This window comes from Rhea pennata, chromosome 2, assembly GCF_028389875.1.
Source record: "Rhea pennata isolate bPtePen1 chromosome 2, bPtePen1.pri, whole genome shotgun sequence".
In the NCBI taxonomy this organism is placed as follows: domain Eukaryota; kingdom Metazoa; phylum Chordata; class Aves; order Rheiformes; family Rheidae; genus Rhea; species Rhea pennata.
The window spans coordinates 96,398,862-96,469,734 of record NC_084664.1 but is presented as its reverse complement, the minus strand read 5'-3'; the positions used below and the strand labels follow the sequence as shown (position 1 = coordinate 96,469,734).

Below are 70,873 nucleotides of genomic sequence, written 5' to 3'. Positions count from 1 at the left end.
CTCCCTTACTAACTCAGTGCTTTGATTCCCCTGTTACTAAAAGAGTAACATCAACATTTGTTATCCAACTGTCCTGCAAGCCCAAGACAAAAGCGTCGTGTGCTGTAAATGCAAAGTGTTAATGCGGCCTTCATTCCTGCCAGAACTGCTCTGCTGAAGAGCAAAACAGCAATATCTCCAGCTTCTTCCTTTCAAGGCTGTTTCTCCCCCTGGTTGGCCTTTTCCCAGTAACAGGAACTGCCCAGATCCCAAGCAGGAACCGCTAATGTGGGGGTAAGCTGACAGAGCGGGGTCTGTGGGCCACATTTCCCAGGGAATGTTGCTTCTGTCCTCATCAGCCCCAGCACCCCTACAGTTTATCAGCTCTTGGGTCTGAGGTGTATTACTGCAATAAGAGGAGAAGGAGGAGGAGGAATGTGCCAGGCCGTGGCTGGGGCTGACCAAATATCTCAGTGGACATTTACTGTCCGAAGACTGTGCCCAGTCACTATGCAAAATGCCCGGCTAGAGGGTCTTTTCCTTAGAAGATAATAGGATTCATGTGCTTTCTGCTACCACAAAGGTAAATAATTATGTAAATAGTAAAAAAAAAAAAAAAAAAAAAAAAGAGTAAATAAATACTCCTTTTTTCCCCCATCTTTATTGGTACAGTTTCTTGTTCTGTACTTAACTTTGGGGATTATAAAGTCTGGATCTAAACACAATTCCTCTGGAAAATGAATGGATTCTCTGCAACACTGAGTAACAGAGGAAAGAGAAATTACTTTTTTCTTTGCTTGCCATTAAAATAACCCCCCTTCCTTATACTGGTGACCACTTCATGGTAATTGGCCGGGGAGTCATTTCTGTGTTTCGTCATACTGTTGTTAATGCACAGGTATATCTCCAGATTACTGTATCATCTGCTCTGTTGCAGAAGATGTGCCTAGGTGCAATGTCAGGTCTATGTTTACGGACAAGGGACCCATGAAGTCCACTAAATTCACAGCCTATGAGTCTCTTAGCCCCTGAGATGTTCAAATCCTAGCATATACCCCTAGACTGACAGAGACAAACCCAGATAAACCTAATGAAAAGAGGGCAGATATTTGCGTCACCTACCCTACAACCAGTTTTAGGCAAAGCCAAAAAGCGAAAGTTTCTTAGTGGTGAGATCCTCCTCCAGCTAATTTCCTGGGAGATGTACTGGGAAGGAAACAATAGTTATGGTGATGTATGGCGACTTTTATTCTAAGTATTAGGATCTCGGGTACTGGGTATCGGGAATAAACCCTTCCAGCACCTCATCAGCATGGAAGATGTCCAGACATATGCTCCAGAAGTATTCTCTCACCAAGCAGGGCGGTGAGGGACACAGAAACACTGCAAGCCACCGCTCTCCCCTGCCTCACCAAGCCTCTCCTTGCCAAGCTGACTTTGGACTTATCTGACTCACTCAGAGCAAAATTTGGAGAAGAGGGCCTGATCGTGCCCTCACTTGCCCAGGAGGCATTGCTGAGCCATCATCAGAAATGGCCTGATTGTTATGAACAAGGGGAAGCACATTTTGAAGAGGCCGAGGCAGGGATGCCAAGACGTATCACACTGCTCCGCTGTGTTCGGAGTCCTTTTGTGGGAGTTTGCAGGAGGCGCTTAGGGACAGGACGAAGGGCAACGCCTGAGGAGCTACGGGTCTTCCCATCTCTTGGAGGATGCTGTGGAAAAAGCCAGCAGAAAGCGTTCCACCTGAGAGATTCAAGCTGAATTTCAGAGACTGGGTTTGGTATGGGCCACTGAGTTTAGGAACAAATGACCCGTCTGAGGAGTAGCTGTGACACTGACACTGGGGAAGAGCTGCAGTAGCTGCACACGACCATTCCCACCCTGGACTCTGCCAGTGCAACAGCAAGCAGGGAATCTGAAGTGACAGGGTTGCTTTCTTGCTTAACTGGGTGAATCCAGGACACAGGCCCAGCTTAAAATGCAAGTTCCCTGTCACTTTTGTTTTCAACCTTGGCATTATTTGTAAGTTGTGGGTTTTACTTCTTTTCCCTGAGAATTTTCCTGCTCGTGAATTTTAACGGTAAAACCAGAACAAAAGAATGCATGAGGAAGGGCGCGGGGGGATGATACAATGCCTTGGCTGCTTAACCTCTTTGTCCAAACCTGCAAATACTGAGGCACGGGAGCAGCTTTCCTAATGCGAGCATCCCCCCCGAACTCAACGGGTGCAGACAATCCCATGTATCATTATCTGCAGGATCCAGCTCTCCATATGGCATTATTAGATGCTCCCCTGGCGAACGCAGGCTTGAATAGCGTAGTCTCAAAGTATCCTTTCGTCTCTGTTTTCTAGCCTACACTTAGAAACAGGCCAATGAGCATTGGCAGCAAAATTTCTAACCACTTCCGAGTCAGTTAGGCTGATTTTAAGGTAGGGATGTCAACACCCAAGGATCAGCTTCTTAAAGCACTGAAGCACCTAAAAGTGCAGAGAGACACCTAGCTGTTTCCCATTGCTCTCAGTGCAAAAGAACTGGGCACAAACTAGTGAATTTAATCACAGTACCTCTTGCAGTTAAAAAGTGCAAAGAACAAGCTGTAGATTACAGAAGGGATGCGGTGCACTTTAGTTCTCTGAAGTGTTGACAGCTTGCAAGTTATGTCTTGTAACTTAATCCACATCAGACAGGCCTGTATGTAGAGGATGATAGTAATACAGGAGCCTGTGCTAGCCAGTTATATTTTAGGACTTTTCCTTAAACAGGACAACAAAACGCATTCTGCATGTATATCATGTCTGTGATCCCATCTCCTCCCACCTGTCCCCTATTACAGAAAGAGCAGAAGAGGGTGCAGGTTCCCCAGAGGCTGGTCTGGTTCCCAGTCTCACCACAACCGTCGCCTCCCTCCCCCATCCCAGCCTGTCCATTAACCTGGCCAAAAAGTGCATGAGCAGCCCGCTGAAAATGTGCCCCTGCAGAGCCTGCAATGGGAGTTCACACTAACAGGAGTGAACGTTAACACGTTTTGGCCCTAAATATGCCGGTTTATGGCTTAACCGACCATTCTGTATAATTTGAGTTAGGAAAATCAACACTTCTGAGTGAAGACTACATAAACGAAGACTTACATGGGGACAAATTTTTTACAAACAAACCATAAAGCGCTTCAAAATTATACTGCAACAGGCATGGCAAGTAGAGACCACATTAATCAGATACGAGCAAAATTGACCAGAAGATTATTTTATTAGCCTGGGAAAGATAGTCAGGCTCCTTCTGGCTCTCATTTAAGATTTTGTTTAAGATCATGATGATGATGATAGTTTTATTATTAGATTCATATTCCCATTGTTGTTTTTATCTCCAGACTCCAACTGACTTTTAAAATAGGATAGCTATTTAAGTCCTTCTCTTAAGGAATGAACTGTATACAAAGCTGCTGCTGCTGCCCTGGATTGTTTTTCTTTCAAAATCCATCTGTCCATTGCTATTTTTAATGTACTTATCCTGATGAGAACTCCATCGACATTGCCATGCCAAGCATCTCCTTTTCATACCAAGGAAATAAAGAACTAAGGAAATAAAGCTCAACTTCTCCAAAATGAGTACTCCAAGCTGTGGGCTTCACATAAAAACCTGTCTTCAGGAGACTGTACACTGGCAGGGTGTTGTGGGCATCCTCACAGCTTCCTGCTCAGCTCCTACATCTCCTGGGCACACTGCCATGAGGAAAGCCGGCTCGGGCACAAGGGATGCTTAGAGCCCTACCTGGCACTGAAGACCCGATAATAAAGCTTCATCCAGACCAGTAGAAAGACAGCCAGCTCCAGAAGGATGCTGAGCAGCATCCGTCCCACAGGGTGGCTGAGGAGCACCCCTTAGATGTCAAACATTGTAGTTCAGACCCCCCCCCCCCCCGGGTGCACCAGCCAGAGGTGATCCTGTCACCTCCCTACTTGGGGCTGCTCTGCTTCGTCTTGCTGATTAGACCACTACAGGAGTAAGCAGCATGAGCCTACATCTGCAAGGGGAAGATGAGCTACAGCATCAGTCTCTCCAGTTTTGAGAGCAGTCCCTGCAAGGGGAAGCGGGATTTCTCTGCAGGTGTTCATGGAAAACAGCACATAAATGTTTCAAACACCATAGCATAGGTGTCAGTCCAAAATCATAAGCTAAATGGAAGGCAGAGGGACACAGCTCAGGCCCTGAAATCACATATTTTTTTTCCCTCTTTTATAATCTTACAGGCCAAGGAGTGATGTTAGCTGAAATATCAATTTTATAACTTTTCTTCAAAAACTTTTAAAAAATCTCAAAAATATTAGTTCTATTGTCTGGAGAAGACCTCTTGGATTTACACATAATAGTTAATACTTAACTTTTAGCTCCTGTGGAGCAGCTGTGCTACAGGGTAGTAGGAGACACTGTGTTGGTAAAAGATACTTGCACTGCACATGCACCCCAGGCTGGACATCCTGGTTATGGAGGAAGGCTTCCTGTGCCTCTTGCAGAGGTTGGACAGGCCTCCCCAGGGAGGCTGGAAGAACATTATTCTCCCCATAATATGGACACCAGGATGGGAAGGTCTGAGCCACAGAAGCCTCTGAGGATGAAGAACAAATAACCAGGCCCTGGCCTGTTCTGGGAGGCTATGAGAAGACTTTGCGCCTGCAGGAAACAACTTAAGAAATAAGGATCTCCCCGGCCACTCATGTACTGCTGATAGCAAAAGGAGGGAGATGTTCTTCTTTATAAACTAAAGCACACTTACAATACTTTCAAGGCACTCTGAATTGGTTCATCAGAGTAGACGGGAGGGTTGGGGGTAAGGAGAAGTTGAGCTCAGGTTTCCTTGGCTCCTGAGGACATCTGTGATTGCTGTGCTGTGAGAGGACAGCAGCTCTCCTGTACCTCCTTTCCTCACTGCAAAGGAAAGCTTTGACTTCCCATCTGCACCTGCGCTGGTGGATGGGAATATTTTGACTGCAGTCGAACATCCCCACTGGCACCAGGAAAGTCTCCTGCCTAGGTAGAAGAGGGTCTATGAAGAGCCCTAATGCTGATGCCTCTCTTCAGAGCAGACCTGTCCTCTTGACACCTGGCCAGGTCTGGCTTTCCTGGAAATAAAATAAAATAGTATTAAAAGACGCTGTCATCTGTATGAACCAGGGGACAGGCAAAGTTTGCCTACTGTTAATTATCAGTAATACCAGCCAAACATCACTAAGGAGCTTGATAAAGAGCCAAATCACAAAGTCTTCAAGTCATTCATGAATCATGGTTTGGAAGAGCCTCATCTAAGAGGAATCTCTTACAGACTGCAGTCCATCATATTTCACCTGGTTACATCCATACTGAGCTCAGTCCTTCGGATTAGACTGAGACACATCTTCTCCCTGAGCATCCACTCTTCTGCCAACAGGCTGCGAGGGAGGGGAATCGGCTGCTGCCCTCAGCGGCTTATTCAAGTGGTTAATCGCCCGCATGTGCCTTATCTCGCATTTGAATGTGTCTGGCTCCAGCTCCTGGCCTTCAGTTCTTGGGAAGGTCCCTTCTGCACTGTATTTTCTCCCTGGGGAGGTATTATCATGCAGGGCACTTGTTGCTCGCAGCAGGCTTCCCCTAGCCGTCCGTGGCACAGCAATGAAGACAAAAGCGGAGTTGCAGAGTTGCAGTCTGACGCTGGGTAAACACTGCGGCTCCCTTTGAATGAAAGGGCTGTGCAAAAAAACAAAAACAAAAAAAGAAAGAAGAAGAAGAAGAAAAGGCTTGAAAAGGCTCGTGGGGATCTGCTGTATTTGTTTTAGTCATCCTTTGTGATGTCCCGCTATTGTTTGGGGCAAGGAAAATGCGCAGTGCTGGACAGCAGAGACCGCTGCAGCTTCCCCCCCTTCTCCCACCTCTTCAGACCCTCGCCAGGCTCGCTCCTGTCCCACCCTCGCCCCTGCGCCAGCCTTTTGGCTCCCCTGGAGCCGGAGAGCAAATAAGACCTTCAGAATCTGGCCTCTAAGCTGATAATTGTAGACCCTTCATTGGCACAAGGCGGCTCTCATGCCATTTTGACCCAAACTATGTCTTTCTTCTGTATATTTTTTAATTAGGTGCAAGAATGCAGAAAAACCAGCGTGAGATCCTTTCATTCCCCTTTGTTTAGTATCTGTTATTATGACATTAAGTGTAGGTTTTTGTTGTGATGGAAAGTTAAAAATCCCCCTCAGTTCTGCTGCTGTAGCCATGGGTTTGCAACCGTTTTGTGTACATTAAAGTGGTCATTTTCGGATTAGCTCTTTCTTTCCCTTTGATGCATATGAAACGCTTCGCCAGTGAGTTGGAGAATGCATTTTACCTCTTTTGTCGCCCTTCCTTGCAACCAATGGGAGGGAAGGGATGAAAGCCCCCTGGCTCTCCCTTTAAATCATAAAGGAATTTCCAAATGGTTTAAAGCTTTAGTTGCCACTTCTGTCTGGAGTTTCCTGACCAAAAATAGATCCTGTTTGTTTTCAAAGGAGCAGGCAATGAGGAGCTTCGTGTTTGCTGTTGTTGTTGTTAATGTGCTTGTTTCCCTGGGAATTCATGAGTCCCGAGCGCAGAACTGGGGCTGAGACAGCAACACAGCTCAAAACTTTTCTCCCCAGAGACGCCTGCTTTAGCGATAGGAATTAGCATTTTAGGGCATCAAAAGTCTTTTTCCTTTTTTTTTTTTTTTTTTCCACTTTTCTCTCTCTCTCTTTTTTTTTTTTTTTTTTGACTTGGTAGTTAATGGGCAGCAGAACGAAGGTTTGAGTGAATAAGATATAGATTTCACGTACACTTCACATTGCACCAACAGCTCTGCGACTTTTTCCATCAGCACAAGACCTATGTTCTGCACAATTATTTCTGGGGGATGTTTGATGTTTTCTTCTGAGCAACAGAGAGATCCTTCCAGCCCTGAGACCTCCCCTCTTAACCATTTGTATAATTACAATCAATCCTAAGGGCTCTCAGTTCAAATAAAATCGAGTCAATTAAAAAAAAAATACATGCACACCGAGACAACTTTTCTGTCGCCCTATAGATCATCCCATGTACTTGCGCGGAAGTGCAGCAGAAGCAGGAGGGGGAAGAGGTCAGAGCAGAGCGTTGTGCGTGTCAACGCCGACGCCAACACGCACGGGAATAACGCGCCCCAAGGTGAAGCCACAGCCCCGGGGTACGCTAAGTCACAACTTCTCCAGGTGACAGGTGCTGGAAAAATTACCATGCGCTCTCCTCCCTCCCCCTGCTACGGGCATAAATAACAGGGTAGCAGCGAGAGGAGCCTCTGGGTCTCCCTGGGCAAATGCAGCTCTTCTCTTTTACATACAAACAGAAAGCAGTGCTCATGAAATATTCCTGTTCCACCAGAATTAATTTTACCTAGGGAAGCCTGCTTCCTCTTTTTAATTTATTTTTTTAGGCACTAATACGTGCCTAATCAGCGAGATATGTTTTAATTTAAAAGCCAGTAGACAGCAGCTGAACTACACTACAGAAATCCGATGTAAGGATAATTTGGAGTATTCGAAAACGCTGAGTCAGCGGCAGATCCCATCTCCATGGCTAGAATATTGTTTCTAACTCCCTCTGCTGTGTTTCGCTTACTGTTATACCGATTGTATCGTGTAATTATTGTTTGTTTTCCAAAAATGTAATTACATTTTTTTCTTTGTTTCCTTTGCAACGTTAAATCTGCCAAATGCCTGACTAAAACAGCTCCAATGAAAAAGCTAATGAAAGGGGAGGAGGTCTCTTCCTCTCTCTCTCCCTCTCCCTCTCTTTAGTCAAAGATTTTCTCTTTCTCTCTGGTACCGACAATGTAATAAAAACACCGGCACGTGTAGAACAAAATCTTGGAAAACGCCCAGCCCGTTTTCAGGAAGGCAGCAACTCGGAAAAAAGAAAAAAAAAAAAAAAAAAAAAAAAAAAAGAAAAGAAAAGAAAAAAAAAGAAAAGAAAAGAGAAAAAAGCCCCATGTGATTCTGGGATGCTCTGCCTGAGGCGACCTTCCCTCCTCACCGCTAGTTTTGCGGGACCGCGATTTCTCACAGAAACCTGCGGGGAGGAGGGATAGTAATAGTAAAAATAGAAATAATTAAAACAGTGGTAGTAATCATAATAATAATAATAAAGGTGCTGTTCGCTGCCGGTGACGGCGCGGCGGCCCCTCAGCAGCGCCGCCGCACGGGCGGCCGCGGTGCGGTGCGGTGCGGCGCGGTGCGGTGCCCACGGCGGCGGCCGCCTCCCCTCGCCGGGGAAAACACTGCCCGCAACAAAGGCAGCGCCGAGCATCCCGCGCAGGGCAGAGGAGGAGTTTTCCATAAGTAAAATTGGCGTTGGGAGAAAGGGTTGGATTATCCCGCAAAAGCAGCCGTTCGCGCCTTTGTTGCCCTCAAAAAGTTTTTGTTAATATTCGGGCTAAATGATGAAGGAGGAGAGCGAATTCCGCCCTCCTGCAGAAAGGTGTAGTTGTTCGGCTTCGGGCAACTTTGAACGAGCAGCCAGATAGAAGGTGTCTGGTTCAGCCCGAGGTTAGAAAGAAAGGGAGAAGAGGGACGGGAATCCTGAAATACAGGGCATCATCCGATTTTTTTTTTTTTTTTTTTTTTTTTTTTTAACACCGGAGTCGTCTTGATGAAAATCAGACGAGTAATATGTCCGGGCTAGTTTACAAAATTGCACCATGACAGGTTATTCGCATTTACCACTTCAATAACGTAGGATCCCTGAAGAATGAAACTGTATAACCTTACCCACACGTGAGGCTCAGCTCTCCCCATAAATTATACCTGCTTCGGTCAAAACGATGTAGAAGGGATAAATCCCACTCAAGTGAGCTAACCACCAATTGACTTTTCTGGCGCTTTCGCCTGAGCAAGGACTGCAGAAAGCGCTCAGAGATGAGCTAGCTAAATGCACATGAGAAGTGCAGCATGAGAAGGCAGCAACGCCAGACATTGCTAAGGTGCTTTGCAGGGGTGATTTTTAAAGGAGGATCGAGAGAGTGGAAATACATCCCTAGCCTTGCCGGAGTTGGTGGGTCAGCCACGGTATCTCCTGTCTTCAGGAGGCTGCGCCTGGAATTGCTCAGCTTGGAGAAACAGATAGTCCCTTAACCCCGAGATTTTATTTCCAGCAAATAATACTCCCCCAGCCAGTGTTTGTGTACGAGAGAAGTAATTGTGCTCCGATGCTTAAATAAATCATTGATGGGTGAAATTACACATGCTCACTTAAAATGTAATGTGATTAAGAGATTATGGGATCGCAGTTAATATGTTGCCTCCCAGCTTCTGGACCCGATTCGTGACACCCGAAATCTCTCAGCCACAACCGTCCCTCCACGCACCGAGCCGCTCGCAGCTCCCACTGCCCGCAGCAGCCGGCGGCGCGGGCCGAGGCGGGGGCCCCGCGCCGGCTCCCTGCGGGCACCGGGGGAGGTGAGAGGGAGGATGAGATTGTAAATAAATAAATAACATTTGGGGAGGACCGAGTGGCTGGGGCTGTGCCTTGCAAGCTGATTACCTCTCCTCTGAAAGCCGCTCCGTTTCCTTACACCTCGGGTAAGTCTTTTATCATGAGGTGGCACGAGCCCTGCCGGGGGCTACTGGTCGCCCCAAGGTAGGAGCCGGCATGGCAAGCGGGATCCTATCGCCAGGCTGCATAATAACCGCGGGCTCGCCACAGCTGCGCTGTGACCCTTTGTGCTGGAGCCCGCAGCGCTCGCAGGAAATAATGTCCTCCTTTTGGGTGTGAAATTACCATGTTTATTAATTGAGCTAGACACGAGGCTTACCTTTTTCTTTATAAGCCATGAAAATTTGTGATTCAGGGCAAATGGCTCCCCCTCCACCTCCTCCACCCCACCCCCAAGTTGTGCTGCCAAGGGGTTGAGGGCAGGACCTGCTCGGGGGAGCACTGGGAGGGCGAGTGGGACCGGGGAGGTCCCCGGCATGCTCAGAGCAGATTCGCACCCCACACATACACCCATCTCATAGCGCACCCCCTCTCCCCGCGCACGCCCCACTGAGCCGGGCCGGGGCCGCCCCCGCGCAGGGCTGCGCGGCGCAGGCGGCTCCCAGGTGCGCACGGGCGGCCGCACCGCGCACCCACCACGGGAGGCGATTCGTGCCTAAAGATTATGGTTTTTCCTCTCTCCCTACATTTTTTTTTTTTTTTTTTTTTTTTTTTTTTTTTTTTTTTTTTGCAATTAGGCTTGTAACGAGCTTGCTGCAGTATGTGTTTCTGGGCCAATAATACTTGTATTTAACCTAATTAAAGCCGACCTTTTAAAAGATCTGAAATATAAACACGCCTTTTTTTTCTCTCCTCTTCCCCCCCTTCCCATTTACTATTCTGGTTTAGCAGTTTAACGTTTGAATCTCTGGGCTAGAACATGCAACCTTTCACCAGCGCACAGGGCGGGGGTGAGGAAGCGGGGAAGTCGCAAAAACCTGCGGATGAGGCGGAGGGACTGGCTTTGCCTGAGCATCCGCGACAGGCTTCCAGGTAGGCAGCTACACCCAGCCTTCCTCCTCCTCCTCCTCCTCCTCCTCCTCGTCCCGGAGGTGGGCACGGGAGGCGGAGAGCGAGCCCGGGGGGGGCGGGGGGTGGAAGAGGCGGCAGGGTCTTGCAGCCTGCTCGCCCCCCGCGCAGCGCAGCGCAGCGCGGGGCTGCGGCTCGCTTTGAAAAAGCTGCGCGATTTTCAGTGGGCGCTTCGGGGAGGCGCCGCTTTCGGCGTCGCCCGGCTTCCTCCCACCAGCAAACCAGGCGCAGCTCCACGGCATCCCAAAACGTGCTTCCCAACAGAGGCAGCCCCCTCTTCCCCGCCCCCCCCCCCACCTCCGTCGCTACTCACGCCTGCTTTCCAGTTTCCAGTCCCGCCAAGGTTGGGCTGCGAGACTTGGGCAAAGCCCATCGGACAGTCGGTAACGCGCGTGTGTGTGTGTGTATTAATGCCTGTGATACCCTTCACATACGAACCGAACAAGCGCGTTTCCAGCGAGAGATCATCCTCTGAAAGATACTGTAGCGGAGTTTATTTTTCGATAAATAGGCAATTTAGACTTTTTTTTTCTTTTTTACAAGGAAAAGCCGAATATGCTAACTTTTTTAAATTTTTATTTTACTTTATTTTGTTCCTTCTTTTCAAGCGGGTAATCAAAATTATCCTGGGATTTTTTTCCTCCTGAATGACATTACAAAGAATTTTGTTAAAGAAAGCCAGACTAATTGCTGCCAGAAGAGTCTTTTCATAGAAAAGTCTGGTTTTCATAAGGCAGTTTCTGTGGGTGTTGCGGTTAAATACAAACCTAGTGAAGAGAGGGTTTTTTTAAAAAAAATAATAAGGCTGTTTTCCTCAGCAGCGGGAAAGACCCTGCGTTTTAGTAAAACTATCCTGAGCCGCCCAGGGAAAACGTGCGAGGAGGAAACGGCAGCGCAGCCCCGAGCCGCAGCACGCTCTCCCGGCCGCTGCTTCCCGCTCTCCCGCAAAAACTTCTCCCGGGAAGAGCGCACGGCGCTGCCGCCCGCCCCGGGGTCGGGGCTGCGCCGGCGGCGGCCGCTCCCGTCTAGCCTCGGCGGGGCGGACGAAGGGGCTGCGGGTAGGGGAGGGCAGTCCTCGCCGGGGGTCCTCGCCTCTGGGCTTGGGGGGCGCCCAGCTCTGGGGACCCCCGCGGGCAGGGGCCGCCTGAGTGAGGACCAGCGCTGAGGCGTTTCCCCCCATGCCTGGATGGAAATGCGGGTGCCTGGCCCCCACCAGGCTGCTGCGCAAGGGGAGAGAAAGGAGAAGAGCTAACCGGTCCTGCAAAGACCTAAAGATCAGCAGAGCTTTCGCATTTTTTTTTCCTAATCTCTTCCGATTAAAAGTCCTGTCGCCCTCTCCTTTCACTCCCTCAGCCCAGGCCTCCTACGAGGAATTTTTAACCCTCCCCCTCGCAACACCCTCGACCCCCACCCCCGGCCTGAAGGCGAAGGGAGGAAAATAAATAAATAAAAGGCGCGGCAGGCGCGGCGGTGCCCCGACGGCGCGGCGCAGGCTGCAGCCCGCTGCCCCGGGCGCCGAGGCTGGGCCGCCTGCGGAAGGAGACATCGTGCCGCATCCCGCCTCTCCGGATCCCCGGCGGGGCCGGCCCGCCCGGGGGAAAAGCCCAGATGGAGGGGTGACGGGCGGGGAGGGAGATCTCTGCAAAAATCCAACTTTTCCCTCGGTCGCAAAGGGCATTAGCCAGCCCCTAATTCCCAGCTGCTGTCACCAGCAGCTCCACAGCCGAGAGCGGGAGAGGTGGAAGACGCCCTCCGGCCCATGTCCCAGCTCCGGCTGACGAAGCTACAACCCCTCTTAGCCGCGGCGGGGAAAGCAGCTCAGCCGCTCGGCGGCGTGACCTTTTTTCCTTCTCTCCCTCTTTTTTTTTTTTTTTTTTTTTTTTTTTTTCATTGTATTGTTTCTTTTTTTTTTTCTTTTTTTTTTCCCCAGCAGCAACAACTAAATTACTCAAACGCCTTCACAGGAGGAGCAAACTCCGCCCGGGGCAGCTTGGTGCCTCTTTTGTTCCCGGGGCGCCCCAAACCCCCCACCCCGGTCCTGCACCCGCGGCCCCGGCCCGGCCCGGCCCGGCTCGGCCCAGCGACGCTGCTGGCAGGGCAGCGGGGTGCCCGGCCCTCCCCTCCGCTCGCAGGAGCAGGGATGTGATAAAAGGAGACAGGGCTCTGAAAGGATTTGATTGAAATGGCGTGTGCCAAGCTGATGGGAGCCAGCGAGGGACAAAGCGCCGAGGAGCCATGGACACTCGAGCAATTATTCCTCCATGCTGAAGGTGGATTAGTGCAATGGAAAGAAGCATATGTTCGGCCTGGGGCGACACTCCCCCTGGCTGGGTTTAGAGAATGAGAGCGGAGAAAGAGGCTGAACCTGGAATATCAACTATCCGGGAGACAGCCCACCCCACCCCCTCTTCTCCCAGCCTCTCCAAAAGTCTTAGGGATGGAGAGATTAAATACACGCACCCTCCGGTGTAGATACATGCACACACTCACCCCCATAAAGATAGAAACACACACACACCGCTCTGTATACAGCCACATACATATACATCTCTACACGCACAGATAGGAAGAGAGGAGCCCTAGGTGAAAAAATCTCCCTTGATATGACAATGTGAACAAATAAACAGCCGGACTCCAAGAGGGTCTTAGCAGCAGCCGGTTCTGCTTGGAGGCTCCAGTTTCCCCAGCTCCTTCCCAGGAAACTTTCCAAATACAGCCACAGTGAGAGACAGGGTTGTCTCTGTCCTCTCCACCAGAGCCATGCTCAGGCTCCTGGAGACCAAGGCCAAAATGGCCCTTTCCCTTCTGATTTTCTTTCATGCTGCATCCATTTCCTGTTCTCTCTTCCCTTCCCCATCTCCTCACAAAACCCAGTCCTTCCCAGTGAGATGGCTGCAGGGGTTGTGCAGCTCTCGCGCCTTCTCGCTCTCTCTCTCACACACACAGAGGCAAGGGATGGGGAGAAGACCCAGTTGCCAGCCAGCTCCCACCCCAAACATCAGCTCCCCAGCCTGTGTCCTGCCTCTGGGTGGGAAGCCCATCAGCTGATCATCTCCTCAGCCCACTCCATGCTAGGAGGAAGCGGCTCCTAAAACCAGGGAGGGCTGGCAGGAGGCAGGGGAAGCCAAGCATGCCTTCAGCACTGGTTTACCCAGGTGCAGCCCCTGCCTTGCCCCAGGCAGGGTCCCCGGCTCCCCTTCCCTGGTTCAGGCATGCCGGCACGCACAGCAGTGTCAGAGGTCTTCCCCAGACATGGTCCAAGCCACCTCACTTGCAGGGCAAAGGGGTAACCTCCATGGCAGGAGAGGAAAGGCCACAACATCTGAAGAGAGCCAGGCCTAGCAAAGGGAGCAGCACCTAGCAGCAAGGGAGATGCGAGGCAGGACATGCTGGAGGGAGGGAGGAAAGCAGCAGGAGAGAGACAGAGAAAGAGAACTCAGTTCTACCCTTCCTCCCCAGAACTCTAAGAAATGCTTTGGCTCTGCAGCCAAAAAGTGGGCCCCAGTATTGCCCACCTCCACATCTTTATCCTCCACTGTGGGGATCAGGATAGATTTTGCACAGAGGGAAGGAGGGTGGCTGTGCCCAAAGCAGTACAAAGGCAGGAGGTTTTTCACAACCAGCCAGCAAGTGGGAACATAACCCAAAACATCATGTAGAAGAACGATACATGCCTCAGTTTAAATGAACAGGCCACACTCCCGCTAGAAAACAACTCTCTATTCAGAGCCGCTGCATCTGCTTTCAATAGAAAATTACAAAGGGAATTAACCACACCACAGGCAACAACAGCAATATGGTCTGGGAGCATCTCTGGACAGGGAAGGTCTTCATGTGAATGCTGTGGATGTCTATGGAAACTAGGATCTGCGTGGGTGCACATCACACTCAAGCCACAACATGGTGAAATAGCTCACACTTCACACCCAACAGTCCTATCCTTCACCTTCCTGCTCTTTTTCTTCACCTAGCATGTGCTTCTCCATTGCATCTTCTTATCTTTGTTTGAAGATGACTGTGCAAATGAGCTGGGTGACTACAAATAGATTAATAATGGTGACAGACCTTGTAGTAACCTCAGGGCTCTGGTTTGGAGAGGGAGATGCTTGCTTACACGGGGAAGCCCCAGGCCCTGGATACCTGCCCCATGAAACCAGAGTCTAAAACAAAAGTGCTGCTGGAAACCAATGGGTTTTTCCTACCCCACAGAAAGCTCTCTTGGCAGTCTCAGTCTGACTTCCACATAGCATTTGCTCAGTGAAGATGCTCTAATGACCTCACTGTGAAGACATTAGAGAAGAATTTTTGTCCCTTTAGTTTAATTTGGGCAACCGAATTTGAACTCAACATCACAGAGGCATGACTACACTGGTGGTAAGAGCAAATGTAAGACCACAGATCTGTCACCATTACCCCTACAGCACCCGGTGTCAGAACTGGGGAGAAACAGTTTAAGGACATAAACATTTCCCTCTGTCATAAACAGTTTCTATTTGCTCTGCCCAAAATATCAGCTGTTCCATATCAGAAAACCTAGAGACTACACTTAAAAGAGAAGCAAGGCTGTTCTAAAGAAGCCTTTCTGAAACTAGTAAGTCATGAGTATATGCTCATGAAAGGCTTTTACTTTTTCTCTGCTTGTTTTAAGCTTTTTTTTTTTTTTTTTTTTTTTGAGTTTGAGGTTACTAAGCCAAATATTGCAAATGGAGAGGCCGCAACCTATGCAAAATAATCACTGAATTTAAGAACGAGGCTCAGTTGATTTCTTTCTTTCTCCTTAGTGGAGATAAAAAGGAGGAGTACATTCTAGCAATCGCTGATCATTTTCATGGCTACTCTTGCACCTGTAACTCAAATAATGAAGCCATTTGTTATTTATATTGCAGTTCCCCCCTCCATTCTAGATTTCTAACGATCTGACCCTGTTTTATGGCCCTGACACAGCCCGAAACTGGTGTGGAGTCCCAATAATTGAACAATACAGAGGAAAATCTTTAACTGGAATGAAGCAGATGTTAGCTTCATGCAGTCCTCTAACTTGATTATTCTTTGGACACGTTAGACGAGCATTAGTGATTGATAATGACGCTAATTAACCCCTCTCCTTTCTAAAACAGCAAACCAATGCCAGCAGGATTCTGCAAACAACACATATGAAGTACTGCATATATCAATATCTGCTTAAAGCGGGTCGGTGATGGAGACTCAGTGCCCTCTGCTCAGCAACGTCTTCTCCCACAGACACGGAGCATGGTCCAAAAATGCTCCAACAGTTAACAGCTCCTGCCACTTGCAGAGCATGGAGCAGTGACGTAGCTGTTTGCTTCAGCAAAGGTGCACGGGACGGACCCGGGTGCCCCATCTCCTTTTACACTGTTACCAGTTACCAGTTTACATTGCTAACCTCTCCTGTTTGATTATCGAGCTGTTCAAATCACTTTGCCCTCGCGAGCTGGGATGGCCTGCTCATTGCTCCTTGTCAGAACGGCGTCTGTTTTGGGGCCTCACTTTCTGAATGCAAGGGCTGCCGCTGCTGGGAAGCTGGTCTGGGCTGTGATATGTACATAATGATGAGGGAGAGGGAAAAGCACATTTTGCAATTTAAATATGAGGTGGAACATGAGTAAACAAGCGAGGAGTTGATCTGATTATGCAGTCAAATTTATCATGGACAATAAAAAATTGCCTTTAATGTAAGGGTTTGGATAAATGAATACTCCTAGCAAGTGAATAAAATGTATTCAATTAACTAAAAACCTCGTGCACTTCTGAACTGAAGTGGAATCGACTGTAATTGATTTATTTGAAACCAGAGGTTAAGGACTGAATTAGCTAAGTACAACTGGGTATTTCAAGCCACTGACTTCTCAAATGTCAAATCCCTTCTATTTTAAATATTATTTCAGCTGTGGGGCATTGCTGTCCTGATGGCTGTTCCACCAGTTAAATCTCAAATTATATTAATATTCGATTTTTGGAGGGTGGGGTAAATTACAGTACAAAGAGAAGGGTTCTCCTTATTCATGGTGAAAGAGCACTGAGCTGCATTTTGGTTCACATGTGGAAATTAGCATAGTGTGGCAGCAATGGTCTAACATTCAGCCACTCTCCCTAATTTCAGCCGATCTAGGAGAAAAAAAAAAAAAAAAAAAAAAAAAAGCACATTTTTGTTAGTATATAAAAGCATGACCTAAAATTTTACTGCTGTGCATTGATCACGTTAAAAATGCATCCAAAGAATGCCGGAGTAATTAGCACGTTTTAGTAACTGCATATTGGTCACAGCAGAAGAGACTAAACTGAATCTAGTCTAATTTCCATCATCGCCTGTAAAATCCTTCCTTAGAAATAGTAATAATAATAAAGAAATCTATGCAAGGTCATTTCATTTCTGTTTTCTGGTGGCTTGCTAATGCAGCAGAAGGATACTTAAAATGTGCTCTCTTAGCATAAAGTAGCTAATTATATCTTTAAAACATTATTTATTATGACCTTATAATGTTCTAGCATAAGACTGCTTTATACATTGCCCAGTATAAAACGATTATATTGGGTACAGGTTTCAAAAAGTAACAAGCATCTGTAAATCCAGATATGAATGAATGGTATTTAATAAGATTGTTTTCGTTTAAAAATGAGTATTTATGTGTTGCTGTAGAAAGAGCAGCAATGTATTGCTGTTTATGAATGCTATTGTGCCTGAGGTTAGGATCCCACACACAATCTGAGATGCAGCCAAGAAAAACAGCCCTGATAGACAATGCTTCACTTCACCTGCTACAATACTGTGCATTTCATTTATGTCAAGAATATGTACAGTTAGGGTTCATTCACCTCATTATTTTGTTACATCTACTTTACAGTTAACCAGTCTCTCTTGGAAATAATAAATAACAGTTTTTAAAACAATTGCAGCTTTGCATTCAGAAGATCCACTTTCAATTTATAAGAAAAAAAATGTCTACCATTTTTATAAACTGGCTGGCTTTCGAAAATAGAATTTAGACTCCACCAACTCTCTTTCTGCTTGGCAAGATTGATTTTACACTGCCTTCCATAAGTAGATTACCAAAGCAAAATGAAACATCTTGGGCTTTATCTAATGCTTTGCTTCACCAGCCCTACCAAACGTCAAAATACATAAGCAATGTTAATTCTCTTTGCAGCTTTATTGTAAACACCTTCCTTGTAACCTCCTCAATTTCTGCCTGAGCAAAAGAAAGAAGAAAGAGAGAAAGAAAGAGAATGAGAGAGAAAAAGAAATCAGCCACCACCACCAAAATATCATCATCACTTAAAGGAGACTATCTCTATAAAATGCCTTTACACTTCTCCTATGATTTAATATAATCCAGTATGATTCTGACTTCATCTACCCCTTGGGCCAAAGAAAATGAATTCAAAACCAAAATCCTTGCATGTTTTTACAGCATACCTACAAGATGTACACTCCATTTTTAAAGCAAACTTCCCTATTTTACAACTGGTTTCCACAAGAAGAAACTTAAAAATTCCAGTTCTTTATAAACTGACACAACCACCTCAAAATGTCAATCTGTGCATTCCACTAAAACATGAACCATCAATCAGAAATAATCTATTTCTTGCAAGATTTCATTAAAAGTTCAAAAGCATGAGATGATAGACTATGGAGCTTTTTATTTTTTTAAGGGGGGGGGGGAGCACCCAGTTCTAATTCACCAGTACATCACTTTTTTGCACCTAATTTTCAGCATTTGCTCAGTATTGATTTATTCTTTTTAAAATGTCCTTCTTGAGATAGATAATATTTCTGTTTCTCTCCACTCTCCATTAGGACAACTGCATTTACAAAATTATAGGCTTATAATTCTGTACACTATATATAAACGTAAATAAAAACCTAGAGGTCAACATAAATAAAATAAAACTTTATTTTTAAAATAAAATTATGTTTTGGTTAAAGAAAAGATAGTGTGTCATTTTGTTAGTAGTACAGACAATTTTTTATCCAAAAGAATACATTGTGCTTTATTGTGTCATTTGTCTGAATACAGACTCAGTGGAATATCTAAATGATACCCTGCTCTGAACTCCAAGTTGAAAGTAAGTTTTTATTATACTTGAGGGAAACAATGGGTTCAGCTGCTTATTGCAAGGAGCAATTGTCAAGGGAGAGTTAAACTCAATTACTGTAACCATACTGAATAAAAAATACTGCCAAGAACAAAAATACGCCTGGGTAAAGACAGCCACTGAATAAAAAAATCGACATAAAGCGTATCAAATATTTATTTATCTGGGCAACAAAGGACTATGATACATTGACAGCCATGGAAACTACTGCCGGCACAACTCAATACAATACAACTATAACTGCTTCCAATATGGCCAGTGGAAATACAGGATACCAGGTGGTCCCAAATGTTTGAAGTTCTTTAGAAAAAAAAAGAGAAAAACAAAAGAAAGGGGGAAAAGAGAAAAAAGAAAAAAGGGGGAAAGAAAACCTAAATCTTGATTTAAAAGACAGTATTAATTTATTGCTCTGATGGTGCTTTCAAGAGGAGGACAGTGGATGAAAATAACTTCTTATTTTATTTTCCACAACACTTAAGGGTTGTAAAACCACTAACATGTTTAAAAATCTTGCCAGGGTCCAACATCACTTAATTTTTTCTTCAATGAGAAACTAAATGTCATACTAATTATATATAAAAATTCATGTTTTTTTTATTTGTTCAGCTGCTTCATTGTCGCCTTTAACATGCTACAACAGGGCTAAAAATGATGAATCCCAGAGAAAAACCCCCAAAAAACCTCTGATATCTAAATAAGTACCATGAACCACATGATGAACTAAGAGGGGAAGATTTAAAACCCACTAAACAAGAGGTAAACGAGATCACCAGATAAATAAAAAAGGCTTAAAACAGACTCACCATATTTACAATTCCCATTAAATTACACATAAATAAATATATACATACATGAACACTGATTCCCTTATATAATAACCGTGAATCGTGTTGCAATAGAAAGTTCAAGTTGGTCGCTTTACCTTGGGCAGGAAAAAGTTCTACAACTGAAGATATGACATGGAACTGCTTGTGTTTTGTGTTCAAGTTTATTCACAATACTGATAAAATGTCATCAGTCCTTTTTGCTTTTGTTTGTTGCTGCTGCTGTTGTTGCACTTTTTTCGCTTTTTTCTTTTTTAATATGGCTACAATCTTAACTGAAGTTTATGTAAGGGAAGGTGGTGATTCAGTCCGGTGAAGCTCATAGAATTTTTTAAGTATTATTTATTTCTTTTTGTTTTTGTTTTTTTATTTTTTACATATTTTTAGAAAAAAAGTCATTTTCTTTTTGTTTTGTTTTTGTTTTTTTTTCCTCCTTTTGTTTTATTAAAAAAAAGTTCACAAACTCAAGACAGAACTTTTTTCTTTGCTGGCTCCGTCCCCCTGTTCTGTTCTCTTAGGCTCCAAACTGGGGTAAAACGACGGTAGTGGTAGGGAGGAGGGTGTGGAGGGGTGAGTTAAATGGGAGCAAATGGAAATGTGGATGCTAGGAAGGGTTGTGGGGAGAGGGCAGAGCAGTCCTGCAGAGTCAGAGAACAGGATGGTCAGAAGGACACTGATTCTGTCGCTGTAGCCTGGGGTGCTGGGTGCAGGAAAGAGGGAGGAGGGAGCTGCGTGGATTGGTGGCTACATGGGGGAAGGGAGAGGAGTGCGGGGGGGGGGGGGATCCTCACTTTCGGTGCTTCTCCTCTTTGTCGCCGCTTTTGGTGCTGTTGTCTGTGTGGCTGTTAGGATTGTTGCTGAGGTACATTTTGTCCATGGCCTTGAGCGCCTCGGTGAGATAGTTCTGCAGGGCAGTGACTGCAGCGCACACTGCCGGGCTCCCGAAGCCGTGTGAGATGAGGTTGAAGTGGGTCAGGCAGCTCTGGATGCCCGGCTCCAAAATGGGGTTGGGCCGCGAGTTCCCCAGGGGAGATCGGTCCTGAGCCAGCAGGTCGGTGAACTCTTTACAGATCTGTCTGCAGCACAAATGGAGCAGAGAGAGAGAGAGAGAGAGGGAGGGAGGCAGGGGAAGAGAGAGGGAGAGAAATGAACCATCACTGTCGGCTGCAAAGCCTGTGCATGTTGCCTGCTAGATTACACAAGCCCCTGGATCAGAGGGACTGCTGCCCCTCAGTGCACGCACTCCTCCCGACACCTCTCCCTTCCCACTGCACATCCTTCCCCCTAATTCTCACACCTCCAAGGCACGCACAGACCTCTTCTCTTCACCTCGCGTGCACACACAATTGTGCACAACATCACGCCCCAGCCAACACACACACACACGCAAGCACACGTCTTCTGCCTCCTTGGTTGACCCTCCTATTGGTTTCCCCACACAGACATACACGCCTCCTCTGAACAAGATTTTGGCACAGAATAAATAAGCAGCTCAAAGTCTCTCAGCAATACAGAAGAGAATAGATGGGGTGCAGTAACGATAGAGAGGTTCAGGCATTTTTCACATTTTGGGAGATCCTTTTGGAACTAGAGAGACTCAGATCTCCTCCTCCACAAGGCTAAAATACGCTCGTATGTCAGGAAAAAAAGACAGAGTGAAGGCGGAGAGGGGAATCGAGGCTTTAAATTAGGGTATTCCGGAACATTTTTATGTGTACATCTATATCTCCAAATCCAAAGGGACCTTCCCACAGAGGGGAAGGCTGACGCTAACTGAGGTCTGGAAATTTCCTTCTAGGGAGGTGGAAAGAGAGGATAGGAGGGCATGGTGCACAAGTTACATTTTATCATTTACTTGCTGCTCAAATGGTTGGGGAAATAACACACCTTACAGCAAGAGCTTAGAGGCATGCTGAAACAGTTTGTATTCTAAAACCCGTGTTAATGTCTTCCAGTCATAAACTGGCTCCTATCTTCTGCGTGCGCCCTCTGGCACTGTGCCCTTTGGTGACACCTCCACTGGTAATTAAGGGCTACTAAACAACTCTTTTAATTTCCAGCAAACATATCAAAACAATCATTTTCTTTTCACGCACCACCTGGAAGTCTAGTCAGCCCTACCAATGATAAACTCCACTAGCATTTTAACTGCGTACAGATTGCCATTTAAAATATATTTTTAATATCCCTATACTCACTAAGTAACATAGCTGCTAAGGAAGAAAGAACCATTGCAGATTTTAATGAATTGAAATCAGTTTAATGTGCCAGTTTTATTTTACTGTCAGTAGGAAACCTTCCCCTCCTATCTAAATTGGTAAGCTAAGTGTAAAGGCCCAGAAAATGTTTTGCTTTGAAAAAAGTACTGTTTCTTCTTTAACTAAATATCCACAATTTTCACAACTCACTTTCAAGGTAATCTGCATAAACTGACTTGAGGGAAACCAAGCTGGGCTATACAGCTCTCCTATAGCATGAGGGCAGATACACCCTCTTAGGATTTGCAAGGCCGTTAGCCACTGACTGTGGCAAACGCACACACACACAAATATGAGTCCCAGACCCAGGTTTGCCCCACTCCCCTCACAACTGAATAACACGCTAGAAAGGTAAACGTCTTACTTTGTAGCTAGAAGCATGTTTTTTCTTGTGACTTGCTCGTTTGGATCGGAATGTTGTCGGTTGAGAAATTCAGCTACTGCTTTGGCAGGAAATTCTGTCTCACAAACGTACCCAAAATCTCTAGCTAGATGTACTGCTTCTCCTGGAAAGGGAGGCATGGGTGGGAGTGGGAGGGAAACATACATCTGATCAATATACATAGCACAAAGGCAAAAAAAATCCATTAGGAAAAAAAAAGCTATTTTCTCCTTGGATTTTTATTCTAAAAAGAGTTGGACATTTTTCTTTCAAAGGGGTAGTGGAAGAAATGCTAATCACATCTCATCTTGTAAGAATTTTCTTTGCTTCAGACTAGGGCCAAGCAAAAATATATGTTCACGACAAATTGTTAAGTTAAATCACACATACATATTTTCTAAAGTTCATATCAACTAACAGATACTTCTAGACAGGTATGTTCTATCCACCTAGAATGTGTGCTTATATTCACATATAAACATGTATGCACACCCATCCATACAAAATTTCATTCAAAGCTGTTTACTCAGAAGATATTTATTTGCCTCGAGTACCTGCCTCTATATTCTTTTTCAATGCATCAATGATTAATACTGATCATAATTACTCCTAGAGCTTTTCTAAATAAAATGCATTAAACAGCTAAGTGTTTAAAATTTAACTTGATCGCATATAATTATATGTTCACCCCCAAACGATTAACCATGAGAATTTTAGGGTCATTCCACCCAGTCTGTCTGTTTTGTTGATTTTCAAATCTTTGGTTTTAATTTCCTGAACCAGTTGGTTTTTACTGCAGGGCTTCCTGCCATTAGCTCTAGCTCCGGAAGAACGCATGCGCCAATTAGAGCTTCAAAGCCTCAGTCCAGTGAGCTTGTTTCCATAAAATGGAGCGGATCATAAACAATAACAGTACTCTAGAAACTGCCTCATCGCTACAGGACTCAAAGCCCAAGCAATGTTTATACTATCATCTCCCCCAAAATTAGCCACCATTACTAAGTTATCTGGAGATCAGGCCTGCCTGTTTTGTTTTTTAAAAATCATTCTTTTAGAGCCATTGTATGTGAAAGACAAATAGAACAATAGATTACCATAATACAATCTCCATATTCATTAACATCACAAATAAATGCTAAGCATCTACCAAATCTAGAGTTTTTACAAGGTCTTCACTCCAGATTTTTTTACTACAGTGTGTTGATGCAATCACAAAGTCTCCTCAAATATAAGAAGACAAAGTAATTTTCATGCAGTATAAATATAGTGCAGCTAATGATCTAAATGTTAAAAAAAATGAAGTCTAGCTGTGTGCAGCATTTCTCTCCTGTCTCTTTGAATGTTCAGCATTTCTAGCAGAACGCAAAGTGACAACAAAACAAAGCTAAAAATTCCCTTCTACGCAGCCAAACTTAGGCTAACCTGCGCATCCTGACTTGAGGTTAAAAGCACTTGCAGACTAAATCAGTCTAAAATACTGTCAAATCAAAACCAAATACCCAGAGAAAGGAGCAGGATATGGTTAGTGGACTTGGGCCAGTAACTGTGACAAAGTAACTACTTCAAAATAAAATGACTTGCAAACTCTTTGAGCTTCCTGCATCTGAGTTCCGAAAACATGGGACACCTGAAGGTGTTAAAAGAAGTTGCACCTTTTCTTGCCAGAGCAAAGTAGGGGAGAATGAAATAACGAAGGGAACATATGTTCTGAAAATGAGAACCAAAAGAGGCGGGGAGGGGTGTACTTTGAGGCTTTCAGGACACCATTAATTCATGGCTTAGGTCAAGGATTCCCAAATTAATTCAGGAAGTAATGGTCACGCATTTCTCAAATGCAGATGTCAGAAATCTTAAATGATTTACTGTTATGTTGTTGGGGAGGGGGAATGACTGCAAAAAAAAGTATTAAAAAAATACCTGCAGTTTTTGTCATTTAAAAATTGCTTAGCTGTCCATGGGTGAAAGGAGCACGGTACTAGAGGAATTATAATTTCTGTTCCCTGTAACTTTCAACTCATACATTTTTGGGTCTGAGCCTCTAAACCTCATTCTCATGGATCCTTCCTATGCTGCTTCCAGCGAAACCAATTTACTCTGGGGAGGGATTACTCACTTGAATAAGGGAGTAAGATGGGACCCTGAAAACATCTAGTTCAAAGACTTAAAAGCAAATAAATGGTGGAATGCAATGCTGAATCTGCAGGATTCATTTTAGTTCGTTTCAGGTTAAAACAAAAGGCAAAAATACACAATTAACATTTTTCTGAGGCACAAAGATTAAATTAAATAATGCCTTTCAAATTTCAAACACGGAGCACCGACTTGAAAAAAAACATGAAGTCTTATCCCGTTAGGCAAAAATAACATGCACATTTTCCAAATGAACCCTCTCGGAGCTTTGAGCCACTTACCCTCCACTAGCGATGTGAGTAAGGTAACATTAGCAGCTTTGCGTCGCCCGGCTGGCAGGTTTAATCCTATTTTGTCCAGTTTTTCTCTCAAAGATCTCCCTCCATTTTTAGACTTCGCCCTGTTTCACACATAAAGCCACTTAGAACAAGACTAACAGGGCACCAGCTTGTATTTCAGCTCCCTTCTACAAATCACCCCCAAACCCATTCGAAAAACACATTCCCCAGGAAGAGAAAAGGTTTGGGGGGGGGGACGGTTGAGGTGGGGTGGGGGAGCAAAGAGCAAAAATTGCAAAAAACAAACCCGGGTATAAAATTTACCCGTGCTGATCTATGGGTATTTGGCTGACTTCACGCTTAAATTTGCTAAGGTACAAATCAACACACAAAATAGCACGGATTTCAAAAGTTTTAGTGTCTGGGTAGTCATTTGCACCTCCGTGTTACAACCACCGCAATAATAATCATTTCTGAACTCCCAACACACTACGGCCCCAACGGGAACTTTTTTAAAACCAGCTATCCTGCGATAGCTATTGCATTATTTAGAAAACTAATCTGAAAGGTCGAAAGCCTACATCACCATTATGGAACACCACGGCGTTCAGAGAATGGATTAATCTCTAAATAGCCTATCTGCTACTTTTCGACAGAGATGGGTTGAGACAAATCTCGGAAACGAAACTTTTGTTAATTAATTCTGGATTTTATTCCCTACACAAGTGCTCTTTAATTGTCTGGATTAGATTATAACCCCTAGGTAACTAGAAGAAGGGACGCCTACGGAAGAGCGCGTGACACTTGAACGGAGATCTGAAACTTTTCGATTTGCTTTATTTTTTTATATATATATATATATATAAAAAATATGTCATTATCAGACCTATTCGCTCATCCAGGGGAGATGGGGGCAGCCCAGGAGACACCCCCTCCCATCAAGACCCCTCCCGGGTCCTACAGCCGGCACCACCTGAGGCGGGGGAGAGCCGAGATGGAGGGGGGGGTGACAAGGCCTCGCGTTGCCATGGTTACAGCGGCCCCCCCCCCACACGCACACACCCGCGCGCCCCACCCCCTAACAGCCGAGCACCGCCCACGCCCCTCCGCGCCCAGCGCGCGCGCGGCGGGGAGGGGGCTGGCGAGTCGCTGACTGACAGCGCGTGAGGCGACGGTTGGCCACGTCCGTTAGGCGAGGGGAGCGGCGCAGGGCGTCCCCGCAGCCCGCTCCCGCGTGGGCCGCCCCCTACCGCCGCCGCGTCCGCTGCCACCCCTCCCCCTCCGCCCCCCGCCCGCGCCGGTGTGGCGGCGGCGGCGGGCGCCTCGCCTCGCCGCGCCGCCCGCCGCGCCGCTCCGCCCCGCGCCGCCGCCCCTCACCTCCGGAGCACTCCGCCCAGCAGGGAGGCGTTGAGGCACTCGGGCGGCGAGAGGCGTCTCTGCACTTCCGCCACCGTGACCTTGTACTTGGAGGTGGAGCTGAGCAGCGAGAGGCGGCCCGGCACCGAGCAGAAGACCTCGTTGGGGTTCACCACCCCGCCGAAGAGCGTGTCCTTGTTGATGGGGATGGAGGAGACGGCGTTGTTGTTAGACTTGGAGAGGGACACGGGGCCTGCAGGGAGGGAGGAGCAGGGAGTGAGGGTGAGGAGCGGGCGGGGAGCGGGGGCAGGAGGAGGCGGCCGCCGCCGGCCACCGGCCCTGCGCCGCGGAGCCGCGGCCGGCGCGGGGTGCGCGTCGCCCGCGGGGCGGAGAGGGGAGGCGGGGCAGGGCGGGCGACCGGCGGGGCGGAGGGCGGCGGGGCTCCACCGAGGCGCTGCTCGGCACCGCGGGCCGGGCGCCGCCGCCCTGCCCCGGCCAGCGCTGGCGGAGCGAGACGGCGCGTTCCCGAGAGCCGAGCACGGCCCGGGTCACCCGGCTCGAGATGTCCCCGCCGCCGGCCACCCCGCGGGGGGCTGAAGGCAAGCGAGCCCGGTGGGCGAGCGGGCGCAGGAGCAAAGTTTGCGTGAAGCGCGCCAGTGTCTGGGTTTGGGGTCTGTGCGGGCGTCACTGGAAAGGCCAGCCCGACACGGGTGTCGCACGCTGCTGAGTACCGTACACCCGGCGGGGAGGGAATTCACCGGGGAGTAAAACAAGCAGCAGGCTGCATATTAATACAGCACAAAAGCCAGTGCTGAAATACGCATTCGGGTACTAATAAACCCCCCTGAGACACTTGGGGAAGGTGTCATTCAGCCGGTGCCACAATGTTTTCAGCAGATAACTTTTGACGTGAAAAATCATAACAGATGAGCCTGCACAACATTGCTCAGCAACAGCAGCACACCGAAAAGCAAATCGCAGCCCTGGCATGAGGAGGGGGAGTTGCACCCAGGCGGTGCTTTGATTTAGCTAGAGTGGGGCTCCCCAAAATAAACCCTACTGCCTCCCCCCCACGCACGCGCCATTCCCCCTCTCCGGCAGCAAGTAGAGAAATCCGCCCCGGGCTGCTGCGGGGAGAAGGGGAGAGGCAGCGGGCAGCGCGGGGGGCTGTCAGGCTCCCCCGTGCAGCGCTGCCTCCCCGCCTGCCGCGCGGCCACCCTGCCCCACCGCGCCGGGCGGGCACCGTCCAAGCGCGTGGGGGGCTCTGCGTTTTGGATAGATCACTTGTGACATTAATAGCTCTGGGAAGGCTAATAGATACAACAGGAGTTAAACGAACTCTTGAGATTACTAATAAAAGAGCCAATTATCATGTCGACTTGGAAAGAGCATCTCTCAAGATTTATCCCTTGCACATCTAATTTGACGTGACAAAGGCTTCACAGACGGGGGAAAATGAAACTTTAAACTAGCCGACTGTACAGTGATCAGGGTTAGAAAGGAGAACAGCTTTATATAGCATCTCGTTCTGGTGGTGTCCGGCATACCCAAATAGCAGTGCTGCCAGCGTAGCACAGATGTGGCACTCCTCAGAGCAAGCATCAGCAAAGCGCTCAGCCCAATGAGTTTTACTCCAGCAATGGCTCACTATGCCGCATCCAAATGCAAACCAATCACTTTCCACCTTTACACCAGGAACCTCCTTTGCAAAGTACCCTGTGCAATCTCTCTCAGTCCTTCAGTCCTCTCGAGAAAGACGGGAAACCAGGATTCAATGAAAGCATGCCGTAAATATTTTGCCCGATTCAGGGGCTAGTTTCAAAGCATTCAAGTGAAGCAAACACACAAAGCCAGCAAAACCGAACCACCTCAGCAGAGATCAGTTTCCAGCCACTAGCCCCTTTTTCTCCAACGACCCATCTAATCACCAGCATGATTTAAATATGAAAACCCGAAGAACAAGGAACACCGTTCTCGCCATCAGAGCCCAGTTTCCCGACAACGATTAAACAACGCCACTCAGCCGGATGCACTGGTCAAACCATGAAACCGAACTGTCTGCTAACGCACTCAAATCCGGGGGCCACTTTGCTAAATCATCTGCTAACGTTTTCCACCTTAACAGCGAGGACAGTGACAAAAACGCGCTGCCCATTTTCGTTCGCTCTCCCCGCCAGCAGCCTGCGGCCACTGGGGCCGCAGCCCGCTACCTCCCCAGCCGGGGACGACGCGTCCGGTGGGCGCGAGCAAGCGGCTTACCTTTCTTAATTACAGTTTGGTCTGGGATGTTAATGCCGGGGTCTTCTACGTGCTGCAACGAAAGGAACACGCAGGGAGGTAAATGTACGGTGGCAACCAAAGGACGGCAGCGCTGGCCCGGGCTGCGGAGCCACAAGTTACCACCGGTCTCCCCCCTCACCCCACACGGGGATCAGTGACAGAGCCAGTGGCCCGCACTTGGGGGTCCTCTATAAGGCAAATCCTGCATCCCTCCGCTCTTTTCCCTCATTCTCCAAGGGGAAAAACAAGCAAGCAAACAAAATGTAATCCCCCACCACACCAGGCTGGCCCGGTAGGTCCCTGCCGAGCCCCACGCCGGGGCAGCCCCGCAGTTTGCCCTCTCCTCCCCCTCCCTGGTCCTCGCCCCCGGCCCCGCTGCAAGCGCGGCACCGCGGCGGCGGCGGGCAGGGCACAGCGGGGCGCACAGCTCGGGCCGCGCCGCTCGCTCCGCGCGGCTCCGCGCAGCGGCCCGCGCTCCCGCTATTGTCCGCTAGCAGGTTGTGCTGCTGCGCTTACAGATGGGTTTTGTGCGCCCCAGTCAAAACGTGATTAGAAAGTCAAATGAAATCATGTTTTCTAATTCGAAAAACTGACAGGCAATATAATGTCTGGCTGTGTTTACAAATTAACACCAGTGCTGCTGAGATAGAAGATTTCGCAATCGTTACAAAACACAGGCATTACCATTTAAAAAACTATTACTTCCTTCTCTAGTCTTTGTCCAACAATAATACTGATTCTAACATTTTCCATTCTGTCTTGGATTTATGCTCCTGTTAATTGTGCCTGATCTCAATGATTCCGGGTGGATGGTACTAAGTTGCTTTATTACAGGTTTTATTATACTCAATGCTCTCATTTGTAACTTGCCTAAAGTGCTTCTGGATTTAAGTATAATTAAATTGAGAAATGTTCAGAAATGACTACTGCTGCAGTTCTTGTGTTTTAACTATATGGGGAAATATGATCCCTTTATGCATGCACCCTAAACCCATAAAGTAAATGTAGTGTGGCATAATACTTTTATTTGTGTTATTTCTACACATATTCCATACAGAGAGGACTGTTAAGTTTAAAATCCCACAGAGATATTTATGATTAAATAATTTTCACCGTCTACTTGATTTTCTTAAATATTTAGTGGTCGTTTTTATTAAAGGTTAACTGTTGCAGCAACGGGAAAATTCAGAAATGACCCTTTCCCTGACCCAAATTTCTTTGAAAGATTTTTTTTTTTTGCATAACTAAATAAATAGTCTTAAAAGATACATTCTCTTGTTTTTATGTTTTTCTTCATGCATCCTGCTGATTCAGTTTTTACAGAGGAAAAAAAATTGGCTGGGCTGGTTTAAGGATTTGAACCAGATGGCATTTGGTTTTCACAAACTACAGCAATGCTATTAATTCACAGATCCTTGAAAGTCGAATAAAATGATTCGTACTTAAAATATCTATTTGTAAAGGAGGCTTCCAAAATCAGCCCACTGCAACTGAGCATGATTGCAGCAAGGGAGAATTGTAAGGAACTGTTTTAGGTCATGTTCCTACAGCAATAAGGGGCTTGCAGTCAACAAATTAGTTTATTCTTGCTGTTGCCTCCATGTTATTTTATATTAAGTTAAAAGAATCGACCTGGTTTAAACAGATCTGAATTGCTTACTAAATCCTCCACTTCGGGGAATGTATGCATTTACTACAAAACTGCTAAACATAACCAGCAATTTTCTGTGGCTAATTTAGCCAGATGAGGGCTGTAATAAATTCACTATTTTCCCCAAGTATAATTTGCAAAAGATTTCAAAATGACCCCCCCCAAATAGGTAAGTTCATCTGCACATTATCCTTGCAACACGAAACTGTAATCATTAAACTGTCAGCAAATATACTGTTGTAGTATTTGATCGTGTAATTTGGGATGGCATTTCAGCAAAAATCACATCCAGATACCACAGTTCCCTCCTCCTCTTTCCTTGTGCAAGTAAAGCAGCTTTAGTCCCTTAGCACAAGCTCTGTGGGCTTTAATAAATTTACTGGCATGTTCTAATTCTATTTTCAGGGAGAAACCCAGAAAGATGAACTTTGATCACAAACAGTTGTTCCCATCACATTGCATAAGGCCACTTTCCTAACTGAACAATAGCCCCGCTTGCTTTGTAAATAGCCCATGTGCTAATGTCATGCTTAATTAGAAACCATTTTTTAAACTGTATTTATTGATAACAGAATTAGATCCCCAAAATAATGCATCACCCAATAGGCTCCCACCATTTAATTTAATACAGGGTGTAGCAGGTCTGGCTAGAATTTGATAACCTATTGCTAATGATTTATGAGGTCATCTCTTTGCACTCCTGCTAAAAGAATAATTTTAATATACCTCTCCTCTGATTTGTCAATTAATTCCTTTAGAGGAGAGGAACTGTCTGTATCCACTTACAACTTTAGATGTCATTATCCCATATGCCAATTCTGTAATCACGGGGAACTGATTTTTCCTTCTTAGGGCACTTTCACCCACTTTTTTTTTTTTTTTTTTTTTTTTTTTTTTTTTCCTCATTTGCGTTTGCCTGGGAGGATGTTTAACGAGATCTCGCATTTCAGACTAAGTTTTTTTTTCTTTTCTTTTCCTTTTTATTTCCCCAGGACGGCGAGAAATTCCCCAAATGCACGGCCCTGCGGTGATATTATAAACCCTTCCGATCGCAACAGCTTATTGTCACCGAGAAGGAAAGATATTGCTAACGATGACAGCCGTTTGATTTATCCCGCTTTTGGCGGGCACGGCCGGCGGGCGGCGCGGGGAAGAGCGGCACCGGGCTATTGTTCTAGCTGGGGGCTTCGCCTATTCTTCTCCCTCTCCCATCGCCAAGTTTGGATCCCGGGAAGGAGGGTGTGAAATATATATATATATATAAAAATATATATATAGATATAGATATAGATATAGATATATATGGAGAGAGATCTATAATCTTTTTTGGTTGCTTTCCGGCGGAGGGCGGCCGGCGGCCCTGGCTTACCGGCACGTCGTCGATGGCGTGGGGGATGGCGTGGAGGGGCAGGTCGGGCAGCGCGGCGCCCAGCCCGTGGGGGCCGTGCAGCAGCTCCTCGTGGCGCCGGTAGTCGCGGCGCGGGTCGAGGCCGGAGAGCTGCGGCGGCAAGGCGCGGTGCGTGTGCAGCAGCCCCGGCTCCTGGCTCTGCCTCTGGCCCGGCCAGCCCGGGTGCTGCGGCTGCGGCTGGGCGTGCAGCGGGTTGAGGCTGTAGGGGTCGTTGACGTGGGAGTAGGGGTCCTGGGACTGCGGGTAGATGGGCTGGTAGGGCGGGGGGAAGTAGGGCGGCTGGAAGTCGGCGTTGGGGGTGTGCGAGAGCGGCGGGGCGCTGGTGTAGGGCGACTGGCCCACAGTCCCCAGCTGCGGCAGCCGCGCCGTCCCGTTGCTGGTACTGTCGTGGCGCTCCTGGGATGGGGGGGAAGGGCGGCGACGGGGTGGGGGGGGGGGGTGGGGGAGGCAGGGAGGGAGGAGGGAGAGAAGGGGAGGAAAAAAAAAAGATAAAATCAAAATCAAACCGTTTCTCGTCAAAATCGGCTTGTAAATCTACAAATTTCCCCCTCGCGGGGCGAAGCTTGGGCGGCCGGCCGCAGCGAGGCGGACCCGGGCAGCCCGCCGCCTCCCGCTCCTTTTGACACGGAATTACGACGGGGTGGGGGGAGTGGGGGGGTGGCTCGTTTGTGAATAGTCATCGTGATAACAGCAGCGACAACAACAATAATAGGGCTACTTGTAGCAATAAAACATTGCGGCGACGATACAGTGTGGATTCCCGGCAGATCGTGCCCATCGCTCCTGCCCGGGAATTTCCAGAGCAGATATTACTCGCACAAACACACACAAAAAGGGGGGGAAATAAATAATAATGAAAAAAATCATCATCATTTTAAAGTGGTCATTATTAAAACAACAAATTTGTCACGACCCCAAATGCTCCCTCTTGCTCCGAGTAGAACTAAAATAAATACCGCCGCTGAGGTTACCGCTAATACATCCTAAGCAAAAAAAAAAAAAAAAAAACCCACGGAAAATCAAAGACCACTGCCATTTTGTTACCAGAAGACACCGAAATAGGCTCCAACAAACCCGCCGCTCCCATTGCAAGTTTTGCAAATGTTGCGGGGCGATCGCACGCCCGCGTCCCCCCACGGCAAGGGCAGAGCCGCGCCGCTGCCCCGCCGAGCCCCCGTGCTCGCCGGCAGGCGATTTCGCCCCCCTCCCCACCCCCCCAAAAAAAAGGAGGTGGCGGAGGCTGCAGCGCGCCGGGGAAGCGGGGCACCGCGACGCGCCGACGGGCGAGCGGCGCCCGAGCGCGCTTGGGCACGGCTCGGCCGGCTCCGGGCTAGCAGAGGGGCAGCCGGGCAGAGCAGCCCACGGGCACGTCCGGTGAAAAGGAGGAGGAGGGTTTAAGAGGGCAGGAGGTAGAATCCCGAAAAAGAGAGACAAGAAAGCTGAAAATATCCCATTCGCAGGTGGCGAGGTGAAGAAACCTAGGCGGTAGGATCCGAGCAAAGCCTTTTGCCGTTCGCTTGAAGCAGACCAAAAAAAAAAAAAAAAAGGGGGGGGGGGAAAGGAAAGGAAAGGAAACCACCGAATTAAAAAAAAATGAAGGAAAGGGAAAAATAGAAGCCCTCTCAAGAAAGCTGGATGCGAAACCCCGAGCACCGCCGCCACCGCCGACAACAATAGCAGCGCCCAGCACACCAAACCCCCTCCGCGAGAAACGTGGAGCCACTCACCATAGCTGAAAAACTGTGCACTAACATCTGCGAAGAGTCGGGGGTAACAAGTCAGGGTAGAAAAAAAGCAGAGGAAAGTGACCAGAGGTGCGCGCAGCGCCCGGCGGAGCCGCGCGGCGCGGGCGCGGTGCGGGCGCGGGCGGGCGCGCGGGCTCGGGCGGGAGCGCGGCCGGAGCCCGGCGCTAGGCGCGGGCGGCGGGGCCGGGGCGCCGGGGCTGCTCCTGCACCGCGGCCGCGCCACGATAATCCATCAGAACTTGCACCGATTTCTGCTGCCCTTCATCGGGTGTTGCAAAGGCGAGAGCTCTATCCTGGCGTGATATGAGGAGTCAAAGTTGGTTGCTTTTTTTTGGCTTTTGTTGTTGTTGTTGTTTTGCGCTTTTTTTGGCTTTTTTGTTTTTTTTTTAGTGTATGTGCGTTTGTTTCTTAATCCTTTTTTTTTCCTCTGTCTCTTTCTTTCTTTTTCTCCTTTGACTTAGCTGCTGCTTCACTTGAGCTCCTAATAACAGATCTGCTGCCTTCCCGGAGACTCCTAATAGCAGATATTCATGACTATTAATATTACACGAATACTTAATAAGGGAAGAATGGCTGGAAATCGAGCGTGAAGCGAGAAGGCAACTCAAGGCAGAGCCTGTTCTAAATGACGTCCATTGAATGAAGAATCAGTGTATCTAATCAGAGATGGGGGAGAGGGAGCGAGAGAGACAAAAAGGGAGAGGGGGGGGAGCGGGAGAGCGAGAGGGGGGACATGCCGCCGCGTCTGACGAATCACAGGGAAGGGGCAACATTTTAAAAGGTTGCAGGGCATGCAAAAGTGAAAGAGAAAGAGATCCGGCCAGAGGGAGAGGGTGGGAGCCAGGACGGGGGGTGCGGAGGGGCGAAGGAGGGAAGGCAGGGGGAGAGGGATCCCCCCTGCCCGTCCCTCCCCGCCGGCCCCCTTTTCTCTCCCCCCCCCCTTCTCTCTACCCCCCACCCCTCCCGGAGCGGGGCGCACCTCGGGCTGCGGCTGCTGCGCGTAGCCGGCCTCCACCGCCGCGGAGAAGAGCGGCTGCTGGCTCCCCGCGCCGCACTTGCGCGGGGTGGGCTCCGCGGGGGCGCCCCCCGCAGCCCCGTCCATGCCTCGACGGCGCCCCGCGCCCGCCCGCGCCGCTGCCCCCGCGGCGGCCGCCCCGCGCCGCCGAGCCGCAGCGCTCCGCGCCCCGGAACCGCCTGGGAAAGTTGGGCTTTTTTTTTTTTTTTTTTTTTTTTTTTTTTTTTTGGGTGTCTCCCCGTCTTCTGGTTACCCCTCCTCCTCCTCCTCCTCTTCCTCCTCCGCCACCGCCGCCGCCTTCTCCAGCGCAGCGGCAGCCCGGAGCAGGGGGCCGCGGAGCATCCGCGGGGCTCCGCCGCCCCTCGCGGGGGCCGGCAAGGGGAGAGGGGGGGAAAAGGCAGTGGGGAGCGGAGGGGCGGGCGGCAGCGGCGCGGGGGCAGCGGGCGCCGGCGACAGAGGCTCGCCGAGCGCTGCTCCCGGCCCAGACAAGCCGCCGCTGCGGCACAACCCGTCCGACTGGATGTGCAACTCGCGGCGCCTCGCAGGGCCGGGGCGGCCCCGTTCCGTGCTCGGCTCCGCGCACCGCGCACCGCGGAGCCCTGACCTCCCCGGGCCGTGAGGGGGAGCAGAGGGCTGCCGGCCTCTCTATTTGATTATTTATTTTATTTTTATTTTCAAGCAGGTCCTGCTCCCCGTCAGGGCAAAGCCACTTCGGTTTTCTTTCCTCTACAAGTCACCTCGCAGCTCAGATCTGCTTCCAAGCAAAAACCCCGGCGACAAACCGCACACGCACACAGACAAAAGCCACCGGGGCTGCCGGGCAGCATCGTGCTGGGCAGCACCTCGGTGCAAAGTCCCATTAGCACCAGGCAACAAAAGCCATTTACGATGAAATCCGCACACTCGCACGTGCGCGCTTAAACACCGACCCTGGCCAGAGGAACGGGTCGAAACACTATTTTCCCCCTAAATCCAGCTGAGGATTTTCTTTTTTCGCCTTAATAAAATAAAAAATATCCTAACACCTCTTTCCTAGAAATCAAGCATCCGACAGCCGCTGGATCTCAGCTCTCATATCGGGAAACAGTTTTACCCCAAACTGCTCTATCCAGGACTAAAATATTTAATATTTAATATTTTAGTCCTCAGTGGGTCTGGCGAGTCTTCCGTCCCTTTCCCCTACCCTAACGGCATGGCAAAAAACCGGCAACGCTTTCGGACGGCAACGTCCCCCCACACTTCTCCCCAGAAATGTGTCGGAAAGGCAGCCGCCGAGGCTGGGGCTGCCTCCCCGCATGGGCTGCAACCAAATAAATACATTCATCTGCAAAGTGGAATCCTTTATTGCGAGGTTTAAATGCACTGCACGGGCAACTTTGGGCGAAACGTGTGACAATAGTATTCGTTGGTTAGAGGCTAGGCATTTGTCCTGGGCATCACTCTTCTTCCTCTTCTTCTTCTTCTCTTCTTCTTTTTTTTTCTGTCTTCTTTTCCTTTTTGTCAGATTAATAGACACTCGCCTCGCACTAAAAATATGGATGTGCATACACACACTCATGCGCACAACCTGTGCTGAATGTCTCCAAAACCAAATCAGGTAGTTTTTAATTTTTTCGAGAGTTTAAAATATTACTACTCAAAGCCGTAAGAGTGAGTCACTGAAAATTAAGAGGTTGGGGGAATACCGCTCCAAACCCCCTGATTTCACTTCAGCAACTGACCCCTGGAAAAAAAAAAAAAAATGCACAGCTCGGTATTATCAAACCAGCAGCTAGTTCCAAAATGCTGATTTTAAGCGTCGGTCCTGAGCCAATCTATTGGGATGCCTCGGGTACCTAGCACGTAAGAATAATTCTTTTCCCTTTGTCTCTTTGCCCTTTCATTCATTCATCCGTCCATTCATTCAGGCATCCATCCATCCATCCATCCATATGGATGAGTGTAGCATCCTACAGAGCCTTATCTATACAGGATCTACCTATAGACAAGGCTGCTGCTGCATTCTCCGTCCTGTTTTTCTCTCCTCATATACTTCCGACAAAGCCGACTTTCCACAAGCCCCGAAGTTCCTGGGGAAGGACCCCCAGCCCCTTTCCAGCGGCAGGGCTGCAAAGAAGCCTGGTGAAGGAGCAGAAGTTTTCCTAAACGAAATTCAGAGATCGATGGATGCTGCAGCGTCCCGCTCCCGGCTGGCGGGCCCGGGCTCTGCCCCAGCCCAGGAAAGCGCTTACCTCACATTCCTCATACTTGATATTATCCGTCAGTTTCCAAAGCATTTTCATGGATTGGCGTGAGGGAGGATTTGTTTCTCCCTGGCTTTCACTAAAGTGGTGCCTCTCTGGTGTGCAGCGTGCGGCTGGCGGAGGCTTCGCCCAGCTCCTGTGCGCGCTCTGAGATCTCCCTCTAATGGCAGAAACTTTTCCCTTTCTCGGCTCCTTACCAGCAGCCTAATCGCCTCATTAGCATAGCAACAATAGCCCAATTGCTCTCCAGCACAACAACCTGCAGCCGGCGGCGCAGGTATAAAGGCCCCGCGAGCAGCCCGGCTTTCGCCCATCGCCGCCCATCGCCGCCCGCGGGGACGGGGCGCCTCCTCCGCGCGCCGCTGGGGCCGGCCGCGCAGCCAGCACTTTCTTCTCCCCCCCCTTTCCACGGGGTTTAAAGCAAGCAAAGACAGGGGGAAATAAGTGAAGCTCGGGTCTCACTCTGCCGAGGTTATTGTCTGCGGAGGCTGCTGCTGCCCTCTGGATTTGAGTTGATCTTTCGGGGGCAGATCTGAAGAGCGTTTTTTTTTTTTTTTTTTTTTTTTTTTTTTTTTTTTTTGCAAGCAGTTGTGTTCCTCTCGGCTTCGCTGGCTATCGCTCTTCAAAAATTCACACAGCGTAGCTCCCAGATAAATCGAGGCTCGCAGCAACGCGAACGGAGCCAGAAAGTCATTTGCAAGCACTTCAGCCAAGGGACGCAGCAATGACCATAATAAAACTTTGGATGTTCCTGAGGTGGAGCGCTTCGTTTGCTTAACAATGTGCGGCTAAATGAGCGTTCATTGTGCCCTCCTTTCGGGTTCCTTTTCCACTCTTCTCCTTTTCATTTTTTTCCAGGTGCCCAGCCTTGCTCCATCCATAGAAAGGTTTCATTTTCCCTCATTTCCCTCGCCTATCCCACGCTGGTTTAAGCAGCCGGGGAGAGCCGCGGTTGTGCCCGCTGAGGCTGCAGCAGGACCCGAGCCCGACGGGGAGCGGGGTGCCCCGGGGAGTGGGGCGCCTGCCCGACGTCCCGGCCCGGCTGGTGGCGGCAGGCGCCGCTGCGGGCTTCGGCTCCCCCATGTGCAGCACCCCCCACCCCCTAATAGTAACAATAATTCCCACTGCAAACAGGGAAACTGCTCTTTGGGCCCGGGAGCCCGTCCCCGGGGCGATCAGCGGCGTCGGGGCGTATTTAGTGGCCCGGCGCGGGGGAGCCGAGCCGCACCTGGGCCGCAGGGAGGGCCCTGCGCCGGCGCTGCCGGAGCGCGCAGGGGCTGCGCACATGCCTCACGTCGGGCCTGGAGCCGGCTGGTTCCTCCGCACACTTCCCCCTTCTCCCCCCAAAAAGGGGAAAAAACATACTTTTGTTAAAAAAAAAAAAAAAAAAAAAAAAAAAACTTTTTTTCTTTCCTCTCCTCTGTCCCCCCGCCCCAATGGTCTTTTTGATCATCGCTTTTGTCTGCAAGTGGCAAGAGAGTAAATTGTTGTTTTTACTCCCATTGAGGTTCAAATGGAGTTGGCAGATTAAGCCTAAATTAATGCGGGAAGGGGAGCAGTGGGGGGAAGGCCGGGAGGCGGCGGGGAAGTAGGATAACGCACGGGGCTATCGCGACTTATCGCCGTCCTGGTGGAGCCGGGCCGTCCGGCGGCGGCAGGGCCCGAGGGGGCGTCCGCAGCTGCCGAGGGGCCCGGCCTCGCTTGCGCCCCGGGGGCCTCTTTTCCCTCCCATGCCCCGGCCTGGGCTGGCTCCGGGGCAGAAACGCATCCGGGGAAAACGGGGAGGCGCCGCGCTGCGCCGCGGTGCCTGCGCGCCCCCGGGGGTCCGCCCGGCCCCGTCGCCGCCGGCAGACGGGCAAAAACAGGGACGGGACGTAAGGTAAAGTCGTGAAGAGATTTCAAGGAAGATAGCCCGAAAGTGCTGCGATTACATAAGTGTTCACTTCAGTACGGAAAAAAAAACTAAAAATAAAGAAAAAAGCCCTCTCTCTTGATCACTTCTACACATCCAGCTGATAAAAGGACTGGTGCTTTTACTGTAAACCTGTATAATTTTACACTGTATTTTCTTCTTTCTTTGCAGACGACTTGCTGCCGTTCTTAAAAAAAAAAGGGGAAAAAAAGAAAAGAAAAAAGAATGCATCACGGAGAAAGACTTAACTGCGGCATTTGAAAAGTTGAGAAGAAGGTGAGCCCCCATCTTTGCGCTGGGCCGTCCTGGAGGGGAAAAAAGTCTCTTTCGATAATAAAAGACCCGGGTGTTTCAGCAGGACAGTTCATCTTCCATTTCGACAGCCGGCCAAGTCGCGGCGATCCCGCCCGCGTGGCTGCGGGGAAGGCCAGGGAGCAGAGACGGCTCGCCGGGGTCTCCCTGTGGAGCCCGTTCCACGTCCACACGTGCCAGCTTGCCTTCGCTTTGCGGTGGGGCTTTTCCCCCCGCTCCGGCGGGGCCTTTCGGGAAGGGGGGGGAGGTTGTGTCACGGGCCCAGGCGGGAGATGCAGTCGCAGCCCTTCCCCGCGGATCTCTCGCTGCTTCAAGTCGCTAAACTCACGGAACTCGTGCAGTAAGACCGTCTCCGTCAGGCGCTCCCGACACTTTTCCGCCGCGTGGGCTGCGGGAGCGCGGTGTGCGCCGCGGCCGCCCCGGGGAAGCGCTCCCACGCCCGCGGCCCCGCCGCTGCCCCCGGCGGCCGCGCTGCCCCCGGCGGCCCCGCCGCCCCCTCGGGGCTCGGAGCCGCTCTTGGAGCCGCGGGACTCTACGGTCGCGCCGAGGGCCACACGCGCCCCTTTCCAAGCCCCGACGGGGAGGACCCGCCGCGGAGCCGAGACCGGCGCAGCTCAGCGCACCCGCCGGCCCGGCCCGGCCCGCCGCCGCTGCCGACCTGTTGCACCCAGGCACGGCCCCAGCCGTCGGCGGGGAGCCCCGGCCCCGGCTTTGCCCCCGCTCCCGGCCCCGCTCGCTTTGGCGGCCGCAACTCTGCCTCCCTCCCCAGAGCAAAAATAACGAAAAAAAAAAATGAAAATCCCCGAAGGGGGGTCGCATTACCTGCCAGTCCCCCATTTTGGCAAGAACAGACATGCTGGCTGCGGGTTGCGTAGCCCCGGGTCCCCGTCGGTCATGGGCTGCGAGCCGCTCGCCCGGGCTCCCCGCGGGTAAACCCTGCCCTCACCTGCGCCGGCCCCGTCTCACCTGGCCATAAAGAGCCGGGTGCTCCCGGCCTGCGCCTGCGCGCTGCCTGCGCGCTGCCCCCCGCCCGCAGCGCGCCCGGCACGGCACGGCCCGGCACGGCACGGCCCGGCACGGCCCGGGGGGGCGGCTCGGCCCGGCCGCGGACCCCGGCGTTGCCCCCGCCGAGGGGGCGCCGTGCGGGGCGGCGGGAGCAGGCGGGAGCAGGCGAGCTGTCGGCGGCACCTCTGCATGCGCCCGTCCGTGCGGGGGTGAGGGGGGCCGCCCCGGCGGGTTCCCCCGGCTCTGGGCATGGCCTGGGCACGCTGACGCCCCCGGGGGGAATCTATAGGGCCTGTCGGTTTCGCCCCCCCCGGGTTGCTCCTGTGGGGTTTGAAGTGCCGCATGGTGGTGGGAACAGCTCTGATTTCACATCCTTGGGGGGGGGGGGGGGGAGCACGGCCCCTGCCCCATCTCCAGGGCGCTGGCGGCAGAGTTGTTTCCTCTCAGCGGGCTGCAGCCCCGTGCGGTGCTCGGCGCTGTACGTGCGGGAGGAGGGCAGCGCGTCATTCACAACCCGCGGCGATCGAGGGCTGCCGGCCCCGGCTTCCGCAGCGCGGTGGAGCTCTGGCCCCCACCCCTCCACCCTAAAGAGCGGAGGCTCCGCGCCGCGCTGGCCTCCTGCGCGGCGATACGCGGAGGCGGAGCCGGGCGCCGGCGGCGGGCCGGGAGAAGCGCACTTCGCACCACAGCGCCCAGCGCCTGCCCGCCGCGTGCAGTTAGCGTCAAATTACAGCAATTAGACGGGCACTGGGATTTAATTACCCAGCTCTGCCCCCCAGCTCCCCCCGGTCCCGCGGGGGAGGGCTCCTGCCCGGGGCGGGCGCGAAGCATGGCCAGCGCCGAGCCAAGCGGGAGAGGGGAAGATGCGCGAAGGTTTCGGGGCTTCTCCTCCCTCCGCCCTTCCCGCAGGCGGCCCCCTCCGAGCCACCTCTGGGAGACGGTAACCCCCCTCTCCCATTAAAACTATTTTAAATGCTTTTATTTATCTTTATTTTATTTATTTATTTATTTATTTATTTATTTTTGCGGAAGAGGGGCTAGTCAGATTTGAATTTGTCCCTTAGTAAAACACTCCCGCTAAACTGGGATGACACATTTCGGGTAGGCTCCCGCTGAGATCTTTTCCTTCTCCTCGCCTCCGGTTAAACTTCCCCGGGTAGAACCCGTTCTTGGACTCGAGCTCCACAGTCCGTGTCTGCCCCAGTGCCCTGGGGGTGGGGGGGAGCCCCAGCACCGCCCAGCTGCACGGCATTTGGGGGTGACCCCTTTTGGTGACCACACTTGCGGTTTTAATTCGGATTTCCTGGCCCGGGCGTTTGGAGGGCTCCTCTCCCCAGCAGCCCGGAGGCATGCGAGGATGCAGTGGTCTGGAGCACACACCCGCCTCCTCTGAGCTTCTCACCCGAGGTCCCAGTTCTGGGTGTCTCCCCCCCTTTCTCGCCGCAACAAGCTGCACTATCCGCACCAGGGCCCATCCTCCCGTTTGCAAGGCAATCCCGGCATCAAAGGAGTCCCAGTCACTCCTTATCGCAGTTTGGCATGGTCTGAGCTGCCCTGGAGAGAATAAAACTTGCATATGGACTGCGGCCAAAAGAGTAACAAGGGATCAAGCCTGCCCGGCCCGGCCCTGCTCCCGAGCCCCCGGCCCGGCCCGGCCCGCGGTGCCGGCGGGCGGCTGCCGACAGCGTGTCCATCCTTGCGGGCACTGCACCTCACCCCTCCCGAGAGAGGATCAGGCTGAGAAAATTTTTCCTTGTTCTTCCCTCCCCAGACAAAAAAAAAAAAAAAAAAAAAAAAAAAAGTTTAAAAACTAAACACGTGCAAGGTTCTTTAACCCCCCCCTTCTTTTTTCCTTTTGTCGCTCTGGGTGGTTTTCGGCTCGGCAGCGCATTTTGCAGGGAAATCTCTGCTGTCCTAGAGGAGAACTGGTCGGGGTGGCCGCGGAGCTCCTTCCCCTCTGATTTATTTCTGACGGACACGGCGGGTCTCCTCCCGTGTGTCACAACGCTGGCACCAGACGGGGCAAAGACCTGTCTGCTCCCCGGCCCCTCTGCTGGCAGCCCCATTTCGGTTAAACCCGCGCCACCGATCCCTTTCCAGCCTGGACATTTTAATTGCTCTGAGGGGAGACTCCAGGCCTTGGGAAGGGGGGCTCCCCCCCACCCCCACCCCCCGCCGGTCCTAGAGTTACCGGGCTGCCTTCCTTAGCTCACGGGAGCGGCAGAGAAAGACCTGCTCTCGCTGCTTTACTCCTTGCCCTATTGCTTTCCTATTTTCCCATTTTTTCTCCCTTACCCAGTGCAGAGGGAACACGCTGGGCTGGGCTTGAGTGGCTGAACTCCCCTGGCTCACTGCCGGATAAATCGCATTTGGCCATCCTTCTGTTTTATTTTATTTTATTTTATTTTATTTTATTTTATTTTGAGGAGGCGTCGGGTGGCTGGCCGGTGCCCGTGAGGAGGGTCTCTCGCTGCCCAGTGTGGGGACCGCAGACTCGCCGCTCTCCACCTGCGGAGCTCTGCCCCGGGCCCCGCGCCTGCCCCGTCGCGGCGGTGTTTTGCTCCCCAGCAGGATGGGAAAGACACTTTCCCCCATCCTCTCCCCAAATATAGCTCCCGGCGCGGATGAGCTGTCCCACTTCCCGGCAACGATGTCAGAGGGGGGAAAGAAAAGAAAAGAAAAGAAAAAAAAAAAAAAAAAAAAAAAAAAGGAAGAAAGAAAGAGAAATCGCGGGTCCCGGCGGCTGTCCCGTCGCAGCTGCGGCCCCGGTGCCGGGCGCCTCAGCCTTGGCGACCACAACCTGGCAGGAGGCAAAAAAAGCAAAATAACCCAGGGAGAAACGGGGTGTGGGGGGGCGAGTGAAGCAGCAGAAGAAAACAGAGGCGCGCAGGCACCGGCCCGCGGTCCGCGCTCCGCGGCCGGCTTTGATCCCGCGAGCCCCGGGAGGCTGCTGCCGGGGGAGGGGAGGTGCCGCCCCCCGGGCTTCGCGGGGCAGATTTCTTTCGGGCTGATTTCGGGGTGTGTTTATTGTTTGTGTTTCTTCCCGTCTCGCGGGGCGGATGGAGCGGCAGGACCGGGGCAGAAGTCCTTTGCACGAGCGACTTCGGAGGGTGCGGAGAAGAGAGAAGAAAAAGAAAATAGAAGAAAAGAAGAAAAACGTCCGCTTCCACCCGAGACTGGCCTCCCCGAAGTGCTGTTTCCTTGGCTATTTATTCTGCGAGAGTTTATCTTGCTCCGAGCCCGTTTCCCACGGGAGAGGCGACCACCGCGTGTAACAGGTCGCCGCCGCGCCACGCCGCTTCCCGCCGCGGCTCCGCTCCGGGGCGCGCTCGGGCGAGGATGAAGAGGAGGAGGAGGATGCTCGGCGCCGGGGACCCAGGCCCGGCGGCTGCGGGACGCCCCCAGCCGCGGGCTTCCCCCCCCTCTGCCCACGTCGGTGCTGCGCCAGGCTAGAAACTCGCCGGGACACCAGCCGGGCGCTGCGAAGTCCCCGAGCTGGTGTGCAGGGAGGGTGGTGTCGGGGGGCTCATGAGCTTGGAAACTGCCTATTTATAAATAGTGTGTATGAGTGTGGGGGGGTAGTGTCTTTCTTTTTTTCTTTTTTCTTTTTTTTTTTCCAAGACCAGATGGACGAGCAGGGGAGATCCGAGTGCAGCTTTTTGGAAAACTCTCTTTAGGAGGAAAAGTAATGTTTTTCCAAGGAGCACGTGGGCCGTGTCTCCCCCTTTAATATTTATTTGCTAAACCAACTACGCTAAAGCAACTAAATAAGCAAAATCAGGAAGTAATCAGTAGAGTTAAGGCTGAGCAAACACTGTGGTGCCAATGTGAGGCACCTACTGAGGACTCTTCTGTGCTTGGATGAGCCACCACCTGGTACAAATTCCTCTGCTAGACACCCCATGGAAATGTAACAGGCACCTGCCCGTTCATCCAATGCCTCTTTCACAAAGCAGGCCCTTTAGTGCTGGGTACCATCATTGCCACTGGCAGAAAACAAATTCCTAAAAAGACCAGACCTATGAGTAAAGCACTAGGGGATTAAGACTGTGCTTTATTATTATTATTATTATTACTACTACTCGGGGAACAATTGTTTGCTCTCAAACACAAATGATTGTGAGAAATTTGTCTCTTGTATAGCAAAATAAATCCATGCTAAAGCCACCTCCTTTTGTCTTTAGAAAAAGAAACCTAGCCAAGACCTGCTTATTTATTTATTCTGACCTGGTCACTTTTTTATCGCATATTTAATTTGCTTAACAGGAAAAAAAAAAAAAAAAAGGAAAAGAAGAAGGCAGCAATTTTAAGAAAGTAATTGCGGGTGTCCATTGGACTTAAAGATCAGATTATTTTCTGGGCAATTCTGACTACTCACATTTCCTCCAAAAAAGCTTTTGCCATTGAAATGCAGGCAACTGTTTTGCCAACAATCTCATAGCTGGAGTAGATTGCAGCTTTATTGATCCTATTACCCCAAAATAATTATATATAAGGTTTATTTGACATTTATTTATCTTTAATTTTTCATCAACAAACTTAGCAGATGAAATTCAGAAAACAGTATGTTATCTCAGACCCATCACCATGACCTGTTTGATCAAAGAGTTATTCCTAATTTAAATAAATTGTTCTAGGAAGGGCTGCTTTTGTTAGGCAAAGTTTCATTCACTTCACTCCCCAGTTTAAAGCCTGCCCTCAAATCCATTGATACAACTACACATATCCGACAACTGCACACATCCACCAAGCTGAATACGAAACACAAAGTTATGCTCCAGTTTTAAGCCTCTACATGGAGAGTTTTCCTTGGATTAAGATTTCAAAACTGAGGCCTTAATAAGATATGCCATAAAACCTCAAACAACCTTGCTCCCCCAGGGATATTTATCTTAAACATTTAATTGCTCAGTAAAATAAATTCTGTATGTGTATACTTATACAGAGAGGATTTTGATCCAGCAATTTCTGTGTCTCTTCTCATCTGCAGCAGCTTAGAGTGAGTCTGCACTAATGTCCTTAGACAACATGGAGGGACGCACATGTCCCGAGCAGGAGCTGTGCTCTGCTAAATAATGCCAACTCAGCTGCTAAATATTTACGCACAGACAGGAACGAGCTTCTCTTGTAATGCTACCTTGTAGCTATATATTACTCTTCAAGAAGAAAAACAAAAGAGAGTCATTTAAGTACAGGCCAAATCCCTGCTAGAGGAAATAATAGAGCTCTCCTAACTCTCATGGAGCAGAATGTTATAACATTAACTCTGTTGTTTTTATAATGACTTCCCTCTCAAAGCAGTTGCAATTGTACAGTAAACTTCAACAAACCCTCGAGAGCTACAGTGTTATTCGTTTATCTACTTTACAGATAAGTAACCTGATGCAATGAGAAGATAAGAAATTTCCCCAAGGTCTCACAGCTGGTTTGCTGAAGATCAAGGAAAGGAAACCAAGATTTCTGACTGAACTAACCACTAGACTAGTATCTGCTTCTCCTGTTGCTGCTGACAGTGCATCCTGTAGCCAGGAGAGTGATATTAAGACAAGCAGCAAACAATCAGAACTTCTATAAAACAGGCCATTTTCAGGCAGGTGCCTAATTGTGCTCTTTGATATCTAAACTTCAGCACCCACGTCTGAAACTCTTGGCTTCACTTGCTAAAGATACTTCGGTGTTGCATCAATCCAAGCATGATATAATACATTAGAAGTGGGATTGCATTCTTTAGTGCATTGAATAAAACACCTCAATATTTCGAAGACATATTTATAAAACAAAATCTGGTATTCCCCGTAGCAGAGTTTAAATAAGATCTACTTTGATATGTCTATGCTAACATTAGAACTGCTGTCTGCAAGGCATATATTTTAATGTCTCAAATAATTACAAAAAGTATTACTGGAAAATGACAGTTGAAGGCTCTAACGTCCATAACAATATTAATCTGCACAAAAAACTCTAAGTGGCTTTTTTATTAACAAGAAACTTCCAAGGCTGTAGTCTTTAATCTAGACCAGCTTGCATACGGCTGCAGTGCATTTCGCCTTTACCATTGTCCTAACACATGCCAACACCCCATGACACTTTACAGCATTAAAAGCAATGCTGCGTGGCTAGAGTAACTTGCCACTAAGATGCATCACTTGACAGAGAGCAAAACAAAATAGCAAACAGGATGCTTTTTCCATGGCAGCCTGTGTTACGAGGCTACTTTGAAGATTCAGTTGTGTTTATGTAGTGTTTTATACCAGCATTACCTGCCTTCCTGACACCTCTGGAAATGTGGGAAAAAACAGGCCATTCACTGGTATAACCTTTCTGTATAGCAGTGGAAGGAAGACCAACCCGCTAGATGTATAACCTCATGGCAATCAAGAGCTGATGTAATCGGTCTCACGCTAGCCTCCTCCCTGTGTCAAAGGGAGATAAGGGTGCGGCTGGAGGACTGAGGTTATGGCTGATCTACACCCACATAGCATCCATGAGGGGCATTTTCACCTTGGTGTCTATTACAACTCTTGCAGACCATGCCAGGCCCTGACTGAGCACACGTGGACAAAGTGATCGGACAGATTTGGACCACCAGATTGTCACCTCCAGGAAAGCAACAGTTGCTTGAAATTGAACTTAATATTTTCCAAAGAGTTATCATAGCTATACAATTGAGCTTTCCCAAATTTACATCTTTACACAAAAAGGCAGCACTTTGTAAAGACCTAGTCCAGTAACTCCCCAGAAGGGAAATCATTTGGGAGGTTTAGTGCTGAGGGTTTAGTACAGATGAGCTGTTTGGGAAGTGAAGAGAAAGCTGAGCCTGGGAAACACCAGAGCTGTACCTAGGCACTAGACACTAAAAGGCAACTCCAAGGAGAGAGCAGGGAAAGAAACTGCCCAGAGGTAGAGCTGTGCTGGGAAGTGCTGGGTAAGAAGGGCAAAATAATGCATCCGTCTCCCAGGGGAGTAATGTCTCCCACATCTAAGCATATGAGGTTCCTCCTCTGGGAACTTAGTACAACTCCTCCTGCAAGAGCAGCACAGTTATTAGCAGCAAGCGGCCAACTATCTTGTTTACAATAGGCAAGTTTAAATGATTGCGAAAACCCAGAGCATTTGCAAATGAAATTACGCCAGGGCTGATAACCTGCTTCAGTGCAGAGTTTACCTCTGTATGAATTCACGTGGTGAGGAGGCTTCCCAGAAAGGAACTATATATATTAAAAAAAAAAAAAAAGAAAAAAGAAAAAAAGATTCAAGCCTAGGTTTCTTTTCCTAAGTCTTTGGCGCCCCTGTGTGTTTTCTTTCTGGTGAATTCAATGGCAAAACAGTCACCGACTTTTTCTTACTTTAACCTAGCACTAAAAACCTTGTGCTTAAACATGGGAGATATTCACCCTAAGGACAGCCTGGACAACGCTGCCCAGGCAGCTGTACAGACTAGCTCAAACCGAAGTTGAGCTTTGCAGTTTCCCACTACTTACATATCCTCTTTTAGGATCCAAAATTGCCAGCTCTGGCAACTTTATCCAAAGGTTTGGGACAAAGTGATGAACATTTTTAAAGCACCATTTCCTGGACATGGCATTGCTTTATAGTCTTTTCTATATCTATGTATATTCCAACATACATGCATGCAGACTTTAAAGAGCCTTAAAGAAAACAAATAAAAACAATACATTAAAAGTATCTTGAGAGGTTTTTTTTGGGGGGGGAGGGAGAACCTGTCTTAAATATTGGACAGGCAATACTGTATTTGTGGGAGATATGTCTCTGTGTTAGGACTGCAATATAAACCCCAGTGTTCTTCAAAAGCTAAGGCAGAAGCAGAGGAAATTCAGCAGAAAATGTAGGAAAATCCTAACAGGAACTATAAATATTTTCTGTGAGGTAAATGTCATTATTTATCCCATATCTTGGCAATAACTGGGACACAAAGGAAAGAAGTTAGTTGCCTAAGGATACAGTGACATGGTGGGACAGCCGGAAAAAAAGGAAGAAGATCAAACCAGCCTCAGATCTGGCTTGATTTATTTTGTTGGAGGTCCTGATATAAAGGGTGTCTGCAGAACCAAGTCTCCTAATCCTTGCTTCTTTTCCTGTCTTCTAGCTGCCAGTAGTTATTTCAAAAAATATAAGAGATGTGCACATTTAAAGGGGGGGGGGAGTGTTTATTTGGAGCTATTCAGAAAACATGCACACTCTGCAAACTGTCATTGGAAAAATATGGCATGTAAATGCAGACAGGCTATCACTTGCCCCAAGAGTCAGCATCACCTGCTTTGCACTTAACCTCACTAACCTGAAACAGGCCCTCTTCTGACACCTAGCTTACTCTTCCCTGCTATTAGACAGATGGCCCCAGCTGCAGGAAACGCAGGCCTGCTCTGTCTATATTTATTGGTGGGTGGTTGCACTCACTTTGTTTCCCACCTGGACTGCTTGTTACTCCTTTCACCAGCTCTTCCAGACAGCCTCCCTCCTTGCAGGTAAATCTGCCCCCTAAGGCCACAAGTTCCTCGCACAAGGGGAAGGCATCCTCACCTCCCTCCCGGGCCCCTGATTTCTTGTTCCATCTCCACCCTTTCGCTCCTCTTGCACAGTGTCATGTTGCTCCTGCGCAACCCTCTGTGAACTGCACTGCTGAAATCATTAAAAATAAAATAAAATTAACAATAACTGGAAAGAAGGAGGAAGGGGCTGCTTAAATCAGGACATTATTTTTTGTCTAGTTTCCAGCTATCAAAGTAAGGATGTCTGCCCTGCTGCCCACTTCACTGCTGGGTGCAGATACAGGCATGTCTTAGCCCCTGCCTAGTCTCGCAACACACTGTAGGTTGTATTTCAAAACTTGTGAATAAGCCACTTCTTAATCTTCTTTCAGATCCATTAAAGAAAATGAGCTTCTTTAATAGGCCCATGCTCACCTGGAACCACCCTGGGAGGAAAGCGTTTCCCAGTTTTCCTGGGAACCCTGCTCCTAGGCAGTGTTGTTCCCATCTTGTCAGTCTGTCTTGAGAGGGTATCTTTTGCTTACCTCCACTTTGGGCTTTTCTTTCACAGGAGGATATGTTCTTTTTTGTTGTTGTTTTGTTTTTTTTTTCCCTTTTGGAAAGCCAAGGTTGATTGCAAAACCACATGATCGTGTGAAATGGATTTCCAGGGTAGAAAGGAGGTTTCTATATTTCTCTCTTACAACAGGGCCCATTAGCCAAACAGTGGGAATATATCCCACTTGTGATGGAATACAGTGCAACTGTAACTCAAAAGGGTTGTAAGCCTGAACTGCCTACATTAATGGGTTATGTGCTGCCTCAATCCAATTTGCAGGCTGTTGACTGGACATAAGAATTCAGAGCAACAACAAAACCCAGTCCCATAAACAGGCTGTCTTTAGTTTTTAACTAAATTAGCCCCACAGCGAATGGCCTTCTCTACTAAATTACAGCATGACTGAGCCCATATCAAGGACTGAAAGAGAGTCACGCGACTGGTTAAGAACAGCGTTATTAAGATTATTATTGGGGGCTGGATCAGGCCCAATATGAACACAGTTATTCAATACCTTTAAGCTACAATTACGCGTGACAGAAGAAGCTTAAGTGGCTGATGGCAGAGAGTATTTGGCCTTTATGGCTGTGTAACTCATATGCAAGCAGACAGGGCTTAGGGCATTGACAGACGGGTTGTGGTGGAGCTCTCTGTGCTGGTTGAAGATGTTTCCATCTTCAGCCACTCACTCCAATAAAAGAGCTGGCAGAAGGGAATTTTTTTTCCTGAGCTTCAGTCCCTCTAGGGCAAAGCCCAGCACCTCAGGCTGTGGTTTCACATTGTAGAGAGTTCAGTGACAATAGCAGCTTTAAGGGATTCACACCCTCCTCCTCAGCAGCTTCGCGTCAACATTTTGCAGACCTGCTCTACGAAGCTGGAGTGCTTCAGTCTAGGGAAAAAAAAAAAAAAAAAAAAAAGGCAGCTTATGCAAATCAGTTCCTGAATTGGATCCTGAATTTGGGCTTGTCTGGCCAACAGGCTCTCCAGCCATGGAGCTGAAGGCATAGCATGGGGACAGCCAGCCTTGCTGCAGACAACCAGCAGTTTGGAAGCCCGGGCCTTATCTTAAACTGCTCATAATAGTGGGTCTTTTGTGCCTCCTTTCACTTCTGCTCCTGCAAAGCAGCCCAGGTCCTGCTGGAGAGGCTACCCTCATCCTTCCTGGAAAATGGGAGCACTCACAGTCACAGTCAGTCTCTTCTGGCTGGGATTGTGCCCTGCAAGCAAGGAGGCAGAAAGCAGGTATGAAATTAGAGTGGAAATATTGTGGAAAAGAGTGCTTGGACCAGCATGAAATTTCACATATATTTTTATCAGCCAGCCTACATACAGCTGAGAAGACTACCTTTTTATAATGGGTGGCTACCTACAATTTATTGGAACTGAGCTGTTGCAAACACATGGAGTAGCAATGTATTAACACATTGTAAAAGGCTGTTTGATCACCATGGGATTCCAGATGAGCTAACAACAGAAAATAAGCCATGATTCACAAATGACTCATTTCAGCATTTCTCTTTGATGCAGCAGTTCAAGCAAGCCCTGTCTATGCACATTCAAACGAGTTCACTGAATAGTCACTGAGAGCAGCAATGCCATGCTTACAAAGTCATTTTTACAAAGTATAAATAAATTTTTAAGTATAAAATTGGGCAATTTCAAGCAAGCCACGCCAATACATGACTCTATTAGTCATTCCTCTAGGTGGCCATTTCCACATTTAGAATAGCAGCATCAAATATTACTTTTTTGGTGATTCAGTTCTCCAGATCTGAGGGGGTCCAGCAGCTTTCCTGCATTTTCAGTGAGATTTAAAGTAACGTCATGCACTATAATATCACAGTGGGGTTTATTTTCTATGAAAAAAGCACTATAGTGGCCATACCTTTGATGAACTGACTAAATCTTACTCCGCTGAAGACTAGCCCTTGTATGAGCATTTCCGATGATTATTCTCTTTAGTCAAGTTTCTACTATCGGGAACGAAAACTTGGCGATACTTTAGCCAACATTGCCATCCAGTGGCGCTGAGGACAAACGACATAGGAGTCTCAAATCCCGACAATAGTGAAAGGCATGTAGGAGGGGTAACTTTAATTAGTTTAGTTTTCACATCCAATGATAAAGCTGCTGTACAGGTTAGTCTAAACTTGCACAGCAACATAATCGTTGCGTATAATCAATTATTTATTGATAGCGCATAACATTTCCATCAGTTATCTCTGTTTAGCAACAGATTGCTGCTCATCAGGATGTTGTGGAGCAGACAACGAACTTGCAATGTAATCAGGAGAGCGCGCACTAACTGAACGGCTGCCAGCGGGTCTGAAACTCTGCTTGTATCTGGAGGTGAGTTTTTTCGTAGTATAAATTCATGGTGCTTTAATAGTCATGTTAGCGTCAGAAGTGTGCTTTGCTATTGCCCCATAGATTGGAGACCTGAATTACAAAAAACGATCTCTTTAATGCATTAATCTGGCACTTGCTTGCCATAGTTTTTTTTTCTCCAGTGTTACTAGGCAGGTTGTCCCCTCCAAACCTCAAGCATTAAGTAGCAAGTACAGAACATTATTGGAAAAATAATTTGCAAAAATATGCTTCCCCCTTGAAAACTTGCAATATTTGCATTTGTCTGGTCTAGGCTTTGAAATATATCACCCACTTGCTCTTTATGGCTTTGTCATCCTCCCATTTTATACTGTCAGTGAGAAACCCTCAGAATCAGCTGGATCTCCCCTCAGTGCAAAGGAGCCAATTCTTTTCATGACTGTAACCGAAAAAATACGTATCTGCTTGAGTTTAAGTGATTATATAAGATGAGTCAAATGGACTGTTTTCTTTTTTTTGCAAAAGCTGAGCAGACTTGACAGCACAGAGGTCACTACACAAGCCTGCGTTGTGGCCCTTCTGCCACAGCAGAAATCACCACAGCAGGACAGAAAGTGCCCGCTGCTGAATATCAGGGACAAACAGTTTGGGGGCACTATAGTGGCCTGCGACAGCTTTACCACAAGGAGTTAATACGTGACCTCAAATGTAGATAAAACTGAAAGTAGGATGGAGTATATGATACTTAAAACCAGGCAGCGAAATGCAAAATAAAGCAATGGCCATGTGTAAGGGGGACTATTCACAGTGGCTTGCTTCAGCACAGTGTAACTGCTCTGCTCTCTGGGCTCCCTGTGAAGGCAGTGGAGAGAAGGAGTCTTCTCTAGAGGTACAACAGCAGAATTTATCACTCTAAATCATAGAGTCAGTCACTTTGGATCACCCTTGTACTGCCTCCATGGAAGTAGTCAGTTCCTGGTAGAAACTGAGTACTTGCAATGACTTCAGCCATAGTTCTCCAACTGGCCATGTGTCTTTCCTCCAAGGGAAACGCATCAGTGTGACAAGAGAAGGACTAGCTGAAGAAAGAGCGAGCAAGAACCTGCCTGTGCAAAACAAGGCAAGGCAGAGGGACATCCAACAGATATGGTGCAATTATAGACCCAACAGAATAGGAACGTAAAACGCCACAAATTTCATACTGTAGACACGGCGGCATTACTCGAGTTCAGTCCCAAAGCAGGCTGGATATTAAATTGATCAAACTGGTAATGAAAGTGGGAATTACTCCATCTCAGCTGACACAAGGCAGGTGACCTTATTAAAAAATATGCCAGTATATTTAATGGGGTAGGGCAGTTTCTTGGGGAATTCATGATTAATGTGGCTATAACTGTGGAGATCCCACAGCTAATGACCCTGGAAAAATTCTTACTTCCACTATGAGATGGCCTGTCTGAAATTTTTGAGATGGCACTGTGTGAATATAGGTGCATGAATTCAGCCATTACTGTCTAGCAGATAAGCCAAGTAACTCTAGAGCTGCTGCAGTGATTAGGGAATATGCAGGCCTCATGTTGGAACCAGTACGTTTGGCATCTCAGATCTCATGGATGGATGTGCTTGTTGGAGTCTGTTCAGCCTAACTGCTGGGAGCAATTCAAAGGCCCATACCACTGAGTCACCACTGAAACAACAGAAGTCGCTGGCCAAGACGCAGACTGTATGTAATGTTTTGAGTGAGACCTGACTCATGCAGAAGCCTTGGCATCCACTGGTAACCAATGGTCTGGAACAGGGCTGTGTTTGCAGCTGTCTTTGTGTATACAGAAAGAATCAGAGAGTGAGAAAAGCAGCTGTCTGTGTGCCTCCAAGAGGGAGCAGGAACCTAAAAGGCCTGTCCTGAGTCATAACATCCAACCAGTATTGTGTCCCCAGCAGTTGCCAGGAGCTGAGGCCTGAGCAAAAGAGCAGGGCAAGCATGTATGGTACTTTTCCACATGTATGGTACATTCTCCCAGCCTCTGACCATTTGCAGATGAGGGTCTTCCTGAGATGGCTGTGGTTTCTGTGTATTCAACAACGGTTCTCTCTCTCATCAACTTGCCTAAACTCCTCTTGGACCGAGCTTGTGGAGAGGTGGAGCTAGCTGGTATTTAGGAGTGAAACAGCCTGTCTTCTATTTGTCCTATATCAGGTGTGGGGGAGGGCAGTCCTTTGCACACATTCTTTGCAAATAAAAAGGAGTATGGCAAAAACTAACCTAAATATAGGCTAGGAGTTTGGTCCAAGGAGCAGTATCAGTGTGAGCAACTGGCAAGAAGTTGTAAGTAATTCCCAAGCAGAGAAACTCGCTGTCCTGTTGAGCTAATCTGGAACAAAAGAAATAAAGATACTTCCCAAATTTAGAGACCACAGAGTGGAATTACATTTTAAGACAGGATCCAGGTACTTTATGAAAGTAAGATCCAAGAAAGCACTGTGAAATAACCTACCACAAAGAGAAAATTCATGTCAGAGGAACCAGTTGCCAGGCTTGTATAGTAACTAGGAAATACAGTAAGAAAACCTTGATCTGAAATGGTAAGATAGATCAGTGAGGCCACCAGTGACCTGAGCAACCGTTAGAAAATGGGGGAAGCCAAGATACCTTTGGCCAGCTTGAAACCTGCCATTTTAGCAAGAAGAGACCTGGCAAAATGTAGTTGGCCATAGCAGTTGAAGATTGCAATGTTGTGCAAGACAGGACACTTCCAGTAGTTTTCTAACCTCTTTTTAACCTTCCAGCAACCCAACATGTGGAGACTAGATTGTCCTAGCTCCAGTAATTCCATCAGTGTCTAGGCTCAGCCTCATGGTGTCTGGTGATTGTTGCCCCTGCATTTCCCATTAAAGAGACATAAAGTGTTATTAGATAATGAGAGAATGACAACTCAACATGCAGGCACTAGCCTCCACCCAAAACAAAAGCAAATGGAAAGGTCCTTGGGGAATCTGAAGCACCTGGGAGCTGGAGGTTTTGATTGAGTGCTGTTTTGGATGGGTATACACATGTAAATATGTAAAGCATGAGTTGAAGCAGAGAATCAGTAGAAAGCCATGGAAATCTTGATAGAGTCTGAAGCAGTACTGATTCTGAAAAGGGTGATATTGATAAATCAGTATGGCAAGGATAGATTAAAAAAAAAGAGACTGTTCTCACAGCAGAATATTAGTGATTTTTAGTGCTAGTTTGGGGCTTACAAAATGTGAGGCAGATGGATCACCAATACAGTTTGCTTTTCCCAGACAGGTGGTTATACAAAGAGATGATAGTGTACAGTAAAACCTCTGAAGGAGGAATGAGACAATTTCCTATATTCTGTGATAAGATGGAAGCTGACAGTCTTCGGCCAAACTCTAAGATAAACAATGCACTTTGGGCCACAAAAAGAAGAATTTCCACTGCTTGGAAGAAAAATGAGGCTATGTAGAACTGGTCAACTTCCTCCAGACGTGGGCAGTCAGCATTTATCACTAGTCACAGATTATATTACCAAGTGGCTTGTTACTAATCAGCAAGAATCTGATGAGGTCTAACAGTAGCTGATGTCTAACAGGCTGTTTAGAAGATCTGGAGTACAAAACAAGCTGTGCACAGAAAGATGGGACAACTTTGCATCCAAAAGCATTTTGGGAGACTCCGGAGTCCTACAAACCAGGCAGCTCCTCACCACTCCTCACAAACTGATGATGTGGGGAGGAGACTCAACTAGACTCACAGGGATCCAGCTGGCTATCTTTCTGAATCAGTACCAAAGGCACTTGGATCAATAGCTCTCCATGTTACCACTTTACAACAGTCAGTAAGGCATGTAGCAAGTATCCTTGAGAATTTTATGTTTGGGCATAAAGAAAAGAGTCTCAGCCAACTTCTTATAAAGAGCTCTTGAGGAAGAGACAAAATGGGATCATTTGAACTATAAAGAAACCCAAGAAAAAAACAAATAAACAAAAGCTCAAAGCACATGCTCTGGGTATGAGAAAATTTGCAACTTCTTAAACAAAAAGACAGTAGAAGTCTTTTTCTTTTAGAAGTAAGGAGATGTAAGGGCATATGGGAGAACTTTTTAAAGACAAGTCCTGGTTTGATTCTACCTAAACTAATAAAAACTCTGTTCCACTCAGAAAGACGCTCTAAAGACAACAGATACTTACCACAAGCCTCTGAAGGAGGTTCCTAATTATTCAGTAAAAGAAAACTAAGAGATGGAGTAGCCATCTATCTCATTTGCATCAATGATATGAAAATACAGGAGAGGTGGAACACATGTCAATAGGTGAATACCTACCGATGTATTACTTATTAAACAAATTTTCTGCATATTTAGAGTGAAGTATCACACAAGTCCTTTTCTTTCCAGTGCATTCTAGGATTATGCTGAGCTTAGCAAAAAGTATGTGATGGAAATCAGCAGAGATGAGAAGCATATTTCTAAATGATGACAAAAACTTTTTGTTAGTTTTTTTAAAAAATATAGTTCCTAAGTGTAATAGGACCCCTAGCTCACCTAGAGCCAAGCTAGGTGATACTGTAGTATAGATAAACATAACAAACAAAACTAGAAGAGACCCAGGAAATCAGTTAGGTCATCTGCTGCTCTAGGTCTTGACCATTACGCTCTGCCAAATTGCTGACAAAGCTATGCCTAACCTGCTCTTTAAAACTGTCACTGGGGGAAATTCCAGCCTCCTCAGGCAATCTAATCCGCATTTAACTGTTTATCACTACAAAGCTTCCCTAGTGGCTGATCTTCACCTCTCCTGATGCTATCTGAGTCCACTACTTACTGCCCTGTCCACAGAGAATGCAATGTCTCTCCCTTCCTATTTGCATCAGAATTTGTCTCTGTTTTTTGTTTGTTTGTTTGTTTTTTACATATTTTAAGACTCTCTATAGATGTCCTTTTCTTTTAGATGGGGAAGAAATAATCATAATTCTCTCAGTCACTTCTGTCATATTTTCTAGATCCCTCAGGGCTCTCTGCTCATTGCATACCTAGAGACAAGTTATATTGGTAGAATAAGGAAGAAGGTAATGCTAAATGCTTACTGGACCCTTTTGAAATAGAAGGACTGATCCACCCAGCTACCCTCTCTTGCGTACAGACAGACATCTGTACCAGCAGGTAACGCTCTTGGCTGGCCTTGCTCTGCAGAGCAGGTCATTCACAACCTGTAGATGTGGTGGTTTTACTCCTGTTGCTGCAAAAGTACCTTGAACCGGAAACTGGCCGAATGGTAGCCCTTGGCCACGAAGGGACCTGGCAGGAAGTGTGCTGCAGGAGAAGCTGCTCTGACCTGATACGTCACTAAGGTTCAGGTACTGAAACGTGACACACCACGTTCTTCCTCTGGTTCCTGTTCCATACTTTTCCTTTCCTTTTGGTTAGATACATACATCAGCAAGTTAATTTTTCACCACTAAACTAGAACCGAAATCAGGTTCTGACAATATCTTTAATTAACAGTGCTCAGTAGCATACAAAATCTGAACACCCGACAGCGGGCCATATCAGCAGCATAGCGTCACCCACAGGCAGAAACCCCGAGGTTCATGTCCATGAAGTTAATTAAGCAAGTGCTCATATATTTGCAAGATTCAGTCTGAGGTAACTTTGGGCACTCCTCTAGTGCAAATAATAGCTGCAGGTGTACATTTGTACACTGATGTACGTTAATCTGCAAGAAGAAAATGGATCTCTCTCCGTGCCTAGACTTCACAAGTATCATTTATAAAACCCATTCATATTTAATCAAAGAAAATCAATTTCTCCATCAGAGTTAACCTGCTCTCTATTAGAATATGTTTAATTATGGCCTACTTTCTCTACATAGGAGGATAAATGAGCAAGAAATAGAATGCAGTGCTGTTGCTCTTGAGCAGCTGGCAAGAGTTGTTTTCACAAAGGTAAGTACATGTCCCTGCCGGAAATGCAGAGATTATTCAGAAAAGTGAGCAAAGGAGTACTCTGCTTTGGAGCATTAGTGAGTTTGCTTTGCAAAATGTGCTCTGCTAGAGACTAGGCAGTTTACATATTCCTGGCCTTTTTTAAATCTAAAAGTCTACTACAAATTCAGATAAAAAATTAAGTCCCAACAATGTAAGAGTCTGTATGTCTGATACTTGAGAGTACAGCAAGCCAAAACCAGATGAGATAGCGTACTGTCTGGCCTCTGCTGTTTGTGCAAATATATGTGTTCACTGACTGTGTTTAGCTGGATTACTTGATGATTTTACTGTACCATGTGAGCTGAGCTAGCATTTTCCTTGATGTGTCATTTCATCTCTCCTCCCATTTGCTGTGAATGTGGTGCGTTGTGACTTTAGGTATCAGTGTCTGTGCCTGGAAGCTCCTTTTTTTTCAGGTAGGTTTGTATTTTCTTCTCTTTGAATAGCCAAATTATTGCTGGCCGGGCACTGCAGAAATGGCAGGGACTGCTGCGAACTGGAAAAAGGGCAGGACAGAAGAAAATATGCAGGAATAAACTTTAACTGCTAAGATGCTACTTTCTCTTTCCCTGCATTATATATTTTATATTTACCATCTAGGTCAGGTGGGGCATTTGTGTAAGGCCGTGTTAGAAAAGATCAGTGCCAGGCAGGGCTGCTCCAAGACAACAGTTTTCTGTAGACTGTGCACATTGCATAGCATCAAAGAGCAGCACAAGACCAAGGTGTTTTCATCATACATTACAGCCAAAACCCAGCCAGCATTCCCTGTTTGGCAGCCCCTCCTCCAACGAGAGGACTTGAGCTGACAGCTCTTCCAGCTCCCCAACTCTAGCTGGTGCAAGAAGGCATGAAGGATGGGGAAATCCTTTACTTGGGCACAAAACAAAGAGCTGTGGCTACCTACACTTCCTAACCAGAAAAGCTACACTGAGGAGAAAGTGTTTATGTGCAGCAGCCTCTGCTGTGGTTGTAACAACAGTGCCAATTCAACCTGACAGCTTTGGTATGAGGATCATGAAAAGCAGTGTTATGATACGGATGGTTTTGTCCTAACAATGGAACAGAAAATGCCAAGTCACCCCAAGCAGACATGAAATGCATTTGATAACATTTGTCACTACTGGCTAAAGCCAGATAGGAACTTAACAACCTAGATGTGCAAATCCTATCTATCTTGTTTTTTTAATTTAATTAGCTACCAAATTAATTGAAGCCAATTACTTACATTGATTAAGGCCAGGAGCTGTTTTCTAAATACTAACTATATTCCTAAGATTCGATGTCAATTGCTAATCTTACTGGGGAGTGTGTTTCTACTACATGGGCCATACTAAAAGCTCCTCTAATGGTAAAACAAGACTTGTCACAATGAAGGCTCAGGGGAGAATAAAAAGAAGCCACACTGCAAACCTTATTCAGTAGTAGTTTTCATTCTACCAGCGCAAGTATTTTACAGTTGATTGGCCAGCACAGACCCCTCTTACACAGCCTCAATTGAATAGCATGTTAAACTTGATCTTCTATTATCTTTTGCCCAGCAACATTTTTTTCCCACCCAAAACATGCAGTAATCTGCAACAGGAAAAGAAAAGAGTATCATGAGGTTTGTTGCCACTCTACCATTCTTTCACAGATATTTACCATACTATGGTTCAGATTTACATCTAGATTTGGATGCATCTGAACTTGCCTTCAGATAAGGTTGTAAAATTGATAACCTACTAATACCTCAGGAAGAGTCCTTCTTACTAAGGTGGCCCATGCGACTTGTAGACTCTACTTCTTTGTTTCTCTGCTCTTTTCTAATCTCTATTTATAATCCAAGGCTCGGATTATACCAGATTTTATTTCACAAAGATCAGTGCAGGTAGAACTAGTAGAAAAAAAAATTGTGAGAGCTTGGTCTTCCATACCAATCATTTTGTATGTATGCTTTCAGATATTTAAATAATACTCATACCAGAGAATCTAGGCATCAAGTTTAAAAAGTAGCACAAAGCAAGTATTCTTCCTTCCCTGCAGCCAGTAGAATGAAAGGATCATAGATAATCCATATTGCTGCAAAGATGTTGCAACAATGTCTGTACACAAAAAATAACCCAATAACAACAACAACAACAAAACTCACTCACCACAGAAAAGCAAAATTTAATACCAGAATTTTGCACTTCCTATAATTCCCTTTCCTATAATGAGCAGGCCAATTGTTTTCTGAATATAACCTTCCATTTTGTTAAAGACCAAACTAGTAATGCAAAGTTTTAACACCTAATACTATGTAGCCTCCTTGGAAATAGTTTTTTTTTTAAGTTCTTAAGTCTTCCTAGCTGTGCAGTAGTTTACATAGTGCCTAAAATACAGAGCTTTGGGGCAGTTTTAAAGGCTCTCGGCTCAGTTGTCAGCTCATCTCTCTAAATCCTCTTTTAACAAACTATATTGTTGGGCTTTGACAACATTTTCCAGATCACTTCTCAGCAGTGTCAGGCAAGTAGCTGTTATTCCCTGGGACTTTGCACACCTGTGTTCCAGCCCCTCGGCTCCATCACAGTGGTCCTCTCTCCTCCATCCTCCATACGAAGACGGTGTTTCTGCGAAGAAGACTGCATGGGAACCTCACTGTGACCACAGATATCCCTATTTCTGCCAGATGATTTTTTTTTCCTAGAACTTCAAAAAATGTGTCAGCTAAGAAATTCACCTTTTCCCAGTGTGGAGCTGTTTGTCTTTGAAGAATCTCCCGCTTAACATCATGGGGCAACCTTGACAGGCAGGTCTATCTCATGTCCTGCATTGGTGCCTACCTTGGCAGACCATCTGGCCACAAATGTTTATGAAGTTTGTTCAGCACCTCTCTCCTCATTGCAGCTTCTGATTTTAGCTGATGGGCTGGAATCACAGCCTGCAGCCTTCAGTCTTTTTGAACTAAGTCTCCTAGAGACTGTTGGGGGCCAGGATGGGAGAAAAGCACCAGACCTGCCATGCCTGAAGTAGCTTGTCTGCATGAGCTGGGATGCAGATGAAAGAAAGTATTCTGTCTGCTTCATAGCATGCTGAATTGCCCAATAAAAACATATATTGGCATAATCTCGGATCAGCTGATGCAGCCTCAATGTTATTTCATGTTGGAGCAAAATGACATGACATTGGAGAAAGCTTCACTCCCTCAAATACGTTCTCTCATGGCAGCAGATCCATATGTTCTCCCAGACAGTGGTCCAAGGCAGCTTGACTCCTAGAAGAGAGTTACTAATTATTTCGCTTTAGGCAAGCCTTGCCACAGTCTGTCATCATACAAGCATGTTGCTACATCAAATGCATGCACAATTCTTAGAAACAAGGATGTCTCATTAGGGAGTCTAAGGTTAGCTTAAATAGTTTAAATAATAGGTTTGATAACCCGGTTCCTTATGATGGATGTAAGCCAGGAGTCCACCACAACTCATCATTTAGCAGAAACTATTTTGCTGTACAGCAACAACAGATTTCACATTTACAAATGCGGGAAACATTGCTGCAAAAAACCCCCCGATGACTCTGATATAATTTGACACAAAAAGATTCTTCTGCTTTTTATAGGTGAGTGTTGCTGGCCTTATATAATATCATGTGCTGAACAAAACTTTCATAATTATGAAACAGCAGTGACTGACAACTTGAATGGTTCAGAAAAAAAGTCCCCAATACACAAAATGAATAAAAAGATACATTATAAAAGACGTAAATGTGAAGTTTTCCTGTCACACAGTGAACACATGGATAGGGATGGGATGGGATGAGATGGGAAGGGAAGGGAAGGGCAGGGCAGGCAGGGCAGGGCCAGATGTTCTTTGCCAACCCAGTAATACGTATTGTCTGTTTAATTTTTAGGGCGCTGTGCAGTAGCTTTCATCTGCAAGTCATTCACTACTTATGCTGTTTTTACATTAATGATGACTAAGAAACTGTATTAAAAGGACAACAGTTGTATATTATGCATCACACTGACACATGCACTCTCCAGCAAGAAGCAAATGCAGCCAGTAAAGAAAGCCATTTTGTGGTGTCTGATCTGGACCTCTTTGCAATATTTCAGGTAGATTTTTTTTTTTCAGGTAGCAATGAACACACTCAGACATTGGTTCTTCACTGTTTTGATTCTGAGTGTTTCACTTCCATTTGTTTTCTATATTGTTAATTGGCATGCACAAAAATCTCTTAGGATACTGAACCTCTCAGCGAGTTCAGCTTTAGCAGAAGCCTGTAAAGCACTTAATGAAGATAAGGCATTCTTTCTGAAGGAAAACACTTTGAAAACATCATCCAGAAAATCCAGTTGCACAGAGTATGTCATGCAGAATCATTACATCACTGGAACCCTCTCAGCTGAAGAGGCTGCCTTCCCCCTCGCCTACATCATGACCCTGCACAAGGAGTTTGAGACCTTCGAGCGGCTCTTCCGGGCAGTGTACATGCCCCAGAACATCTACTGTATCCATGTGGACCAGAAGGCGCCGGTTGCCTTTCAGCAGGCAGTACGGCGCCTGGTGGGCTGTTTCCCCAACGCGTTCCTGGCCTCCAAGATGGAGCGGGTGGTCTACGGTGGCATATCCCGCCTGCGGGCTGACCTCAACTGCATGAGAGACCTGCTGGCTTCTGCTGTGCCCTGGAAGTACCTGCTCAACACCTGCGGGCAGGACTTCCCCTTGAAGACCAACCGGGAAATCATCCGGTTCCTTAAGGGCTTCAGAGGCAAAAACATCACTCCTGGGGTGCTGCCGCCGGCCCATGTCACTACACGCACCAAGTACGTACACAAGGAACAATTATATCCTTTCTTTTCTTTCATGCTGTGGACGTTTGTACATAAAGCACCTCCGCCTCACAACCTTACCATCTACTTTGGCTCTGCATACATCGCAGTCACCCGGCCCTTTGTGAAGTTTGTGCTCCAAGACCAGCGTGCCATTGATTTACTGGCGTGGTCTGAGGATACCTATAGCCCTGATGAGCACTTCTGGGTGACGCTCAACAGGATTCCAGGTGAGTCCACCTTTATTTTTTCCTATAGATACATAAGCTTCACACACACATGCACATATGTGTACTTGCACATACACACACACGCATATTTCAGGCTGATTTAGATAAAGCCTAGACAAAAAAGTGAATCAGATCATAATTTATATGCCAACTTGATCTCTAAGATAAGCTTACTTGCCTTTCATGTCCACCTTTTTGACTACTCAGGGAGATACCATTCTGTGCATGCAATATACACATTACTTCTTTGCATCTGACCAGAAGCCCAAAGGATCTTAGTTTTCATTAAAATGTCTGGAATTTTCAGCCGATCCAAACCCTGTAAAATTTGAAACAAAGAAAAGGGAAGGAACAAAGAGAAAGATAACTAATTTAAGCTATGTAAGTACTGTAGTGAAGGTGTTCTCTACAATGTTTTGTTGGGGACAGGGAGGGAAAGATTATATTTTTCCACGGATAGAAGCAAATTCCTCCCTCTCTGTCTCTGACTCCAGAGCCAGAAAATCTGATTTCAGATCCACAAAAGAAATGTGGGAACTCTGGAGTCTCAACCCATTTATGGACCATGCCACAGCATCTCTCAGATACCGATTCTCAGAAATCTCTGTGAGGCTAGAAATGGAGGCACTAAATTATTTAGGTGCCTAGGACATGCTCATGAAGAGTTAAGCACCCAAATGCCCTTAAAAATATTAATCACTATCTCATCAGTGCCAACCAATTCCCTTCTCCCAGAGCCAGGAATCTGAATCAGCTGTTACCAGCCTGCTGGTGCAGCCCCACCAGGGTGGAGGCTCTGCTAGGATTGTCCAAGAGCTTCAAATGCACCTGAGCCCCAGGCTGGCTGCCTCAGGTCTAGGCAGACCATGGCTTAATATTCTTTCCGCTTTGCTGAAATTCAAGCATGAGATAGACCGTCACAGGCTTGGAGAACACATAGCTAAGTGAATTTTTCTGAAAATTTGGGCCCTGAGAGAGGGTATATTCTCTGTGCTATGTAAAGACTATCTAGTCTGCCTTGTACTGAAGAATGATTGGAGAAGTAGGATATTGTATAATATGTACCACTGAGGCCCAGTAATGGGAACTCAAGAAACTGCTTTCTTCTTTTGTAGTTCCATAGGGTGAAGACTAGCCTATTAGTATGAAAGAATGTGCATGTCTGGGATAAATCCAGTAAGCCTGGGAACTGGAACAGCAACTGGCAGGGTGTTTTGTGCCTCCTCTTACTCTCTTCCCTTCTCTCAAGCTCCACAAAGAGAGGAGGAAATAACACAACTGTGTGTAAGGATTTGAATCTGCTTCCAGGTGTCACAGGCCTCTTTGTGGACACAAACACACACACCAGCTCTCCTTTAACACCTACAAAAAATCATGTATTCATAGGCACTGCCTGAATTCCATTGTACAGACTCAAGGATTCATTCAGAGAAACAGAATTAGAGATAGTATTTTCATCGTCTACATTACGTGTTTCTAATTAGTTTTACCTTGCTCATATGACTGGAAGAAGGGTTGGAAGATGCGCAGGACCTCTCCCCAGTTCACACTGCTTTTAAAAGCACTAGGTAGAATCTTACTGTTACCGAGTTCCTGGAATTTCATGGCAGCTCAAAGTAAGATATGAGCAATGGAAGCAAGGATAAATTTCTTCTCTCGCCCTTTACAATTTTCACCTTCCCCCTGTTGTAATTCGTGGAGAAGGAAAACTGGGAGCACTATCAAGGCATCAGAGCAACTCTTTAACCTAAGAAGCAAACTTTACATGTATCTTGCAAGGCTTTCCACTTTGAAATAATCATATAACTCTATCTGAGAATAGTTCTTGCTCTTCAATAACTACATTTTACAGCTGGCATGCACAAGATAACAGCAAGTGATTACTCAATTAGATACTTACCGTGCAATCATCACAATCATCATCACCTACTATTAGTTGGTAGTTAGCTGACTTTTTCAGGAAGCTTGTTGCTGTGATCTTATCATAGTCCATTGCCTCAGAAGCAATAAACCTGGGACTAGATGTATGTATTCTCCAGAGTTAGAGTGCTGCAGGTAGACATCATTTGTTGTACTGCACAGTTTGGCTTACATAGTCTGTGTATTTCATTGTTTTTCTTCCATCACTGTCCACCTTACAGTTTTGTACACTGGCATAACAATTTCATGTGCTTGTTCTCTTTGCATCTAAATGAGAAATTTGGAAAAGATGGAACATTTCCATATTAAAAAATGTTTTCTTCCTCTTCCATGTTTTCCCTTCCCTCACAGTAGTGTGACAGCCAAGCAGCTTTGACGGACATACTCTAGGGGCTGCTGTTGTCCAGAATTTCGAATGCAAGCTATTAAGCGCAGCACAGGGTGCCAGACCTGAATGTACCCGAGTTAGGTCCAGAGCACCGAGTGACTCTTGCAGGGAGAAGTCCCCTTTAGTTCGTGAGATATGAGCTTGGGACTCATTTTCTGGTCCTCATAAAAACTTTCTGTGCAAGTTTGACCAAGATGCTTCCTTTTTGCTTTTCATGCATGTTAAAGGGATGTAATAGCATCAGCCAAGGGTCTAGCTACTAGAACAGTTGGAGGCCTTCAGACAAGAAGAAAGATCATTTACAGACCAGTTTGGATGTACAGCATGTTAAGAAAGAACTAGTCCAAACACATATTTGTAGTTGTAGACAGCCATTAACTCCTCAGTGTAGATATATAAGAAGAAGTTGTTTGGTTCCCAAACGTGAAAATAACAAGCTTATTACCCAGAGCCATAAAATGAAGAACAGGATTTTCTTAGCCCCCTAAAGGCTCTTGACTTTCAATTCTTGACTTTCAGTTGAGGTTTTAGATAACAGTCTTAACTTATCTTTGGTATTCATCTTGGGCCATTTATCTCCAACATGACTCCTACGTAACAGAAGAATCTTGAAACTCATTTTTCAGATAAGGAAGATAAACACAGAGAAATTAATGGAAAGTATTTGCAAAGTATTTAGGCTTGAAGTGACCAGCCCTAAATTACTTCCTTGTGGTCGCACAAGAAGTGTACAACACCTCAGTGCATGTCAGTGGAACCAAACCTCCCAAATCCCAGTCTAGCAGCACAATCACTGCACCATCTTTCTCCTCTGCGCTAGAGCAAAAAGAAGATTCTGGGAGCCATAACAGAGGCATACATTCACAGTTAATGCCACTGAATCCCTTAATGTGGCTATACTGAATCCTGTTCCAAGCCAAAATACTGTTCTTACTTTCAGGAAATATGATCACAGTATAAGCATGGCTTCTAGAATTTCTGATGGGATTCAGGCAATCTCAGGGGATAATTCTTCAGGGTGCACATTGGTATGTATGCACACACACATATATATACGTACATGTATAAATACTTATACACTGGCCCACTAGTAACTTAAACATTCATTGTTCAAGTAGGACTATAAATGGTGGGAGAAGTAATATGAGCAGTTTTCCTTCACAGCTACCAACACACTTTGTAAGGGAGACCAGTGTTGTTATTTCAAGCTTACAGAAGAGGAAGCAGGCAGAGAGAAGCAAAGTGATATGCCCAATGTCATAAAACGGACTACAGGCAAAACCAAAATTAGAGCACTGGCACCTTCTTCTTGGTGTAATGCTCTGTCCAAAGAATCAAGCTGCTTTTTCAGAAAGCTTCGTCTACAGTGAGGTTGCAGTCCCTTCTGCACCAGTCCTGCTTGTTTACTAAGGGTGAGGTTGCAGAGGACAGCTGAGCTCTAGAAAGTTTGTTGCCACCAAAATGGGAATTTTTCTCTTGCCTCCTGCTCATCCTTTCTTTCTCCCTTTCACGCACTAGCCCTGTGCCAAGAGCTTTGTCAGTTCAACTCACTAGCCCTGAAGGAAAAAAAAATCTACTTTTATTCTGAGTCAATGAGTTGAACTGGCTCAATGCAGTCTGACCAGCACTTGATCTAGTACAAAGAAAACAGGGAGAACATGCAGACATGCGCAAAGGCGTGAGGGAAAAGGGAGGGAGAGGAGAAACAGAAGCCATATCTGCCCCTTTCAGCGGCAGTGAACCATTAGCCTGGCTTAAACTACTATTTACAATTCCACCTGATTAAAGGCAGTGCAGGGTGTGAGACTCCATGTGTCCTCTACGCACAGTACAACTCTGCTTATTTGCTTCTCTCTTTAATTTACACGGGAATATGTACAGGCAATACATATGAATTTAAAGATCAGTTGCTACAGTAAGAAAAATGCCTAATACGAAAGCCCATTGCCTTTGCTCCCAGCAGAGGAAGTCTGTAACCTCTGCTGGGAGCAAACACATAGGCTGAAACACATAGGCTGACATCCGGCCTGGAAGTGCCCTTCTGCTTTGGCTGAATGGTTGCGTACAATCCAGTTCCAACTCTTTTGTACCTCTGCATGTGCAGAGAAGACAATCAATGTGAAGAGGAATAGGGGAGTGTTTCTGCTTTGGTTCTAGGATGTTATTAGGCTAGTTAGTAGGGAGATGCTTTTGAATGTACTTAGGCACCTTGGCAGCCTTATGGCTTTGACCACTTGAACATGCCAAGCACTTAAAAAAAATCGGTCTGCTGCCTGAAATTGGAGACCTGAAGCTTATAATGTCTTTCACAACTGTCCTATGTGTTTTAGTTCCCAGTAGTGATAATACGAGCTTCTCTAGAGCTTGCAGAAGTAACTGTCCTTCTTCTCCCTAAAGCATAGAAGGGCAATTGCTCTGGGCAAGCCACAAGTAGGTGACTTACACCTCATGCAGGTGAAAATTTCCAGCCAGCGGAGAGGCTGTGACATACCAAGCCACAGAGACCTACTTCTGCCTGGTCTGTGTCAGCCCCCTCTCTCCTTTTATCCCAGATACCAAAGGGAAAATTGAAAGCAAATTCAATTTTGTCACATTTGCAGCTCTTTGCACAGACAGCTGAGGGCAACTTGATCCTGAAAAGGCACAACGTAGCCAGCAAAATCTTACTAGTGACCCTGAGGTTCACTTTGCTCTCTGGACACCACTGGAGTTTCCCCTCTTTTGTGTGCTTTGAGAGAAGAGTCTAATATTTACACACGTCCTGCCTTGGCAGGTTCTGTTGCTATTAGGAGTTTACCAGATAGAACACTAAGCTACAAAAAAAAAAAAAAAAAAAAAAAAAAAAAAAAAAAAAAAAAAAAAAGAAAAGAAAAGAAAATCCATGAGTCTGGGTTTCTTTTCATTAATGAAAGACAAAACAACCTCTCTGAGCATAAAATGAATCTTGTTGATAAGAACCTACTATCACCATTTGCCCTTTTGTAAAAAGGCATAACAATGTCCAATTGCCAGATGCCCCACTGCTGTCTCTTGTGGAGTCTTTATGCTTGTGTAAAGGGAGCATAAAATATACACAAGAAAAGAGAGAATTTTATATGCACTAGTCACAGGCAGAAATGATTGCATGGTCATGCAAAATAGTATTGCATTAAGCTCTATATTTTCAACCTAAGTGCAACAAGCAATCATGAAGACAATGCTAAAATTGCATCCAGAAAGGTTTTCCCTCATTATAAAGCAGTTAATATTTTCTGAAATCTGATGGTTATTTTTGTAGTAGCTAGTAATGAAGTGAAAGTTAGGAAAAGTTGAATGAATGTATTTAATTGAATTAATGTATTCTTTACACTTGACAAATAGCAATGAATCTGGTAAAAAGAGAACTGGAACTGACAGAATTTTACAACTGTTTGGAAGTGGTACACCTTGTTTACAGAGTAGAGAATTATTTGTGATTTGCTCTATGACATTAACGATACAGCACTTGTAATGGATCTAACCCACCATCCAGACAAAGAGGGTATTACACACATTTGGACACATTCACGTGTTAGTCCTAAAGGAACACCGGGCACGCAGCATGCCAGATCACTGCGTGCCACCAAATAAGACAAACTTTTGCATCAGCCTGAATACCAGTAGTTGGCTATCAGAAGCAGCAACTCACAGTGTTTTGGGCAAGCGCTATAGCACAGAAGCCCTGACCATGCCTTGACCTGAGTGGGTAGATTGTAAGGAGTCTCAGAGCCTCCAGGCAGCTTGCCTGAGAGCACAGATATCTGGGGACACCAGCAACTTCAATCTGGTATCTTTGAGTGAGGTTCTTTCTCCTGTTGCTGCTGATCTGATATGGAAATTGGAAAGCCATGGAATATGACTTTGCATTCTGCCTTCTGTTCCAGATATTCATCCAACTTTTTACATAATTGCATACTGTGTCTATCTAAGTGCAAAGAATCAATCTCACCTCTCTGAGATGGATGAAGGTTGCTAATATATTCCACCTGTGCAGGATCAGGGAGGAGCCAAACTGATAGATAATTTTGTCTGCAAGTGGACAACTACCCCCAAACTTCTAAACTGTATTTGTGCCATTCTGATGGCAAGCCCTTAGCTGAGAGCTGAATGGTAGACAAAAAGACAAGCAAGATAGATGGCAAACAATATGTCTCTTATAAGACCAGACATGTGGCTGATAATGCTGTGAGTTAAGCTAGTACTCTTTCAAGACAGATAGAAGTTCTCTTTGTTAAGAACTCACTCCAATTTATCTGAAGCAGTAGCTTCATATTCAAAGTAGAGCTAGTGGCTCTCAAGGAACACTTCATTCACACCCCTTGGTTGTAAATGTGGCTCAGAGATACAGGAGTAACACCAAGAAATTCTGAGAAGCGTTGTTAGCACATTAATAAATCACACTCAAGAATTCCATATATATATATATATGTGTGTGTGTGTGTGTGTGTGTGTGTATGGGCATGGACATTTGCTTGTACAAAATATCTACTTTTTTTCAGACATTTTTGCCTGCACTGAGCTTCTTGATGCAGCAACTTAATTATTTCCACTCACAACTACTTCAGTACCTCTCCATCCCACTGTTATTTGTAAACAGATTCTGTTTGCATCTTACTAATATGCACCAATATAGTTAAGTTCTCCTACTAAAATTTTCCTTTTCCTTAGGTTAGTGTCCACCCTCCAAAAGACAGATAGACAGACAGACAGGCAGAAGTCTTTTAAAATGATTCCAAAAGGCAAAGCTAGTGGAATAAGGTATGTTTTAGAAGAAAGTATTTTTTATCTATGTATGCAACATTACTCACGTAAGTAATACTAGTTCATATTCCCCATTATTTTAATGAGACATCCTGATTGAGCAAGAACTTTTCATAGGAATAATGTACACAAAACGGGGACTTTCCTGTGACCAGTATCAAGTGTTATGACAGCAAAGCTGTTGCAATCTAATAATCAAAACCTTCCTCTTTTGCAAAACCTAGCTAAGGGAAGGTGTTGCTATACAGTAGTGGTAATCACAAATACATCTGCACCATAGCAGAATTTTCTGAAAAATTACTTCTGTCCTCTATCCACCACTCAGAGATTACAATTCACATGTAAATGATGTGACTTAAAATATGTGTCTTTATGCAATATGCAGTCATTGTAATTTAAGTACTGCTTTCAGTAGGAGCAGTCATTTGCTTCATACCAATTGATTGCTTCATGCAACAGTAGCTATTTTTTGCTTCGTACAAAAACCACTTCTTACTGATGACAATGTAAGTATATATATTCCAAGAAAGTTTTTTGATAAGCCACAATAAGTGAACTTGCACTCCTGCGCTTGATTCTCATTTATCTTCACATTTATTACACACCTAGTGTAACATGCTTCAAACAGCATGACTCCTGTAAGAGCAAAAGCAGACGAGAACAATTTAAGGAAAATATTTTTTCCCCTAAATTCTGCATGAGGTAATGTCTATCAGAATTCATGCATGTAACCAAGCAGATTTTAGCCCAGATGCAGTAACAGAGCTTTTTCTTGATAAAGTTTCTGGGAAATACGTAGAAGCCTACAGCGCTTGTTTCTGTTGGAGGGAAACTTCAGTTAGCGACCTGAAAATGTCGTCTCCTTTCATCTATGCGCAAATTCACTTGAAAGTTCTTTTAACCACACCTAAAGTTGTGTTATACTTGTTGAGGGACAAACTCTGTAGCCAGCAGCCAGTCTGTGCAGATGAGCTGGCAGTAAGTTGAACCATGCAGGAAAGAGTGCAAGTGCAGATATTCCCGGTTCATACAGAATGGTTCTATTGTCCCTGATGCTTATGTGTCTCCACAGATTCAGCTCACTCCCACGCATGGAAATGGGTATTTCCTGAATGGCCCTGTTGAGTTCATCTCCTCCAGCACAGGACTGCAATCCTCCTTCTGCGAAAGCCACTATGATTTGCTTACAGGTCAATAAAAAACTCAGAAAAGCTCTTCCAAACATATTGCTAAATGGAGCTACAGTTGTTGGTGCTCACCGCCTTTCCTTATTATTCCTCAAAATGATTTAAAAGAGGAGGTGTAGTTCAGCTCTCTTACGATTGTCAGCAGCTTGGCTGCTCAAGGAGAAGGCATGTCCTGCCTTAATTCAGATCACTGTCTTGAAATAAATAGTTTTTAATAAGCTTCTCTTTCCCCCCTCTGATCTTTATTTCCTTCACTCCAGGTTTTGCAGTCTGCTTTAAGACTTGCCAGCCTTTCGTTAGTCCCTGCACCCCATGCACACTTTTCATGCACTCAGATCCCCCACTGAAATGAATATTTATGGCAAAAAATACAAAACTGAGGGGGCAGTGTTTTTTCCTTCATGGTTTCCGTCTCCTTTTGAAATAAAGTTTCTTCTTCCAAAGACTCCCCCGTATCTTTACCATTACCTCCTTGCCATGGACAGGTGGGAGAACTTGTCTTGCAGGACAAACAGGAGAACAGAGAAATCAGGATTTCAGATAAATGCTTCTTGCATCTTCTCTCAAGAGCACAGTCTGACAAATCATTGCCCTCATTGCTGTGCCGGGTTAAGAGGTTACCATTTCCACCCTACCTACCTTTGCTCATTAGGCTCTCTTGCGTCACGGAGGGTTTTTAACTTCTTGATTTCTCCCTAGCGCAGGCTGACAAAACAAAACTAATTACTGTTAGAAAACCTGGGTAGGA

General features: G+C 46.9%; 2 protein-coding genes across 4 annotated transcripts; one reads left to right on the top strand and one right to left on the bottom strand.

Moving 5' to 3' along the window:
- Positions 1 to 20,273: 20,273 nt before the first annotated feature.
- On the bottom strand, positions 20,274 to 39,311 carry TFAP2A (transcription factor AP-2 alpha). 3 transcript variants are annotated; one of them, XM_062568057.1, is made up of 7 exons: positions 39,279 to 39,311; positions 31,191 to 31,625; positions 28,150 to 28,201; positions 25,912 to 26,143; positions 24,538 to 24,656; positions 22,109 to 22,250; positions 20,274 to 20,562 (listed from the first exon to the last, which is right to left on the bottom strand). In XM_062568057.1, exons 1-7 carry the CDS (start codon positions 39,309 to 39,311, stop codon positions 20,274 to 20,276), a joined length of 1,302 nt encoding a protein of 433 aa, XP_062424041.1. The 3 variants fall into 3 exon arrangements, with proteins under 3 accessions (XP_062424041.1, XP_062424042.1, XP_062424040.1); XM_062568058.1 differs by lacking the exon at positions 39,279 to 39,311 and adding an exon at positions 36,221 to 36,286; XM_062568056.1 differs by lacking the exon at positions 39,279 to 39,311 and adding an exon at positions 32,957 to 32,983.
- Positions 39,312 to 60,929: 21,618 nt separating this feature from the next.
- On the top strand, positions 60,930 to 66,779 carry LOC134136605 (N-acetyllactosaminide beta-1,6-N-acetylglucosaminyl-transferase-like). Its single transcript, XM_062568520.1, has 2 exons — positions 60,930 to 61,851; positions 66,712 to 66,779. Exons 1-2 carry the CDS (start codon positions 60,930 to 60,932, stop codon positions 66,777 to 66,779), a joined length of 990 nt encoding a protein of 329 aa, XP_062424504.1.
- The last annotated feature ends 4,094 nt before the right edge of the window (positions 66,780 to 70,873 follow it).

What these genes read in the sequence shown, in the direction of transcription:
- LOC134136605 (XM_062568520.1), top strand. Translation starts at nt 60,930, where the DNA reads ATGAACACACTCAGACATTGGTTCTTCACTGTTTTGATTCTGAGTGTT. An exon ending in GACGCTCAACAGGATTCCAG is followed by an intron (nt 61,852 to 66,711) that starts GTGAGTCCACCT and finishes CTTTTATCCCAG; the next exon opens with ATACCAAAGGGAAAATTGAA.
- TFAP2A (XM_062568058.1), bottom strand. Translation starts at nt 36,271, where the DNA reads ATGAAAATGCTTTGGAAACTGACGGATAATATCAAGTATGAGGAATGT. An exon ending in CTGGGCGGAGTGCTCCGGAG is followed by an intron (nt 24,657 to 25,911) that starts GTGAGGGGCGGC and finishes TGTGTGAAACAG; the next exon opens with GGCGAAGTCTAAAAATGGAG. An exon ending in ACTCACATCGCTAGTGGAGG is followed by an intron (nt 22,251 to 24,537) that starts GTAAGTGGCTCA and finishes CTCCCTTTCCAG; the next exon opens with GAGAAGCAGTACATCTAGCT.